We start from the raw sequence: 72,089 nt of genomic DNA, 5'->3' as shown, positions 1-72,089 counted from the left end.
TACGCGCGGCTACGCGCGTATCTTATAAAATCCAGCGTACTTTTGTTCATGCCTGGTGCGCGAACAAATGTACACGCTCGCGCAAAATTATAAAATCTACCCCATTGTGTGAGTATGTTTTGAAAATCAGAGAGGGATCCTGGTATCCCTCTGGCTTGGGCCCACCTGTGAGTAGCTTCCGCCCCCAAGTGGCCACTTTTTTCATGTGCCCATTTCTATAGCCCCTGCTCGTTTGTGGTCGTGACACTGGCTCGGATTTTTGCGTGTTTATCTGCAATGGAATTGTACAGATTAGATAAAGAAACATCTTTCACATGTGCGTCTACATGGAACATTGTAACATGCTTTTTGTGACACTCAGCCCAGATTTTTTGCCAAATGTCAGCGCCCCATACCGGGCGGTGATGTATCTTCCATTGATCTTTATGCCATTTTGGCATCCACTGAGTCATTCCTTTCATGACTGCCCAACTGTCAGTATAAATCTGGCAATCCGTTTCCCCTTTTTGTAAAGCCATCCATATAGCATAAAGTTCCGCAAACTGGCTAGATTTGCCTTTCCCTTCCTCCCGACTTACTTCGTTTGTATGGGGATTATACACTACAGCCTTCCATAATCGCTCGGTTCCCTTCATTCTAGCCGAACCGTCTGTAAACCAAGCATGTAACTGCTGTTTTTTGGGTAATTGGTCGAATGGTACCCCGGTAGTAACCGGAGAAGGAGGAATATCCAATGTTTCTATCTGTTCTTTTTCTTGATTAATAGGAATTTCCGCTACCTGTTCATGGAGCATGGTGTGCCCAGCCAAGCCTGATTTTGCCCTGTCCTGGATATACCATTTCCATTTTACAATGGAAGCTTCTTGCGCATACCCTATCTGATGGGTATGTGGGGTGCTGTGTACCCACTGCATAATTGGGATTAAAGGGCGCATAAGGATTTCATGGTTCTGAGTTAATTGGTCCGTGTCTAACAAAGCCCAGTGACATGCTAGTAACTGCTTCTCGAAGGCTGAATACTGCCATGCAGCATCAGGTAATTTCCTGCTCCAAAACCCTAACGGTACTCGTTTACCATCTTGTTTCTGCCACAGACTCCTGTCCGCATGACAAGATGAAAATGAAACTTGTAATTCTTCTGGCCCCTCCCTGATAGGCCATAAGTCTAATGCTGTTTGGATAGCGACCTTAGCCTGATCAAAAGCATCTTGTTGTAATCGTCCCCATTCGAATTTTTCCCTTTTTCGAGTGACTTTATACAATGGGGATAATATTTGCCCCAAATGTGTAATGTGATGTCGCCAGAATCCAAATAGTCCTATAAACTTCTGGACTTCTTTTTGATTCCGCGGCGGGGAAAACAACAATATCTTATCCTTTGCCTTTGGTAAGATTTCTCTTTTACCATTCGACCACTGTATCCCCAAAAATTTCACAGTGTTGCTAGGTCCTTGTATTTTATTCTTGTTAATTTTCCAACCTCTATTCTCCATATTTTCTACTACTTGTGCTAGAGCTATTGCTACTTGCTCTTCTGTATCCCTTTGTACTAATATATCATCAATGTAATGAGTTAATTGTATGTCTTTTGGACAATCATACCTTTCTAAATCTTCTGCCACCCTCCGGTGACATATGGTAGGGCTATGTAAGTATCCCTGAGGTAGTCTAGTGACAGCCTAGTCTAGTGACATCCTAGACAGCCTCAAAAATACATCCTACGTAAGAGACTTAGGCGTTCTGCTAGACAATCAGCTGAACCTAAAAAGATTTGTAAACAACACAACCAAAGAATGCTTTTTCAAACTACAAGTCCTGAAAAAGCTTAAACCATTACTTCACGCTCACGACTTCCGCCTCGTCCTGCAATCAATTATCCTGACCAAAATTGACTACTGCAACGCGCTGCTAATCGGATTACCAGCCTCCACCATCAAACCTCTCCAGATGGTACAGAATTCTGCAGCTAGGGTCCTGACCAACTCTAACAAGAGAGACCACATCACGCCCATTCTTTACAATCTCCACTGGCTTCCAATTAAATTCAGAGTCTCCTACAAAGTCCTGACCCTCACTCACAAATACCTAAACAACATAGCACCTATCGATCTCACCCATCAACTCCGTACCATTAAATCAACAAGACCAATCAGAAAAGCCTACCAAGACACCCTTATCATCCCTCAAACCAAAACTCCACTAAGAAATAGGGCTTTCTCCACAGCAAGTCCTTCACTTTGGAATTCACTACCACCAGAACTCAGACAAGACACTTGCCACCAGTCATTCAAGAAAAAACTGAAAACCTGGCTATTCATCCAAGCATTTCCATGATTTCTAAAAAGCTGCTTCAACGAACTCTTATTACAGCCTCTCCGCTCCAACTATATAACCCCTCCATCCCCCTCCCTCTATTCTTCTCTCCCCCCTTGGATTTAGACATATAAGATTTTGTTGTGCCATGTATATTTTGTTCTTATGTTTATGTTTAGCCATGTATTTTTTGCTCTTATGTTTAAATGTTACTCAAAAAGTTATACAATATGTTACTCAAAAAAGTTCTTTGTTATATGTAATTGCCCACAAGCAAGCTTATTCAACTGTTCTCTGTAAACCGATTTGATTTACATATTATGTAAGAAGATCGGTATATAAAAACCATAAATAAATAAATAAATAAATAAATAAATAAAGGTATACTGTCGTCCTTCCCACGTGAAGGCAAATTGTTCTTGGTTTTCTTTATAGATAGGAATTGTGAAAAAAGCATTTGCTAAATCAATTACGGCGTACCACTTCCCCGAATGTTGCTGTATCTGCTCTACCAATGTTACAATATCGGGGACCGCGGCAGTTAGAGGGTCCGTATTTTTGTTCAAAGCCCTGTAATCTACTGTCATTCTCCACAAACCATCTGATTTCTTCACTGGCCAGATGGGATTATTCCAACCTCTAGTGGTTGGAATTAGCACCCCCGCTTCCTGTAAATCCATAATTGTTTCTGTTATCTCTTTATGTCCTCCAGGTATCCGGTATTGCTTTTGGCATACCGGACCCCTTGTTTTAGGCAAAGCTATTTCTGGTCCCACAGTTCTACCCACTATTATTGTTCTGTATAGATATACTGGTCTATTGTTTTCAAATGCTACTTGCTTACTTGGCGCCTTTCCAAACACCATTTGCCCACATGTTGTATTCAACTTAAGTCCCTGTAACAGATCTATCCCAATTATATATTCCTTAATGGGTACAATTACTACCTTAGCTTGAGGAGTTTTGTATCCTCCCACGACTAAAGAAATTATGGTTCGTTTTCCTATCACAGTTTTTCCTCCGAGACCCGCTAATTCTACCTTTTGCCCCCCATGTTTCTTGGGATTTCCAAATATTAAAGTGGCCTCCGCCCCCATATCTACTAAAGCCATCACCTGCTGTGCCCCATTTCGCCATTGTATTTCTACCCCAATATGGGGGTGATTATCACGGTGACGGCAGCGATTTGGGGGGTATGGCCTTTTTCCTATTGTGCCCAGGATAAGTCCGGATTCAGTCTGGTACTATTGGCCTCCTGAGGTGGGGCGCTAGGTTGTACGGACTCAGACTCGTTTATGAAGGGGTTTGTATCATATACCTCTTGCTCTTTTTTCTCTTGCAACAATTGATTCATCTTTGTTAGTAACACTTTTCCCCAGTCTTCCTCCCTTTCCGCGTAAACTTTCTTTTGTTTACCCTTGCATTTTTGCAGATACAATTTATACATGTCTTTGGTTGGAATACCATCTTTTTTCTCTTTAGCCACTCTGGCAGCTATCAATGCTGCAAACATATCTCTCGTTGACACCCGTGCGTCCGTATCTTGGTTTCGGAGATCCCTGTATCCCTTTCGAATACCTTCTCCTCTGTCACATACTTCGCCTTTAAATGTGAAAGTCTTATTATTGCGCTCTTGTATCCCTAAATCTAGAACCTCTCTGATTGCCCGAATCAAATCTCCAGTTTTCTTCCCAGCCATATTTAATAGCAAGGTCAACATAATGGACCTGTGTGCCGGGATTACGGTATGCATAATGGACCTGTGTGCCGGGATTACGGTACGCATAATCTCTGCCCGAGCCTTGGAGTCATAACCCCAAACTTGTTGAGCACTCCATGTTTCACTTGTGGAGAAAGTGGCCATTTCACTTGGGAAGAAACTATGGACATTAATGTTGTGACTCCACATTATTGTCATTTTGCAGACATTCCCAGACTGGCACTTTTGTAATTTCAGTCAAAGTAGATGGTGCCCTGACACAGGCCCTGTGATATAATGAAGATCTTGGTTCAGGATTTTGGTTCATTTAGCCAGGCCCAGAATCCTTAGCTGTCTGCTTCAGACTGAATCTGCTGGGATACAGTGAACCTCTGACTGACCTCAGATTCAAGAATTTGGAAGATACCTGGGAAACCTGTAGGCTCTGCAAAGCCTATAATTAAAGGCCATGAGGTTATCAATGGCAGATATCTGAGCTATAATACAAGTTTGGTTCTCACAGATTCCTATCTCAACTGACAGAAGCCAGGTGAACTGGAGATTCCCGGAGGTCAAGACTAATTAAAGTCTTGGAACCAACAACAGAACACAGACCAATCTATTTACAAAACACAGAAGATCACAAGAAAACAGAGTGCATCAAAGCAATGCTAAGACAAAGGAACTTTTAAGGTGGGAGGAGGTTTCTCAGGCTAGAGAAGATTAGTTTAGGACACTGTCATATTGTGTAAATGATCCTCTCACAAGCATTTTCTATGTATAGTTGAAAGTATAAAATAACAGTTTTCACAAGAGACTGCAAGACACAGAAATGCTCTGCCTATCTTGAAGGAGGGCATCTGTTCTTCCAAGGATATGAAATATTAAATTTATATTTGTTCTAATTAAATTCTGTGTCATATCCTTGTTTGAAAATCGTGCTGATAAGCGTCTTATTGATGTCTAGTATTATTTAGACACCTGTTAGATTCGGAAAGCATGAAGTACTCATTCAGTGTGAGTTGATGAAACGGGTCCATATCAACTATGTTAATGTGGTACATGTGACCTGCATACATGGCGACCACAGACAATATCCAACTTGCCAACTGTAGTTAAAGACCCCCGAAAATCTAGGCAAAATAGAAGTAGGGGTTCTTCCATGGTTCCCCTACCCTATCCTAATTGAGAGAGATTGTCCAAACTTTAACAATCTTTGGACGCTGCTCACGACAGGGACTCTCACCGCCAATAATGAGGAGTTACCATTCCCAAACTCTTCCCCATAATAGAGGACAAGGACTTGTTTTCTAAGGTCTCAAAAATGCCAAAATCCCAGAGACAATGGAGACAGGACTAATATTGTTTTGTAGATGACCAAGAAACAGAGGGGGAGGTTACCTCTGAGTCAGAAGAAGAACCATACCCCAGCTGAAATCTTATGCCCAACCCCTTTAACTGGGAAAAGGAAGGTAGATCAGAGGGATTCAAATGTGCCAGAGGGAGGATAAGTCCTTTAAGGGGTTCTGGGAACTCCAGCAACCACACCTGAACCTCCATATTTCATAATGAAACAAGACTTGCTATACCGAGTCATAAAAGGTAGTGTGGAAGGGGAGCTAATAGAGCAACTTCTAGTTCCCATCCTATCAGCAGAAAGTCATGCAGCTAGCGCATAGTCACTTCCTAGGAGGCCACCAGGGAGAGGAAAAAACCTGAGCAAAAATATTGACCCAGTTCTATTGGGCAGGGATATATAAACAGATCCAGTGGTATTGTCAGTCCTGCCCTACTTGCCAACTCACTAAACCTGGTAGTGTTCAGGTAGCACCTCTTTTGAAAGAGTGGCTATGGACCTCGTAGGGCCAATAGAGAGAACAATTCAGGGTAATAAGTATATTTTCGTAATCCTAGATTATGCTATAAGATATCCTGAGACACCAGCCCTGAAAAATATGAAGACCCCAATGGTGGCAATGACCCTAATGGAGGTTTTTCTCTCAGCTTGGGCTCCCTAAAGAGATCCTGACAGATCAAGGATCCTGTTCATATCTAAAGTAATGAACAAGTTTGTGGCCTACTTAAGGTGAAAACTGTATGCACATCAGTGTATCATCCACAGACCGATGGCCTCGTTGAACAATTTCAGTAGGACACTTAAACAAATGTTGCGGAAATTCATAGATGAAGATGGCAAAAATTGAGATTTGCTACTGCCCTATGTACTATTCGCAATCCATGAAGTGCCCCAGAGCTCGATGGGCTTTTAGCCTTTTGAGTTATTATACAGAAGAAGACCAAGAAACATATTAAACATGGCTAGAGAGACATGGGAAGATGAAGAAAACCTCAGTCAGAATCTCGTGGACTATGCCATACAGGTACAGGAGTGTCTGAAAAAAAAAAAAAAACCAGGGAGGCAGCCAACATATGCTTGGAGAAAGCTCAGACTACTCAGACTGGCGTACAACTACCCCACAGTTCAGAGAATCTTCCAGCCCAGAGACCATGTCCTCATTATCTTTCCTTCATCTGAAACCAAGTTGCTCACCCATTGGTAAGGGCACTATGAGGTCTTAGAAAAAACCTACCCGGTCGATTATAAACTAGCTCAGCTGGATAAAAGAAAAAAAAATTCAGATTTACCATTTCAACCTACTAAGGAAATGGGTTCCACAGTTATGTGGAGTAGTTCAAGTGGGATTTGGCCCAGAGCTTGGACCTGAGGCAGACTAAACCCAGGTGCCGTTTGGGAAGGAGCTGTCAACTTCCAAGGAAGTGGACTTAAGGCTGCTGCTCAAGCAGAATAGGGATATCTTCTCCAGCTGGACGGGATATGTACTCACTTGGTCCAACACGATATTACTACACCGCCGAGGGTGGTCGTATGTCAATAGCCATACTGGATTCCAGAAGCCAGGCATTGCATTATCCAAACAGAAGTGAAGGAATGCTCCAGCTGGGAGTTGTAGAAGAATCTAATAGTGACTGGTCTTCACCCATAATCCTGGTACTGAAACAAAATGGGAGCATAAGATTTTGTATAGACTTTAAAAAAATCAACAAAGTCTCCAAACTGGACGCATACCCAATGCCTAGGGTGGATGAGCTGACCGAGTATCTGGGATTAGCTCAGTTCATCTCCACCCTGGACCTCACCAAAGGATACTGGTAAGTACCTCTCAAGCAAACTGTGAAAGAGAAGATGGCCTTCTCGACAACAGCAGGACTCTTCCAGTTTACAGTTTTCTTGTTTGGTCTCCATGGTGCCTCTGCAACATTCTAACACTTGGTCACCCATATGATCTGCCTGCAGCAGGGCTATGCTGCTGCATACCTGGATGATATAGTGATCTACAGCCCGGACCAGAGGACACACCTAAGCTAACTGCAAGATATACTTTCCACTCTAAGAAAGGCTGGGCTGACGGCAAACTTGAAAAAGTGTGTGTTGAGAGGACAAGAAGTCCAATTTGTGGGCCATACTTTGGGGGAGGGTTAGGTCCACCTGCAGTCTAGGAACATTGAGGCAATTACCAAGATATCTATCCCACAAACCAAAGGGAAGGTCAGAGCATTTCTAGGCTTGACAGGCTACTTTAGAAAGTTTATAACTAACTACTCCAAGAAGGCAGAACCACTTGCGAGGCTCTTATTGAAGAAATCGCCAGAAAAAGCCCAATGGTTGGCTTAGATAGAGAAAGCCTTCCATGAGCTGAAGGAAGCAATCTGCTTCAACCTGGTTCTAATAAATCCAGACTTTATGGAGCCCTTCATTGTTTAGACAGATAACTCAGAGGTAGGACTGAGAGTGGTTCTCAGTCAAATAAAGACTAGCCTATATAAGTCAGAAGTCCCTGCCACGAGAGAATAAGTATTCTACAGTGAAGAAAGAGGACTTAATGGTAAAATGGGCTCTATAAGCCTTAAAGTATTACTTCTTGGGATGACAGTTAACCCTGGTGATGGACCACCAACCACTCATATGGATAAACCGGAGCAAACAGAACAATTCCAAGGTGATGAGATGGTTCCTAGCTCTGCAGTCCTTCCGGTATAAAATCCACATTTTATTTATTTATTTATTTATTTATTTATTTAGAGTTTCTTATATACCGATAGCCGTTTGCACATTGTATCGGTTTACATACAACTGAGAACTTATGGGCATGGCCCTTACAATGAACAATCGAAAGATGTGTAAAAAAATATATATAAGAGAACATATATGTAAAAAGAACAGGGAGTATATATAGGGGTATCTTAGACAGCTATAATAACATTAATTATATCTTAAAGCGAGAAATTATTATACAGGGTATCATGCTACGAGCAAAACAAGTACACAAAGCTATACAACGTATTACCGAGAGACAAGGTTCATCACAACCGCATTTCTACAGCATTCTTAATGAGTTGTGAAGAATATGTCTGATTAAGAATACCCAGACGCCTCTGCTGTACTAGCCTGTCAGAGGTGAATGAACTTTGAGAGACTTTCTGACTATCACAGGTTCGAAGGATGCAGAAGATTTGGGAAACTTGTAAGCTCTGCAAAGCCTATAATTACAGGCCAGGAAGGCATCAATGACAACATTTGCTTTACAATGCAGAGAAACTGAGTCTTGGATGCAAGCTTTTATCTTGCAGATGCTGGTTTCAATGATCTGAAACCAATGTGAAAAGGAGATCTTGTGAGGTGATAGTTTTGAATGAATCCTGGTGCCAAGAAGTGGAATCCAAGTCTAGCTCTATTCAAAACCCAGACTGCGAGTTGTTTACATAAACAAAGAAGAACAAAAGAAGAACAGAAGAGAATACTTGCATCAAAGTCATTGATAAAGGAACTTGTTTACAGTGGGAGGAGGAACAGGGTTAGAAGAATTCTTAGTTGAGGGAGGTCCTCACAAGCATTTCCTATACAGGATAGATTGTCATGACAACAGTATACGGTATTTTTTGTAAGGAAGTCTTTGGCCAGTTACGTCATTCATTCTGGAAGCTTCGGGAATGTTGTATTTTGATTATATAAGTCAGGGCAGGTCAGAGATTTAGTGAGATGCAAGTTATTACAGATAGAGGGCAGTTATATTGCATCTCACAGGAACATTTGACTTTTAAGAAGCCAAATAAACTAAATTTGAAAACCTCTTGTTGATTTGAAATGTTCTTGTTGCCCTAAAGCTTTGAGTCCAGAGAAATTATACATTTGGCACCCCAGATGGGACTCTAATAGCTGTTGTTATTATAATTATTAATTATTAATAAGCTGTAGTGTTATGGTTGGTGGACAACCTAGCACTAGGTTCTTGAAGGGTAAATTTGGCTTGCCGTTCAAAGATTGAGTTGCCCCCATGCGGGGAGGTTATCCCGGAGAATTATGAGTTCAGAGCAGATGTGGAATGAAGTTGGATCCATTTTGTGAGTATGTAACAAGAAAAAAAAAAAAAAAGGAAAAATCTGTAAGTATCAATGTTTTTATTTTATTTTATTTTATTTGTTGTATAGTGTATATAGATTGTGTGTTACATCGGGGTTAGAATACTTTTTGCAAAATGTTCTTTAATATATGTTAGGGAGACAGGACATGAGTTGATGATTTAATTAAAATCAGATTGAACAGTTGAAAAAAAAAAAAAACAGAGGGGTACCCAGCACTAGTCAGTCTGGGGTCTTTTGTCCTCAGACCGCATGGCTTGGGCTCAAGCAGTTTCACTTTCACTTTACACCTGGTGAACGGCTGAGTAGAGCAGTTGTAGATTCAGAAGGAGAAAGAGGGAATAAGTTACAATTGGTAAGTTGAAAGTTATAATTAGTATGAGAAGGAGTTTTTGTTTAGTGGAATATTTTCCAAAATCTGGTTGTTGTTCTTACAGGAAGGTGCTAATGGCTTTAATCTTTTACAGCAGGTTACATGTGGTTAATTTCTTTCTTTTCCTTCTTTGATTAGCTTTAACAAGGAAGCCTATTTTTGTCTGTGTGCATCTATTTATATAAGTTAAGATTTTGTGTAAAATGGTTCCTTATAAGAAAAGTTTAGTGATGGTAGTTGAACTTAAATCTGGACATTAGTGAACTGCTGGCAGTGTGGTATATAGGGACATTTGAATTAATTGCTGCAGTTCATTAAACAGAGAAAGGAATCTTTCAGTGTTATGTTGTTTTTCATCAGCCTTGGCTGGCTTCAAGGATTTAGCAATGCTGGCAGAAGGAGCACAAGTCGTCCATCCAGTTTGCCCCGGTAGTTTTACATATTTTACTTATCTGTTCCTCTTAGTTTTTGGTTTTAATTCCCACCATTAATGCAGAAATGCTCATATTTTGCATCTAAGTTTTTAGAATTGTGTGCTTAACGAGAGTTTATTGTGAAGGGTGTGTTATTTCATTTGGTAAGAACGAAAGCATGAACCTGTGTTTATTTAAAGCCATTCATAATTAGATTTGATGTATCATTGGAGAGGGATGTATTGTTTTTTCTTTGGTCAGGGGTATAGGCAGAGAGATAGAACAGGAAAACAATCTATAGATATACTACAAGAGAGCGACTCCATTTTAATGAAATGATCTGTTTAAGTGTTTTATCACTTAACAAACCTATTCATTGAGTGTAACAGTTGTTTGGCGGGAGAGGAGGTGAACCCCCCCTTAGGAATGTGTTTGAGAAGAAAGAAAAAAAAAAAAAAATCCTGGGAGTGAGTCACTTTTAAAATGGATTTTACAGTTCTGCTGAGAGGTTTGAGGTTTAAGTATGTTATAGGACTGAGTGCACAGGTGATAGAAGAGGGACTAATGAATTGATCTGTTTAATGTGAAAACAGAAATTTGTGTTGAAAGTATGGGGAAAGTGAATATTAGTGATGAGAGATGACGTAATGTTAAAGAGGGAAGAGAATTCTTTTATGTTGGTGTAGGTAGGTAAAGTGCTATGGCAGTATGTGTTAAGTACGTTAGTTCTCAGTTTTGATTATAGCTCACTAGCTGCTAACTTTTAGATGTAAGGGAATGAATTAGGTGGTTTATTTTGATGGGAGTTCAGGTATTACATGTTTGTATTGTGGACTGGTTAGATGATATGTAAAGGAGAAAGATGGTGAGACGGTGAACAGCAGAGAAATAAGCAGCAATGTCTATTATCTATTTATGTGCCAGTAAGAAAAACTTTTGGTTAATGCATATTAGTATGTGCCATCCTTTTATTTTGCAGACTTCCAGACTCCTAGCTGATAGGTCTGTGCTTTTGGAAATGATTCGTATTTCTATTTAGGGTATTTACAGGATTTGGTAGTAAGAACTTTGTGGAACATATGCATATTGGATGGAAATAGAATGACTTCTAATTAAGTGCAAAGTTGTTTGTTTTAAGTTTTTCATTTAGAAGGTGAGTTAGGAGTTTACAAGCATAGGAAAACAAAAAGGTTTTAGATTTGTAAAAGGAAGTAGCTTTTATCACAGGGGACAGCGCCTCCTAGGGGTGGACTATCATAGAAAGGAAAGTAGCTTTATGACTGCTTTTTGCTGAATTAAGGTATAATAGCAGTTTGACTTTTAAGGAACCTGTAATGTCATTTTTAAATTTAATTTTAATCATTATATTAACTGTCTTATATTAGATTTCTTTCCAGGGTACCAAAGCACAAAGCGCATCTGTCTCTGTTCTATGGAAGATGAAGATCAGTTTATTCCAGTTTGATTCCTTTTTTCATTTTTAATAGATCTATTCTATTTTTAATCCTGAGTTTTTGTTTTCTTTTGTGGATCGATCCAATTCTTTTATATTTTAAAATACGTTTTTCTTTTTGAGCTCAAAAGTTTGTCATGTTGTTTGTTCTATGTTACATGTGTACAAGGAGGAATGAATGAATGCATGTATTATGTGGTCAGTGCTGTGACATATATGTTTTAATGTACAGTCTGAGTATTTATGTTTGTGGTCTGGACCATTGCATGATGTTTTGAAATAATGTGGGGATTATTTGGCAACTTAAATATAGGGAGTACGTGACATAAAAGTATTTTCTTACTACTTAATCGGATTTGTTGCACTTTTATTTAGGTTTGAATTCATACACATGCATCTAATCTAAGGAGCTAAGAGATTCTGCCTTGACATCATCACTGAATCCTACTAAAAGAACTATATACGCACTGAATGCAGAAATTCTTGGTCGCAGACTTTCTTACATATTATATGAACTGCAAGGCTTACAATTTATACCTGATATTTGCTTTTTTCTATGTTTTGTGGGAATGACTTTATGCAGAATTTAGGTTCTTTCATTCTCTGTCAGCATTTAGGTGTTCAAGTTAATAATATTATTTGAAGTGATGTTGTTTTTATTAGTTTGTATGTTCCAAGTTAAGTAATATTTTCCAGTCTTAGATTTTATAATACTTATATGCTGAATCAGTTAAATGTGTATGTACTAGGTTTTTCTATCTTTATCTATGGAAGCTGCTTTGATCACATAGAGGGTGATGTGTTTCATTGTGATTTAAATATGATAATTCAGGGTTCAAGAGGGAGATCTCTTTATATTGCTCTTTCACACCAGCCTAAGTTATAAGCTATTTCTATTCTTTTGCTTTGCAGCTTGCACTTAGGATAATCACTTTGCTGATCTTTAATATCTCAATATTCTATCTCTTATTCTAATGTTTTCGCTGAACCCTTCTTTGAATATCTTTTCTTATGACATTATTTACTAGATTTTACCTAATGACTGTTTTACTTTCTACACAAAGATTTCTTACTAGTGTAGCCTGTGATGCTTATTATGAGACTGTTCTCCTTGAAACAAATACAGACCTTACACATGAGGAGCTCTGCTATAGGGATCTGCAACATTCTATTACTATATCTTTCGGCATATTAATTGCTCATTGTTCTTTTCTTCTTATCTTGGCCCTTTCACTATAAACTCTATCTGTGACTTATAAGCTAGTTGGTTTCTATTTAGGATTCCAAAGGGGAAGATATAATTTTCCTTATTTCTGTCTTTTATTTATATGACATTCCTTCCTTCCCTGTGTAAAATCTTACACTGATGGTTTATCAATTCTGCAAAGTAGTTCACATAATATGTTAAAGACTTTCTCACAGAGTTAGCTTTCATTTATTTTTATGAATATCCCCAATATATTTAGACTTACCATCATTTGAGAAGGGTATTAGCCCCATTTCCCCTAGAAGTATCTGAAGACGAAGCAGTATTACTAGCCATCATCTACCTTAATAATTAATACTTGCCCTACACAGCCGTATTATCTCTTGGACATATGAATGCCACAAGTGAATTAGGACAGTCCATACAGTGAGTGCTTTCACTGCTACAGTTTATTGTCATAATACTGGATAGCACTATACATACCCTACAGAATTAGTATGATGTTTTAGACTTTTGCTATGCCTTTGCCTATCATGCATATGCTTTTGTATTTGATCTTCCATCACTACAGCATATGACTAGAATATGTCTTATGCTTTGCAACACTTTTACATCAAGTATGCACAACACAGTATGAGTTTTTCTATAGATTCTTGGTTTTCTTCTATGTTATTGGTTTCTTTATTTTTCTGGTAAGGTGCATTGATTATATCCCTGGTTGCCATTTTAATGAATATTATCCTGGGTAGTTGTTCACAACAACAGTATTCATTGAAAAGATTTGCCCAGTATACCTAGTATTATATGAGAAACACAGTACTTTCATACTAGTCTCTCTGTGTACTTATCTTTACATGTTATACCACTATTATGTACTTACTTGATTCTGAAAGATAACATATGTGATCATGTTGTTATGAAGTAGGTCCTTTTTATAATGCAGGTATCTGTATAGCTCCATTATAGAGCTAATAGCTACCTAGTGAAAATTAGTTTTGATGTTATTTTTTGATTAACTAGTGAATGCTTGTGGGAGTATCATTCATATTAATTAGGAATCTAGAGGGACATACACCTATGCACTACACCTGATAAATACCAAGGTTAGTGGTTAGGACACACTTTTAAGTTCCTCTGTCATGGCTTAGCATCGAAGACTGATTGATGTGACACCTGTCCATTAAAGGTGTCCCATAGAGGGAAATGAAGAATATGTCTGATTAAGAATACCCAGACGCCTCTGCTGTACTAGCCTGTCAGAGGTGAATGAACTTTGAGAGACTTTCTGACTATCACAGGTTCGAAGGATGCAGAAGATTTGGGAAACTTGTAAGCTCTGCAAAGCCTATAATTACAGGCCAGGAAGGCATCAATGACAACATTTGCTTTACAATGCAGAGAAACTGAGTCTTGGATGCAAGCTTTTATCTTGCAGATGCTGGTTTCAATGATCTGAAACCAATGTGAAAAGGAGATCTTGTGAGGTGATAGTTTTGAATGAATCCTGGTGCCAAGAAGTGGAATCCAAGTCTAGCTCTATTCAAAACCCAGACTGCGAGTTGTTTACATAAACAAAGAAGAACAAAAGAAGAACAGAAGAGAATACTTGCATCAAAGTCATTGATAAAGGAACTTGTTTACAGTGGGAGGAGGAACAGGGTTAGAAGAATTCTTAGTTGAGGGAGGTCCTCACAAGCATTTCCTATACAGGATAGATTGTCATGACAACAGTATACGGTATTTTTTGTAAGGAAGTCTTTGGCCAGTTACGTCATTCATTCTGGAAGCTTCGGGAATGTTGTATTTTGATTATATAAGTCAGGGCAGGTCAGAGATTTAGTGAGATGCAAGTTATTACAGATAGAGGGCAGTTATATTGCATCTCACAGGAACATTTGACTTTTAAGAAGCCAAATAAACTAAATTTGAAAACCTCTTGTTGATTTGAAATGTTCTTGTTGCCCTAAAGCTTTGAGTCCAGAGAAATTATACAGTTGCCATGAAAAGGGGTAAAAAGCCAGAGATGGGGAGCTGTATACATAATGGGGTAGATTTTCAAACCGCGCGATTTGGCGTACTTTTGCTGGCGCATCAGGCGCAAGCAAAAGTACGCGGGATTTTAGTAGATACGCGCGTAGCCGCGCAAATCCTGGATCGGCGCGCGCAAGGCTATCAATTCCGTATAGCCGGTGCGCGCCGAGCCGCGCAGCCTACCCCCGTTCCCTCCGAGGCCGCTCCAAAATCGGAGCGGCCTCGGAGGGAACTTTCTTTTGCCCTCCCCTCACCTTCCCCTCCCTTCCCCTACCTAACCCACCAGCCCGGCCCTGTCTAAAACCCCCCCTTACCTTTGTCGGGGGATTTACGCCTCCCGGAGGCTGACCGAGGCGTAAATCCCCGCGCGCCAGCGGGCCGCTAGCGCGCCGGGACGCGACCTGGGGGTGGGTCCGGAGGGCGCGGCCACGCCCCCGGACCGCATGGGCCGTAGCCACGCCCCCGGAATGCTCCCGACATGCCCCGAAAACGCCGCGCGGTTCGGGCCCGCCCCCGACACGCCCCCCTCAGAAAACCCCGGGACTTACGCGAGTCCCGGGGCTCTGCGCGCGCCGGTAGGCCTATGTAAAATAGGCTCACCGGCGCGCAGGGCCCTGCTCGCCTAAATCCGCCCAGATTTGGGCGGATTTAGGCGAGCAGGGCTCTTAAAATCTGCCCCAATGGATTCATATGAGTGGGTCTGGGAGAACATATACATAAAAGATTCTTATGAGAGGGTCAGGGAAAACACAAAGGAACAAAGGCGTACAGAGAAGCAAGAGAGAGGGGTGAGGCATAAGCGACAAGAGGGTGGCCAAGAAGATTTAGGGACTAAACAGATGTCAGTAGAGAGGGGTGGGAGTCAGATGCAAATGGTTATCTGCTTGGTTGCCTGTTGTTGGGTATTCTTCATGGGGAGGGAGGCGAATCGGGGTAGGCCTGAAGGAACAACCAAGTTTTTAGTTTTTTTTTAAATTTAGGAGTTGAGGTCTCTGTGCGTAGATCAGGAGGAAGGGAATTCCATAGGGTAGGGCCAGCAAGGGAGAAGGAAGGAGGGAGAATGTCATTGCTGACTTTCTATCAAGAGAAGTGTCCCTGACACAGGCAGGGGCTCACCCAATTAAAGGTGAACTGAGGGGGAGGGTATGTAAAGGAGTATAAGAAGACTCCCTCAGATCAATTTAAAATCCTGGCTAGAGCCGTTTGCCCTGGTCCACCTTAAGGTGCAGAGGCGCAAAGGATTCTGGGTTCTGAGAGGTTCCATGCCTAACACTATAAGGAATCAGGGCCCAGAAGAGTTAGGCAGGCTCCGGGGAGCTGCTGCGAGCTCATGGTATGCCCAAACCAAATATGTATGATCTGCTTGATGTTTAAAGCTAGGTGAGCTATTTTTGTTTTGCTGTTTATTTTGACTTCTGTAAATAAATCTTTGTTCCTGACCAGAGCAGCTGTCTTGCTGTATTCCTTGGCTGTTCCAGATGCCATGGCCAATCCATACAGTACACTAATGTTTTATAATAGACATGAAAATCTGAATTATTTCAACTGTATCTCACCAATTCAAATTTGTACAAATGAAACATTGAAGATCATCAGCATAAATTTGATAACCATCACAGAGATTTGCAAGTTTCTTGCAGATTGGTTCCAGATAAATATTAAATAGTAGCATGGAAAGGGCTGAACCTTGTAGTGGGTAGGAAAATTGGTGATTATTTTGTCATAGAATACACAATACACTTATTTATAAGTATAGACGTTTTAATTATAAGTCTGAGAATAGACAAAAGTATACAAGATTATAGCTTGCATTAAAGAATATATACATTGATACTTCCCCTCATAGTTTCCAATGTGAGTTTTATATATCTTTGGGAAGATAGAAACTCAGCACTGGAAAAACCAGGAACAGTTCAGTCACTTCATTAATCACTGTAATGTTCAACAAGCTTTTCCTCTGATCTTTCTCTGATTTTAAACAGCTTGAAGTTAGCCTTTTTATGTTGATTCTTCTAACCTTTCTCCTAGTTTCAGTTTTCCTCTGGGCTACTCCCATGTGTTCTTGAGGCCCCAACTGTCTGTCCTTACACATCGGCAAACAGTTAGGTGTGGCCAAGTGGCTACTGTCCTGTTTTCCCTGATATCTGCACAGTTAGCCTCATGAGTAACTGCTCCTTAATATATCTGATCTCATGACTTGTTTCTTGTTACAAGCAGGCAAAAATGGCATATTTATTCTCAGAGCAATACTTAATCCCACATAAAATGCTCAAAAATCATTTTATGAAAAAATCACACAAAAAAGTCTTACAAAAGACTTTTTACAAAAATGCACCCAACATAATTGTTTAAAGGACCTTCATTTTTAGGGCAATACCATCACAAAGCTTCAAACGGCAAAGAAATCATTTCCTATCCCCATAATACATAATCATTGGTCCTATATTTGTGAACCATTAATTTTTTTATACACATTTTTTGTGCATGTACAAATTGATTACGTATCTTGTAAAGCCAGGAGCCAAATTGAGCCATCAAACATCCAATTCAAGGAATCAAGAAACTTTTACAATTCCAGTCTTTCTAATAAATCTGCAATGAAACTGAAACTCTGTTACTATGCTGCCCTTCTGTCCCAACATGGACCAGGATTCAAAAGACAAGCCTTCTGCCTCACACAGCAGCATGCATCAGCAAACACAGATCAGTGTTCTTCAGCAAAACATGCATTCCACAGCGTCTGACGTCACTTGAATGGCTCAAATGAAAATAGTGAACCCATTGTTCTTATCCCGATTTGGCTAGTCTGTAACTAATCACATAGATCACATCATCACTGAGAATAGTAGCAACTTTATTAATTCAAACATCGTTGTAAGCAAAGCACCTGAAGGTTCCATATCTTGCAAAAGACGTAGCACATGTGTAGAGTCCTGCACAAAGGACTTAGCTTGTGTCACAGCTGTTTTCAAAAAACAATCCCCCAAAATAGGTAAGGGCTCAAATAAAGACCCCTTAATGGACACAATCGGTCTCCCTGGTGGAGCCAAAGTAGATTTGTATATTTTAGGGAGCATATATAATGCCATAATCTTAGGAAGCTCTATCAGCAAATGATTACATTCTTTGCTGTTGAGCCAATGTAATCAGATCTCAGACATGTCCCAATAACTCAGCTGTGGGATCAGCATGTAAAAGAGTATATGTTGAGTCACTCGTCTCAATGCTTCAGTCATATATGCTGATCTGCTTAACACTAGCACTGCTTCCCCCTTATCAGCAGGCTTCACTACAATGTCCCAATTGCTAATTGATGGAGGGCATCACACTCACTTTGAGTTAAATTATGAAAATGTTGAATATGCTGTGATTCAAAAGATTTCAAATCTCTAAGGACCAATTCCTTGAATGTAAACAACAAAGGGTCCATAGGCCCACCAGGTACCCATTGTGATTAGGTTTCACCAAGGAAGGGTTATATGAAATAGGTTGTTGTAAAAAAAAAGGCCCTCAGCTGTAATAATCTCAAAAATCTCAAAACATCAATACGGGCTTGAAAACAATCATATTTCTCTGTGGGAACAAAGCCCAATTCTTTGTCCAAAACAGATAATTGATCTATGGTTAAATTTACCCCAGAAAGATTAACTACTGAGGAAACAGTTTGAACTGAGATTGTGTCACAGGACCCTCTTACAACTGTGGGTTTTCATCCATCCATGCCATGCGTTCTGTACTGGTGAACCCCTTGGTGCGAGGCTTATATCGTGCAAGATTGGTCTCCCTGCCTTGATCCAAAAAATGTGGTCTGACTCGCTGGTCCGATTCCTCACCACTACCACTGCAGTGCCATTGAAATCATATGAGAAAAAAGATACCTTCTTCGACATTTTTTTATAATTATGTTGCATCCAAAGATACACAGTATTATTACGATAATCTATTTCATCCCTATGAAATTTGTGAATTTTAGATTGTTTCAACTTGTTCTTCAATTGCTCAATAGACTCCCAGTTGTGCCACAAAAACATGCTGTAATTTTCAAATTAAATCAGCGTGAGCAATTTTAGATTTATAAATTGGATACCGTACAGCCTAAAGGACTGAATGTGTCTGTTTCTCTTGTTTAGTTCTGCACATTTTTTTGGTGCTGTGCCTTGTTTACAACAATGTTTGAATCAATAAAGTTGCTGCTGTTTTCAGTGGTGATGTGCCTTGCTTACAACAATGTTTTTTGAATCAATAAAGTTGCTGCTATTCTCAGTGATGACGTGCACCTAACTGATTATTTACAGACTGGCCAAATCGGGATAAGAGCAATGAATTCATTATTTTCATTTGAGCCATTCAAGTGACGTCAGATGCTGTGGAATGCATGTCTTGCTGAAGAACACTGCTGTGTGAACGATCCTTTGAAACATGATCTGTGTTTGCTGATGCACACTCAAGTATGAACAATCCCCTGTGGAAGAAGGCTTATACTTTGAAACCCAGTCCGTGTTGAGACAGAAGGGCAGCATGGTAACAGAGTTGCAGTTTTATCACAGATTTATTGGAAAGACTGTGGAATTGGAAAAGTTTCCTGATTCCTTGAATTGGACATTTGATGGCTTGATTTGGCTCCTGGCATTACAAGATAAGTAATCAATTTTTAAATGCTTAAAAAAATGTGTATAAAAAAGTGAGTGGTTCACAAAATAGGACCAATGATTATATATTATGGGGTTAAGCAATGATTTCTTTGCCATTTGAAGCTCTATGATGGGATTGCCCTAAAAATGAAGGTCCTTTAATCAATTATGTTGGGTGCATTTTTGTAAAAGGTCCTTTGTAAGACTTTTAGTGAGATTTTTTCATAAAATGATTTTTGAGAATTTTATGTGGGAATAAGTATCGTTATGGGTTTAATTGTTTTTGCATGTTAGCCATTTTTTGATTTATATTTATTCTCAGAATATATAGGCCTTATATCACTAGTAATAATAGTGATTCTCTGCTCCACTAATTTCTATCATGGTACAAAGTTCTTCACATAAACTAAATAACTGCTTAAAATAATTTCCCACAAGCCTTGAGGAACACCAGTAGATATAGATGCCCAAAGAGCGTGCCGCTGCCAAATCCTTACCCGATATGTACATTGAGATAGAAAAGAGTGGAACAAGGAAAGGACGACACCAGATACACCACACTCATATAAGCGGAATAAAAGATTCCAGCAAACATAAGATAGTTCCTCCAGTCTAAATGAATTGTACATTTCCGTGAATGCTCTATGGTCCTCAAGAACCTCAAACAGGTCTGGTTTTCAGAATATCTAAAATAAATATGCATAAGATTTGCATTTATTGGAGGCAGTGCTTACAAATCTCATATATATTCATTGTGGATATCCTGAAACCCAGGCCTATTTTTAGCTCTTGGGGACTGGAGTTGGCCACACTTTCCATAGAACATGCATGGAAATGATATATAATTTGTTCAGAATTTTAATTAAATTTAATTTGTAATCTAAAATCTAAGCAATTGCTTAGACTGCTTTTGCAATCTGTTTTACTTTCATCTTTGTAGTGCAGAAACAGAGCAAAGATATGGAAATGGAAGCAACAGAATTGTCCCATCTTGTTCTGCTATTCCAATGTAGAACATCAAGGTTGTTACTTTATTAGATCTTTATAAAAACAAAACAAAAAAATAATAATTATAAAAGCAAAAAATGATGAAAGGCCATGGGTGGGAAATTATTTAGAAAATGTGGGCTCTAGCCTACATTTTTTAGGAACCAGGGCAAAATACTTTTTCTTGGAGGACAAGCAAGATGGCAATCCTCACACTGGGTGAAATCAACAGATGGAGCCTGGCATGGAAGTTTTTCTTCAAAGATTCTGGAAGCTTTGTACATGCTCTACTGGTATATGCAGCCTGTTATACCTTCATGCGGGGCCCCTGAAGTCTCATCTTTTCTGTGGAGCCCACAGGTTGCAGATCTTTTCCTCTGTCTCCTGCTTCTTGGAATTTTTTTCTCCTACATAGCAGGAATCATTAATTGCAGTGCCTTTTGGGATTTTTTTCCCCTCTAGTCACTCTGTGTAGGTTTCTGGAGTGTTATAGGGTTTTATTTAGCTTCTGATGACTGTGGTTAGCACCTGTATCGGTGCATCAAGCAGCACTGATTGGATTTTTACTCTCGCCAATTAGAGGAGGAAGGACATTAAATACTCTACAATGTTTTAAAGTTCCAAGAACAGTTTTATTGTAAGTAAGCAAGCAGAAAAGTTCAAATTGTTAGCATCAAGCCAATAGTTTAAATCAGCAAATCAATGGTCCCCCGACATGGGCCATGTTTCGAAAAGACTGCATTGGGAGGGAGCCTAACAAAACAATAGAAATTAGAGTCAAAAAGAGCATTTTTAAATATGGACATATACATCTGAGAATACACTTCTAAAAACAGACCAATTGAATTTGTTATAAAAAAGCACAGTTTTACAGAGGAAGTCTTTTTAGCTTACCCATAAATGGTAAGGAATTCATGTCAAAATAAAGTTGCAGTCAGAGAACATTAAATCTGAAAAATCTTACAGGGTAATGTAAATACTTTAAAAAGCATAAACACAAGCTGTCATCAGCATGACAGCGCTGGTTAAAGAAATGAAAAAAAGGGGGAAAAAATTTGCCTTCAACTTTATTTGATATTAATTTACTCTCACACATCTGATATTCAGGTTGCTGGTTTTTTTTCCATTTTTTTTCAGTTTTGCCCCCTTTTTTTCATTCCCTTAACCAGCGCTGCCATGCTGATGACAGCTTGTGTTATGCTTATGCTTTTAGTTATTTAGTCCTGCTTATTTTACTTAAATAGTTCTATTATTATTTGTTTAAATTTGGTACATCTCTATATGCCCTATAATATACCATGATACGTTTTCTCAGAATTTAATTGATATGTTTTTCCTCTTGTTTTTCTTTTTAGAACCAAGTACTTATCTTTAAATTTATTGATTAGCTTGACCCTTTTGGGCTTTTTGGGGGGTAAGTTGTCTGAATTAGGGATGTGAATCGTTTTTTGACGATTTAAAATATCGTCCGATATATTTTAAATCGTCAGAGTCGATATTTAATAGGAATTCCCCCGATTTATCGTCAAAAATCGTAAATCGGGGGAAGGGGGAGGGGAAGGGGGAGGGCAGGAAAACCGGCACACTAAAACATCCCTAAAACCCACCCCGACCCTTTAAAATAAATCCCCCACCCTCCCGAACCCCCCCCCCCAAATGTCTTAAATTACCTGGGGTCCAGTGGGGGGGGGGGTCCCGTTGTGATCTTCCACTCTCGGGTCACGGGTGCGTTGATAGAAAAATGGCGCCGGCGCTACCTTTGCCCTGTCATATGACAGGGCAAAGGTAGCGCCATTTTGGTTCCTATCCCCCGACATCACGAGCGTAGGAGATCGCTCCCGGACCCCCGCTGGACCCCCAGGGACTTTTGGCCAGCTTGGGGGGGGCCTCCTGACCCCCACAAGACTTGCCAAAAGTCCAGCGGGGGTCCAGGAATGACCTCCTGCACTCGAATCGTGTTGCCGTACGGCCGGCGCCATTTTGCCGTACGGCAATATGGCCGGCGCCATTTTGCAAAATGGCACCGGCCATATGGCCATATTGCCGATTTAAAAAAGGGGGATACCACAGCAAATCCAATTTCACATCCGATAGAACCTACAATAGAATTAATATATGCCACAAGCACAAAATTAGAACTTGACCTTCACACTACTCTTATCTTATGCACTTACCCTTATAACTTAAACGGAGACCTCATTTTATCAGCATACTTAATTTACATATATCTTCACTTCAGTTTCAACTCAACCTACATTCAATTAATAAAAAATTGATATACATATTCTAACATAAAAACTAATTTAAAAAATTACACCAATACCTAATGGGTGTTATGATTTGTGGGTGTGTGGACCCTTGGCCCGAGATGCGAGTTGTAGCCACCTGTGGGGAGGAGCCCCACAGGTCCGCACCGTCGGGAGGCGAGGTGAGGCACAGCAGGGAGCTCTGGGCGAAGCTGTGAAGAGGTCCCAAGGCGCCAGGAGAGTACTCCAATAGAGAGGCAGGCTGGAGACTATAACTGGGCAGAGACCCCGAAGGGGAGGGCGCCAGACAGGCTGCAGAGCGGGAGGCGCAAGACTGGCCGTGTAGAAGGAACTCCGGAAAGGCAACCCTGAGGGGCGGAGCTGCTCTGTTACGAGCGCGCGCGGGCGCGGTCGTCTCGGGCGGGTGGTGAGCCCTTGGGCCACGGCAGGACCCCAGGAGGAGCCCAAGGCCACACCGTGGGAGGTGAGCTGAGCAGGCATGGTGAGCCAGGCAGGCAGGAACAGAAGCAGGGAGTCCGGCCCTCAGCCGGACCTGCATGCCCATGGTAGCCAACAGTTGACTAGTGAACGGTCCTCCGACTGTTCACTAGTCAACTGTTGACTACCATGGGCATGCAGTTGACTAGTGAACGGTCCTCCGACTGTTCCCGGCCCTTTCGGACCCGCCGCAGGGAACGGCAATGGGCAGCAGGCCGGACAGAGGCGAGGGCAGACAGAGTCCTTAAACTGAAGACATCAGACGGGGCAGAAGCAGGCTGAAGCAAGACGGAGACATCAGGGCAAGGGCTGAAGCAAGACACAGGAAAGGTCCAGGCGAGCAGGAACTCCGATGCTGGGATACTCACATCCGAAGCCCCCTCGGCTGGCAGAAGCTCAAGAGCCCGTGGGACGAATCCCTCCTGTTGGCCACTCCAGGGCCCAACAGGACAGAAGGCTCAGGAACCAGGTCAAGGCAGAGACAGGTAGACATCCGGACAAGGGCTGAAGCAGACACTGAAGACAAGGCTGGACGGGAACATTGCACTGTCCATCAGGGCGCCCTACTCAGCCCACCCGTGGGACTGAGTCGCGGACCACCCTGTCCCAGACGCGCCCTACACAGCCCAGGAAGGCTGGTCGCGGACCACGCTGAGAAGGAGGGTGCGGGGAAGACCCAGGCGAACAGGAACTCCGATGCTGGGATACTCACATCCGAAGCCCTTACGGCTGGCAGAAACAGGAGCAGACATCAGGAAACACGTCAAGGCAGACATCAGGAAACATGGAGGACCTGGATCGGCAAGGTTACAGGCAACTGTAATGCACAATCTGCAGGCCGAAGACAAGCAGGAGTCGGAGTCATGGACCGGAGTCAAGGCAGGCTGAAGACAAGCAGGAGTCGGAGTCACGGACCGGAGTCAAGGCAGGCTGAAGACAAGCAGGAGTCGGAGTCACGGACCGGAGTCAAGGCAGGCTGAAGACAAGCAGGAGTCGGAGTCACGGACCGGAGTCAAGGCAGGCTGAAGACAAGCAGGAGTCGGAGTCACGGACCGGAGTCAAGGCAGGCTGACGACAAGCAGGAGTCGGAGTCACGGAGGACCTGGATCAGGAGAAGCCACAGACAACTGTGTAACCCAATCCGGGCCGAAGACAAGCAGGAGACGGAGTCACGGACCGGAGTCAAGGCAGGCTGACGACAAGCAGGAGTCATAGTCACGGAGGACCTGGATCGGGAGAGGCCACAGGCAACTGTGTAACCCAATCCGAAGGCAAAGACACAGTGAACAGAAAGTCCTTAAATACTGGAGGTAGAAGGCAACTCCCTGGGAGGAGCTTGCCAGGACCGCCCACCGCTGGTCCTATAACTAGGGTAGAGAGCTGCGGGCCAGCCCCTAGAGAAGGGCGTCGCCCAACAGGAAGTCCAAACACTGAGGCTGCAAGCCACCGGCATGCCTCAGGAGCAGCTGGGCCACTCAGGCCCTGGAGCAAGTCCTGGATGATGCGCAGGCAAGGCCCTGGCTTCAGAGCGGCCTCTGGAGGAAGGTAAGAGACCTCCTGCAGCGCAGCAGCAGGGGGGATCGCAACATGCTCAGCGTAGAAGATGTTGAGGAAATAATGAAGGCCAGCCTGCAGCATAGGGAAGCCCGAGCCAGGCCTCTACTGGTGACATATTCACAACCCCGAGGAGCGGAGGAGTGCTGGCAGTCTCAGTATGGCATGTAGACGCGACCCCGAGAAGTGGGGAGATGTTGATAGTCACAGGGAAGCACGGAACGCTGCCCCGAGGAGCGGGGAAGCTTTGGCAGTCTCTTGAGTAACATGTAGGTGCGGCCCCAAGGAGCAGGGAGGTGCAGACAGTCTTGTACAGGACACAGCCCCGAGGAGCGGGGAAGCCCTGTAGTAGAACTCATGGATTGCAGAGGTGTTCCAGGGATAGTCCCGAGGAGCAGGGGACCTTGCAGGATAGGACTCAGGAGGCGCAGAGCCAGCCCAAAGAGCAGGGTAGGCCAGGAGAGCAAGTCCCCATAGGTGCGCTTACTGGCCCCTGAGGAGCAGGTACCAGAAAGAGTCCAAGTCCACAAGCCCGATAGCGTAGCTACAGGAACACAAGAGCAGGAGTTGAAGAGACGTAGGGAACTTGTTGCCAAGTTGGCTAGCTGAGGGCGAAGGTGGAGCTTAAAAACACAGGTCCGATGACATCATCAAACAGGGACGCCCTTGAGGTTCCCGCCAAAGAGGCTTCAAAGAAGGGTCCGGTGGCGTGGGCACGCGCCTAGGAGGGCTCGAAGATGACATGGATGGCGACGGCATCCAGGCCGCCACGAGGAGTCCCGGGGAATGTGGTGTTAGAAACTGGCCTGTGCCGCAAGCAGGCCCGGGGAGGGTAGGAGAGCGGTGCAGGAAGTAAGTAAAAATGGTCGCAGCCATCTGCGACCGACGGGCATAACAATGGGTTTGATTTTCGAAAACGCACGCAGGCGTCCATGTGCAGCGGTTCCCAGCACACACATGGACCCGGCTAATTTATAACATGCGTGCGGCGGTGCGCGCATGTTATAAAATATGATTCCTGTACACACATGCGCGCCGGATTTTAATGTCCGCATGCATATGTGCAAGTGAGTGGCCTCTCCCATTTGCAATGGGAAGACTTAAAAAAAATATGTGCAGTGATGCGAGTAGGGTTTTCCCTGTTCCCTATCCCCTTAACTACCCTTCCTACCTTTTCCCCTCTCCTCTCCTCTCCTCCACGACCCTTAACCCCTACCTAATTAGCCCAAATTTTTTTGTTTTATTACTTACTGCACCTTCTGAGCAGAAGTAACTTAGGTGTACAAGCAGGCTGCTTGTGGGCACTTCCCCGGGACAGGGCCTAATGGCCGCTGTGCCGGTTGGCTTCCGCTCTGCCCCCAGTCCTTCCCTTTTTGATGGCCCAGCACTTTTTGCGTGTACTGGGAGATACGCGCGTGGCCGGGCCGTTTCTAAAATGCGCTCGGTGTGTGCATGGCCTGGCCACGCGGTATCCCCTGGATTTTATGCGCGCGTGCTTGTTAAACTTCGGGCTATTTACTTACATGTTATCACATCTCTACCTTTCATGATATAGTTACAAGAATGCGAACACACTCCAAAAAATGCTGTGTATGCGCTTTATCAACTATTTCCTATCCTTTTAAACTCTCAAGGCAACACCTACCTTGAATTATGTATTCCACTATTATTGGATGAAAGAAAGGCAAACACAAGTACTCCATAACACCCAAAGACTACGAGCACTCATAACATAGGCCAGCCTAGTCAATCATTTTTGACTTACAAAAGTGAAATAGATATTCAACGAACAGTTCAACCAGACATAAAAATTCAAAATGTTGTTCACATTGGCTTGTCTGTTATTCCACATAGTAATAACAATTACTACTTCTAGAGTTAATCTACAAAAAACTACTTCATTCAATATCAGCATTTAAGCTGGCCAATTTTACAGTATTCCATTCATATATAAATATTTGTTCTTTTCGTATTAATAATTTGGATATATCCCCACCTCTCAAGAATAATATGTGCGATCACAAAAAATCTTAAATCCTCAATGCGGTGTGCCATCTTCCGCCAATGTTTGTCCAAAGGAGCCCCTTCCTTCTCAGTGCGAATACATGATAAATGATCTAAGATCTGAGTTTTAATCTTTTGTTTGGTCTTCCCAATATACACTCATTTACACAGACAAATAATCGCGTATACAACCTGAGATGACTGGCAATCAAATCTGGCTGGAATTTTATAAATACGTTGTTGGGCTTTAATGAAGAATTGAGTTAACACAAGGCACACATAGCATTCACCACATTGCACTTGTCCTACTTCTTGTGATGAAACTACATCTAATATTGATAAATCTGAGGAAACAAGTTTATCCCGAAGTGATTTTTTTGTAATTCGAAGGCTGGTAAGACCTTAAAAATAGGTTTGTGTCTAGTATAGCCCAATTCCGATGTATAATCATTTTAATTTTGCTGGAATAAACTAAAAAAGAATCGCACAGATAAATCTGGAAACTTCAGATATAGAAGATGGAATTAACAAATTATCACAATTTGCATACAATGTCCACTTAAATGCTTTTCTAATGAATGTATGGGAGTAACTTTTGTAAGTCAAAAATGATCAAATAGGTTAGTCTATGTTATGAGGGTTCCTAGTCTTCAAGTGTTATGGTGGTACTTGCGTTTGCGGTTCTTTCATCCAATAATAGTGGAATACGTAATTGGAGGTATATGTTGCCTTGAGAGTTTAAAAAGATAGGAAATAGTTGAGAAAGCGCATGCGCGATGTTTTTTGGAGTGTGTTCGCCATTTTTGTTACTATATCCTCAAAGGTAGAGTTGTGATAACATGAAAGTATATTGGCTATTGGTGTGACTTTTTAATGAGTTTTTATACTAGAATATGTTTATCAATGTTTTTATTATTTGCGTTTAGGTTGAGCTGAAATTGATGTGAAAATATACGTAAATTAAGTTAAAATTAGATCTCCGTTTACGTTATACGGGTATGTGCATAAGATAAGAGTAGTGTGGAAATCGGATTGTAATTTTGTTGTTTGTAGGTTCTATGAGATGTAAAATTGGATTTGCCATGGCATCCCCCTTTTTGAAATTGGTTTTTAAATTGTTAGAAATTTTATGAGGAGCAGCGTATGTTTTGACAGTAAATATTACATTTTTAAAAAATAATATCTTTATGTGAAATTATTTAGGAGATTTAAAAATTGTTTTTTGTTTTTTGTCATTTTAGGTGCATTCTGTATGGATAAAATATATTGATAAATGTGTCTACATTTTGTGAAACATTTTTGTTAACATATATTGTATATGTATCATGTACTAAAATATTGGGATATGTTGTTTTTATGGGAGGGTATCCCCTGAAGAAGACGATCAGGTGTCGTTGAAACTAGGATCCTAGTTGGGATACATTGGGATATTGATTTCTATGGGATTGGGTGTTATTTGTATATTTCATAATAAATTTACAATGTATTAATAGGATTTCATAATACATTTTGTAAAATTAATTTTGTAAAAAATGGTACCTCTATTTCGGGTCGATACAGTAAGGCCGCGTTAGAAAGAGTGCGGCAGTGCCCGTCGATTTGGGTGCTCCTGCCAACGAAAGAACACTTCGCTCCACTCGTGCCGGAGAGGGCACAGAACAGTGGGCTCTCACCTCACGCCGAGCCAGGAGAACCGGGACCTGCGTGGGGGGGGGGGGGGGGGGACGCTGCAAGCCGCAAGCCACTTCACAATTTGGCCGAGCCAGGAAGGAAGGAAGGATTGGGGTGGATGGAGCCCTAGCTGTGGCTGCAGGTGGAGAATGTGAATACAAGGGGGAATGGATATGGAAACTTGTGCCAGACTGGACAAGTTGCTTTAATTGGTGGCCATTGTACTGCTGTTGCTGTTGCCGAGCCAGGAGAACCGGGACCTGCGCGGGGGGGGCCGCTGCGAGCCGCTTTCGCTGCCGGCTGCCCCCTCCGGAGGGTGGCAGAGAAGGGAAAGGGCTGAAAAGCAAAAAAAGGTAAGAAAACAACAAAAAGTAATGTTGAGTCGCTTCGGGAGGAGGGGAGGAGGGGATTTTAGGTTTTTAGAGGTTTCCTTTTGGGGGAAAGTTTGCCGTCTACCATTACCCCTGCCTCTAATGCAGGGGTAAGGGTAGGCGGTAAGTTAGCAGGTTAAACGCGGGGCAAAATGGCAGGGTAAAATAGTGATAGTTGGGGCGCGTGGTACTGTATGGGAGGGAATAGCTAATTCGATCGTTTACATCTAATATACATGCCGCGTGTGGAAGGGGTTACCCTGTGATTTAAAGAGGCGGTAAGAATGGGTTAAAGGGGATAGTATCGCGGGTTGGACTAACGCGGCCGAAAAGTGAGTAGAAAGCGGGTTAGGAGCAGGGTAACCGCGGCCCCACTTTACTGTATCGAGCTGATTTGAGCCTATAAATAATACCAGTAAAAATAAAACACCATTTTCTTTTTTTTAGGATGGTCCATAATGCTTCTTCTGTACTCCATGTCTCTTGTATTTCATTTGCTTGAATATTGTTTTTGACATAAAGAGCTACTCCTCCTTTTCTGTCCTCTCTGGCCTTCCTTAACAAGTTATAGCCCGGGATGGCCTTTTCGCAATCATGAGATGTATATAATTTGTGGTCAGTGAAGAGGCTGGAAGGTTTTTCTCCTTGTGCTACTGGAATTTGCATTGTGATTTTGCATTGGGCTAAGTATTCTGCTTATTACTTTCAAGTTTTGTGGAAAGCTTCTGTGAATAATTCCTGTCTGTGTTTCATTTCTTGTTAGTAAGATATATTCTAGTAAGTTAATTTGCTATTTGGTTGCTCTGCCATAACGTTAAAAAAAAGAAAAAAAAAACCACAAAAAAGCACTCCAGCTTTTAATCTGTAAAATCTCTCTCTTTTGGAGTTAGCTGGCATAAATAATCTGGTCAAATTTTTATATTGGGGCATAAAGTCTGTTTTAAAGCAATTGATCAAAAAGGACAGATACACTTCCAGAAGTGACCTCATCTAACTGGATTGGGTGTGTCTCAGACCTTGGGGGAGGTAAAGTTAGTGAGAAGGAGAGCCATTGTGGTCAGTGAAGAGGCTGGAGTATATATTTGGTCTGGTTCTTTGCTAATTTGTTTGCTTTAAGATTCAGTATACCTGCATTTTTCTTATTGTAGAGCTATCTTTATAATCTGTTTAACATTGGCACATAAGTACTGAGAGATCATTTAATAGAGGACTATTATTGCTCCAGGAAGTGCCCTGCTTTACCCAGCTTGTCCCAGAATAAAAATAGTAGAGCGATAGTGGATGCCATGCAAGTAACTTTGTTTAAACAAATGGTGTTGGAACCCACGAGAGAAGGAGCTATACTCGACTTAGTGCTCACTAATGGAGATAATGTCTCCGATGTCCAGGTGGGCACCCACCTCAGCACCAGTGATCATCAAACGATATGGTTTAATATCACTAAAAGAATAGGGAAAAGAACCACAAAGACCCGAGTTTTACAGTTCAAAAACACAGACTTTGAGGAAATGGGGAAGTACCTGGAGGAAGAACTAAAAGGATGGGAGAATGAAAGAGATGTGGATCAGCAGTGGACCAATCTAAAAGGAGCAATCACCAAGGCAACTGCTCTATATGTTAGAAATGTAAAGAAAAGCAAAAGAAAATTGAAACCTATCTGGTTCTCAAAGGAGGTGGCTGACAAAATTAAAGCTAAAAGAACAGCATTCAAAAAATACAAAAGATCCCAAAGGGAGGAGCACAAAGAGGAATATTTGTTTCAACTGAGGGAGACGAAGAAATTAATCAAGTTGGCAAAAAGTCAAGCGGAAGAGAGGATTGCCAAGGAGATAAAAAATGGTGACAAAACATTTTTCAGATACATCAGCGAAAAGAGAAAGGTCCAAAGTGGTATAGTGAAATTGAAAGGTGGTAATGATCAATGTGTGGCGAGAGATGAAGAAATGGCAGAAATATTAAACGAATACTTCAGCTCTGTGTTCACTAAAGAAGACCCTGGAGAAGGACCATCTCTACACAACAAGAAACTGGAGGGAAGTGGAATAGATGAAAATCCTTTTACAGTAGAAAATGTATGGGAAGAGCTAAAGAATCTGAAAGTGGACAAAGCTATGGGGCCTGATGGGATTCATCCAAGGATACTGAGGGAGCTCAGAGATGTTCTGGCGGGTCCGCTGTGTGACCTGTTCAATAGATCCCTAGAAACAGGAGTGGTACCAAGAGATTGGAGAAGAGCGGTGGTGGTCCCGCTTCACAAGAGTGGGAACAGGGAGGAGGCTGGCAACTACAGACCGGTTAGCCTCACTTCGGTGGTGGGAAAAGTAATGGAGTCACTGCTGAAAGAGAGAATAGTGAACTATCTACAGTCAGGAGAATTAATGGACCAGAGGCAACATGGATTCACCAGGGGAAGATCCTGTCAGACAAATCTGATTGACTTTTTTGACTGGGTAACCAAGGAATTGGATCGAGGAAGAGCGCTCGATGTCATCTACTTGGATTTCAGCAAAGCTTTTGATACGGTTCCGCACAGGAGACTGGTGAATAAAACGAGAAGCTTAGGAGTGAGGGCCGAGGTGGTGACCTGGATTGCAAATTGGTTGACGGACAGAAGACAATGTGTAATGGTAAACGGAACTTTCTCTGAAGAGAGAGCGGTTTTAAGTGGTGTACCGCAAGGATCGGTTTTGGGACCGGTCCTGTTCAATATCTTTGTGAGCGACATTGCGGACGGGATAGAAGGTAAGGTTTGTCTTTTTGCGGATGACACTAAGATCTGCAACAGAGTGGACACGCCGGAAGGAGTGGAGAGAATGAGACGGGATTTAAGGAAACTGGAAGAGTGGTCGAAAATATGGCAGCTGAGATTCAATGCCAAGAAGTGCAAAGTCATGCATATGGGGAGTGGAAATCCGAATGAACTGTATTCGATGGGGGGGGAAAGGCTGATGTGCATGGAGCAGGAGAGGGACCTTGGGGTGATAGTGTCTAATGATATGAAGTCTGCGAAACAATGTGACAAGGCGATAGCAAAAGCCAGAAGAATGCTGGGCTGCATAGAGAGGAATATCGAGTAAGAAAAGGGAAGTGATTATTCCCTTGTACAGGTCCTTGGTGAGGCCTTACCTGGAGTACTGTGTTCAGTTCTGGAGACCGTATCTACAAAGAGACAAAGACAAGATGGAAGCGGTACAGAGAAGGGCGACCAAGAAGGTGGAGGATCTTCATCGGATGACGTACGAGGAGAGATTGAAGAATCTAAATATGTACACCCTGTAGGAAAGGAGGAGCAGGGGTGATATGATTCAGACTTTCAGATACTTGAAAAACTTTAATGATCCAAAGACAACGACAAACCTTTTCAGACGGAAAAAAATCAGCAGAACCAGAGGTCACGAGCTGAGGCTCCGGGGAGGAAGACTAAGAACCAATGTCAGGAAGTATTTCTTCACGGAAAGGGTGGTGGATGCCTGGAATGCCCTTCCGGAGGAAGTGGTGAAGTCTAAAACTGTGAAAGACTTCAAAGGGGCGTGGGATAAACACTGTGGATCCATCAAGTCTAGTGGGCATAAATATAGAGGAGGTGGTAAAACACTGCACGGAGCGGCAGTAGCCACAGAGGCATTCACGGAGCGGGATGCCAGTGGCCAGTAGTTGTTCCACCTTCAGGCAGCAAAATACTGCACGGAGCGGCAGTAGCCACAGAGGCATTCACGGAGCGGGATGCCAGTGGTTTGTGTTCCACCTTCACGGAGCGGAAGGTTGGAGGGCCGCCATCTCCAAAAAAACAAAAAACAAAAAAACCAAAACAAAAAAACAAAAAACAAACAAACAAAATAGAGGTGGGTAAGAGTATGGGGCAGGGGTGTGGCCGTTTATTGCGGCAGTTGCTACCCCTGATTGAGCTGGATGTTCATTGGGATGCGGATACGGCACTGCTCTCTGCATTGGTGGAGGGGTGGAAGGGAATTGGGGCCGGAGGGTGCTGGAAGCCAATAGTGACGGGGGAGAAAAAAGGGGGGGGGGGGGGGAAGATAAAAAAAAAAATGGATAAACTGCGTGGCTTGCTGGGCAGACTGGATGGGCCGTTTGGTCTTCTTCTGCCGTCATTTCTATGTTTCTATGAATCCCCATGTTAGATGTATGCTTTGCCTATTGGATGATCTTGACATTGTGAAGTGTTCCTTGTGTGGAACAATGATGTTGTATATGTGGACCCTTGACTCTACTTGCAAGGAGGAGCTCTGTAGGTTCCCACTGTCGGCAGGCTGACCCAGGCGAGGCAGAGACTGGTCAGTACCTTCACCTATACCAACCTGTGTTCCCCTCGGATTGAGCCTTTGGGTGCCAGAGCCAGCTGGACTTAGGTTGGGGTATCTGCTGGTGGTAGGGGAGAAGGTCTGTGGTAAGCTGGGTCATAGGCAGGTGGAAGTAAGTCATATCTGAGGTCCAGGCAGTGGTCAGAGGCAGACAGTGGACAGTCATAACCGAAGGACCAGGCAATGGTCAGTTGCAGGCAGCGGTCAATCATATCCAAGGTCCAGATCAAGGTCAAACCAGGTATCCATCCGAGGGAAGAGAAGAGGGATGGATAGGCATGGCGGGCAGGCAAGGACAAGAACAGGCAAGCAATGTGGATGGAACAGACTGGAATGAAGATAGAAGACAAACCAAAGATAGCTGGACAAGAACTGAAGACAAGGCTGGAATGGAGAATGAGGACAAGCCTGGAATGAAGAATAAAGGCAAGGCTGGAAGCAACATGTTCTACAAGAAGTAGCTGGACCTGTTGCTGAGGCACTGAGTGAAGAACAGGAAGGCTCTTTATAGGGCTAGCCGAGTGAGATCATCAAAAGGCGCCGCAAGGCTTTTCCCCTCCATGAGGGGAATAGAATGATATCTGGCGCACGTGCAGCTAAGGTGAAACATGGCTGGTCGGGGTCAGTGCTGCATAGTATGTCAGTGGTGTCTCATCACATTGGAGCACTGCCGGTGTTGGGCCATGTCAGAAGCCAGTGGAGACCCGGCTTGGGGGGGGGGGGGGGGGTGTGAGTGCGGCAGTTCATGGGAGCAGCCCATGGACCGCCAAACGTAACACATGACTCTTAGAGTATCTCAGTCCTGGTTAGAACCCATGGAGATGCAGTTCAGAACTAGGTCCAACCCATCAGCATCAGAGGCGTAGACATCAAGAGGCTCAAGAGCTGCACCAGTTGCTGGAGTTGCATCAACATCAAGGGAATTGATCCCCGTCAACATTAAGCATCAGGTAGGACAGGGGACATAGGCCATTATCTACTTCCTTCTACCAGAAGAAAGCAAAAGGCTCCATTTTTTTGGTATGAGTATAATGGAGCTTCAGTGACATACATCGGGCAAAGACTAACAAACATCATCATCATCAGTCTCCATCAATATACAATGCTGCTTCTGCTTGTAATCTTGGGCAAGTCATTTCATCCTCCATTGCCTCAGGTACAAGTTTAGGGCATCATTTACTAATCATTTTTCCTATAGACACAGAAAGGCAGAAAAGCCTCTAAGTCAAACCCTTAGGGGTGGATTTTAAAAGGGTTACACGCATAATATACTCGCGTAACCCTTTTAAACCCCTCCTATGCGCGCCAAGTCTATTTTGCATAGGCCCGGTGACGCGCGCAAGCCCCGGGACATGCGTATGTCCCGGGGCTTGAAAAAGGGGGTGGGGAATGGGCGGGGCCGGAGCCTCCAGGCACAGCGGCCATTTGCCATTGTGCCCGGGATCAGGGCAAAGGTGCTTGAATTCCTCAAATTTGTGGATGCCCCAAAGAATATTGTGGGAGTGCCCATCCATGAGATCCTTCAAGAGAGAAGATGAGAGTGTGGGATAACCCCTTCTCTGTGACTCCAATGAATAAGAAGGGGATGCAATATATCACATCCAGTAGGCTCCTAGATTCAAGAAGCAGCAGCTACATCACCAATCGATGGTAGTCGAATCTGCTCTCAAGTGGAGGAGAAGCCTAGTGATTAGAGCTGTTGTGCCCGGGATTGCGGGCTGGCCATCGGCTGGTGCACGCAACCTACGCCTGCCCGGAGGCAGGCGCAACTTCTAAGTTAAAGGTAAGGGGGGGGTTTTAGGTAGGGCTGGGGGGCGGGTTAGATAGGGGAAGGGAGGGGAAGGTGGGGGGGGGGGGGGTGTGCGGAGGGAAGGCTGCGTGGCTCGGCACGCACAAGGTGTACAAGTGTGCACCCCCTTGTGTGCGCCGACCCCGGATTTTATAACATGCATGCCAGGTTGCGAGCACAAATCTATGCCCGCGCGTAAATCTTAAAATTCGGCCCTTAGATTTTAAGCCCTCTGGGGAGCAGGGAATTACCTATTGTACCCTGAATGTAATCTGCTTTGATGTGCTGAAAGGGGGGAATATAAATCAAATAAATAATCAATAAATCAGTATTTTAAAAGAGGCAATATATATATATATATATTTTAAGGGGACCTATTATTTATATGATTATGATTATTTTATGTTTTTTTGTTTATTGTAAATATTATTTTTAAAATTGTATAGTGCAACAATGTTTATTTTGGTTCTGAATTGTACTATTAGTTATAGCGTGCTCCTAACACCCAGTGGGTGGTAAAACATGTTAAGAACATGGCACCTCTTAATGCTACGCTGAGACAATTGTCCACTACAGGCTGAAAGGGAAGAATGACATCAACACCACTTCCTATAGCAGCCAGTCTGGTCTGATCCTGCTTTGATTGCAAGATCACCCTAGGTCAGCGTAGTGTGGTTTCAGTAGATTTGAGACATTTAGGCTGTTTATGTATAGCTCACAATCAGAGACTATTATGTGGCAGCATTTTCCTTTTATTTGCATTTCCTTTTGTTTCCTTTTGTTTGAGACCCATAATATTAAACTGAAATGTTTGAAAGGGGTAGGAGTAGGAGAAAGTTTTCAAGTATGTTTTCAAGAAAATTATTCTAAAATAACTACTTATTATCAATAATAATAAATGAATCCAGGGTAACTGCAAGTTTTGATGTTGTAATTTCCTGATTTATCACATCAACAGAGATCCTCAATGGAGCCCCTTATAAAAACTGAACTAATAATAACAATACTAATGTTAATATAGCCTTGAATTCACTTGGCACACATTTGTTATCTTCTGCATTGTTATGTACATAATTCACACAGACCACTAGATGGCAATGTCTGGCTTTGCTTTGCTATCAATAATCCTCATGAATTGTACAATATGTTTTTTTCTTTTCTCCAGAAAGATATTTATGATAAAACTGAGTGTTTGTATTAATAGAATGCAAAAAGATACTCCATATTTCCTATATATTTGTGTATATATTTATATATATATATATATATATATATATATATATATATATATATATATATATATACATATATACATATATGTTGTGGTGAGGAATGGGTGAGCTGGTTTAATTCAAGCAAATGAGTTAACACTAAACCAGAGTGATTTGATATGATTTGGATTTTCAAGACACATCTGACTCTTGTATGACTTGAGTGAAATCTGAACCAGTTTTATTCATCTCACCAAAATCTAAGGCAACCTTGACTTGGCTTTGATTCCCGTTTTTGACCTGGCTTGATGAGCTGGGGCAAAGGTGGCTTTGAGTTGAATGCGTACTTGAGCTGCTGCAAGATTGCTGCCAAAAGCTGACAAATCCTTGTGGCCACCCTCCTAAGCTTTAAGATGGTTCCCTTAAGAAGTATGAACTAAAACAAGCTGGAGAAATTAAAGCCAGTCTGGTTCAGATAATTTACATTTGGATCCAAGCTGAAGTGAACAAAAATTCAAGATAATCTGAACCAGCACCTGACTTGGGTCATGGACAATTCGTACATACTCTAGTGCAATGGTTCCAGAATATATAACAAAATCACAAGGCACCACCACAACATCCTATTACTAAGTTGTGCTAATTTTTACTATTAAAGTGGGGTAATAGCAGAACATTAATATGTATTAAAATTATTTATGTAAAGAGGGGTGTGTTTAACATTCTGCAGCATGCATTAGCACTGATTACTTGTGTTAAGATGGTGTATGTTAATGTGTACTAATAATACTGCTTGTTTTTTAATATGCATTTGGCTGTTGAGCATGCTCGATACAATTTTTCCTGCCCCTGTCTCAAAGTTTTATAAACATAGTTTTCCCCCAGTGCTGTGAGGAGAGTGGACCTTGGAGTGGACTCAGGAGAAGTAGATTTCTAGAGAGAGGAGAGATTAAATTGATAGATGCTTAATTGGTTTCTTATTTTACTTTTTTATGCTCCTTTGTACATGGGATCTTTGTTTTGTGAAAGAAAAAGAGAAGTTTATGTGTGAGTAAGGCAGTAGTAAGCAAACTATGGCCCTCGGGTCAAACCTGGCCCAATACCATCCTTCTTCTGGCTCACTTATCTACTTCAAATTTACATTATATGCGGTTCGCTGATGCTCCTACCTAATTTCCTGCCCGAGCGTCTTCCTTCATGACGCGTTGAACCGTGCGACGTTGGGCCTTGACTGACTTCAGGCATGTGGGCAGGCAGGTCAGATAGAGATATTTAATGAAGTGCTGACAGAGGTATCCCACCCCCTGCCAACAAGAAGAGGATCTGCACTGCGTGCTTGCAGTGAGGCGCTTGTGCGGTTCCCATCCCCCACCAGCAAGAATTGAACTACATTACCTGAAGCAATGTGCTGGTGGGGTTCCTACCCCCTGCCAGCAAGAAGAGGCCCTGCACTGTGGCTGACCCGAAGTTGACCTGCTGGCAAGCTTCCAGCACTCATCTGGCAGGAAGAAGACAATCACAATCTGGGGAAGGAGGGATGAGTCACATGGTGGGTTGTAACAATATAAAGGAAGGAAGGGGGTGAGGATGGTTAATGACTAAGAGGGGAGGGAAGGTAAGAAAGTGGGGGAGAGAGAGAAAGAGAGGGAAGGGAGTAGGTGGGGAGGGAGAATGACTGAGAGGGAAGGGAGTGAGTAAGAGAGAGAGTGTGTAACAGAAGTTAGTGAGTGGGAGGAGAGAGAGGGTGAGTGACAGAGGGAAAGGAGTGGGGTGAAGGAGAGGGAAAGTGACTGAGAGGGTAGGTGTAATTGGGGAAGGGAGAGTCATTGAGAGGGAAGGAAGTGAGTGGGGAGGGAGGGTGACTGAGAGGGAAGAAAGTGAGTAACGGAAGGGAGAATGACAGAGAGGGAAGGGGTGAGTGGGGGAGGGAGAGTGACAGAGAGGGAAGGGAGTCAGTTGGAAACTGACAGAGGGAAGGAGTGGGGGAGGGAGCGTGACTAAGAGGGAAGGGAGTGAGTGGGAAAGGAGAGTGACCGAGAGGGAAGGAAGTGAGTAGGTGGAGGGAGAGTGACAGAGAGGGAAGGGAGTGAGTTGGAGACTGACAGACGGAAGGAAGGGAGTAAGTGGGGGAGGAAGGGAGATTGAGAGGGAAGGGAGTGAGTTGGAGAGTGACAGAGGGAAGGAAATGAGTGGGGGAGGGAGAGTGACTAAGAGGGAAGGGAGTAAGTGAGGGGAGGGAGCAGGGAGAGAGAGTGACTGAAAGGAATGAATGAATGGGGAGAGGGAGAGTGACTGTGAAGGAAGGGACTGAGTAGGGGAGTGAGAGTGACAGAGAGAAGGGAGTGAGTGGGAGGAGGGATAGTGACTGAGAGGGAAAGGAGTGAGTGGGAGGAGGGAGAGGGTAAGTGACTGAGAGGGAAGGGAGTGAGTGGGAAGGAGAGGAGAGGGAAAGAATGAGGGAAGGGATTGGGATTGAGTGGTAGGGTGAGTGACAGAGGGGAGGGGAGGGAGTGATTGGGAGGGGTAAATGACAGATGGAAGGGAAGAGGATGAGTGGAACTCAGGGGGTGAATGACAGATGGAAGGGAAGGGGTGAGTGAAAGGGAGAAGATGAATGTCTGAAAGCTGAGTGAGAGGGAAGGGGAGGGAGGAAGTAGAGAAGTGTTGGATTCGTGGAACCTTGAGCTGGCTGAGGCAGATGTAGTGCATGTGGGAAGGCCCACAGCGGAGGTCGGAGCTGGGAGGCGGTGCAACGCTGGAAACCAGAAGAATCTTCACCACTGGAAGCCCGAAGTCCTCCCAGGAGTAGCCCGTGAGAACCCGAGCCGCTTGGACTTACGTACGGTCTCCTGCGGGCGAATAACAGCAGCAGAGTACCGGAGTCTTTGAAGAGAGAAGAAGCTGGAACCAGGAGGCCGACGGGAGTTTCACCACTGGAAGCCCGTGGTCCGAAGTCAGAAGCAGGAACAGCAACTAGACAACACTGAACAGTTGCAAGGCAAGGAGATGCTTGTCAAGCCAATTTAAGTACTGGCAGCGTCTGACGTCATATTCAGAGGCGGAGCAGGGCTTTCCCACGCTGGTCCCTTTAAATGCCAGAACCCCTGCACGCGCGCCTAGGGGCGGAGCCTGCCTGGACGTCGGCGGCGTCTCCCTCCGAGAAGACGCCGCGAAGAAGCCAGCCGGCCTGACCAGGCCTCAACCACGCTGCCACTGCCGCGAGATGTCCCAGGGAAGGTGGGGGCCAGCCCGCGGACCACTGTAGGTCGGGCGCACAACAGTACCCCCCCTCCAAGCCCCCTTCCTGGAGGCTTCAGCTTAGCAGGATGGCATAGATGAAACTGTTGAAGAAATTTTCCAAAATGTGGGATGCAGGCTCCTAAGAATTCTCCTCAGGGCCATAGCCCTCCCAGGAGAGGAGATATTCCCAGCATCTGAGATGGAATCGCATGTCCAGTACCTCCTTTACTTGGTACATGGTGTCTTCCTGAGCCGCGGGGGCGGCAGGTTCAGGGATCTTGTTGTGAAAGACGGACAAGACCAACGGCTTGAGCAATGACACATGGAAAACATTATGCACCCTAAGCATGGATGGAAGGCGGAGACGGTAGGAGACAGGTTCCACGCGCAGGTCACCAGAGGCAGGCAGAGCTCCGGAGTCTCAATGCGTGGATGAGACGATGGTGCAAGGAAGAGGGATTCAGTTTTGTTAGGAACTGGGGAACCTTTTGGGGAAGGGGGAGTCTCTTCCGAAGGGATGGGCTCCACCTTAACCAGGATGGAACCAGACTGCTGGCGCTAACCCTTAAAAAGGAGATAGAGCAGCTTTTAAACTAGAACAAAGGGGAAAGCCGACAGTCGCTCAGCAGCGCATGGTTCGGAGAGATGTATCTTTAAAGGATACTAATGATGCACTAGAATTAGGGCATCCCGACAGTGAGGTTCCAATAATTAGAAAAGTAGTCCAAATGCCTGTAACTAAAAACTCACCTGAGCTAAAAAATTCTAACTTATCCCTATCAATTAAAAAGCAGAATAAAAATACAATCAAAAAACAAACTTTGAAATGTTTGTATGCTAATGCCAGAAGTCTAAGAAGTAAGATGGGAGAATTAGAATGTATAGCAGTAAATGATGACATAGACTTAATTGGCATCTCAGAGACATGGTGGAAAGAGGATAACCAATGGGACAGTGCTATACCGGGGTACAAATTATATCGCAATGACAGAGAGGAGCAGTCGGGAGGAGGTGTGGCGCTTTATGTCCGGGATGGCATAGAGTCCAACAGGATAAACATCCTGCATGAGACTAAATACAAAATTGAATCTTTATGGGTAGAAATCCCTTGTGTATCAGGGAAGACTACAGTGATAGGGGTATACTACCGTCCACCTGGTCAAGATGGTGAGATGGACAGTGAAATGCTAAGAGAAATTAGGGAAGCCAACCAAATTGGTAGTGCAGTAATAATGGGAGACTTCAATTACCCCAATATAGACTGGGTAAATGTATCATCGGGTCACGCTAGAGAGATAACGTTCCTGGATGGAATAAATGATAGCTTTATGGAGCAAATGGTTCAGGAACCGACGAGAGAGGGAGCAATTTTAGATCTAATTCTCAGTGGAGCACAGGACTTGGTGAGAGAGGTAACGGTGGTGGGGCCGCTTGGCAATAGTGATCATAATATGATCAGATTTGATTTAATGACTGGAAAAGGAACAGTGTGCAAATCCAAAGCTCTCGTGCTAAACTTTCAAAAGGGAAACTTTGATAAAATGAGAAAAATTGTTAGAAAAAAACTGAAAGGAGCAGCTACAAAAGTAAAAAATGTCCAAGAGGCGTGGTCATTGTTAAAAAATACCATTCTAGAAGCACAGTCCAGATGTATTCCACACATTAAGAAAGGTGGAAAGAAGGCAAAACGATTACCGGCATGGTTAAAAGGGGAGGTGAAAGAAGCTATTTTAGCCAAAAGATCTTCATTCAAAAATTGGAAGAAGGATCCAACAGAAGAAAATAGGATAAAGCATAAACATTGGCAAGTTAAATGTAAGACATTGATAAGACAGGCTAAGAGAGAATTTGAAAAGAAGTTGGCTGTAGAGGCAAAAACTCACAGTAAAAACTTTTTTAAATATATCCGAAGCAGAAAGCCTGTGAGGGAGTCAGTTGGACCTTTAGATGATCGAGGGGTTAAAGGGGCACTTAGAGAAGATAAGGCCATCGCGGAAAGATTAAATGATTTCTTTGCTTCGGTGTTTACTGAAGAGGATGTTGGGGAGGTACCCGTAATGGAGAAGGTTTTCATGGGTAATGATTCAGATGGACTGAATCAAATCACGGTGAACCTAGAAGATGTGGTAGGCCTGATTGACAAACTGAAGAGTAGTAAATCACCTGGACCGGATGGTATACACCCCAGAGTTCTGAAGGAACTAAAAAATGAAATTTCAGACCTATTAGTAAAAATTTGTAACTTATCATTAAAATCATCCATTGTACCTGAAGACTGGAGGATAGCAAATGTAACCCCAATATTTAAAAAGGGCTCCAGGGGCGATCCGGGAAACTACAGACCGGTTAGCCTGACTTCAGTGCCAGGAAAAATAGTGGAAAGTGTTCTAAACATCAAAATCACAGAACATATAGAAAGACATGGTTTAATGGAACAAAGTCAGCATGGCTTTACCCAGGGCAAGTCTTGCCTCACAAATCTGCTTCACTTTTTTGAAGGAGTTAATAAACATGTGGATAAAGGTGAACCGGTAGATATAGTATACTTGGATTTTCAGAAGGCGTTTGACAAAGTTCCTCATGAGAGGCTTCTAGGAAAAGTAAAAAGTCATGGGATAGGTGGCGATGTCCTTTCGTGGATTGCAAACTGGCTAAAAGACAGGAAACAGAGAGTAGGATTAAATGGGCAATTTTCTCAGTGGAAGGGAGTGGACAGTGGAGTGCCTCAGGGATCTGTATTGGGACCCTTACTGTTCAATATATTTATAAATGATCTGGAAAGAAATACGACGAGTGAGATAATCAAATTTGCAGATGACACAAAATTGTGCAGAGTAGTTAAATCACAAGCAGATTGTGATAAATTGCAGGAAGACCTTGTGAGACTGGAAAATTGGGCATCCAAATGGCAGATGAAATTTAATGTGGAAAAGTGCAAGGTGATGCATATAGGGAAAAATAACCCATGCTATAATTACACGATGTTGGGTTCCATATTAGGTGCTACAACCCAAGAAAGAGATCTAGGTGTCATAGTGGATAACACATTGAAATCGTCGGTTCAGTGTGCTGCGGCAGTCAAAAAAGCAAACAGAATGTTGGGAATTATTAGAAAAGGAATGATGAATAAAACGGAAAATGTCATAATGCCTCTGTATCGCTCCATGGTGAGACCGCACCTTGAATACTGTGTACAATTCTGGTCGCCGCATCTCAAAAAAGATATAATTGCGATGGAGAAGGTACAGAGAAGGGCTACCAAAATGATAAGGGGAATGGAACAACTCCCCTATGAGGAAAGACTAAAGAGATTAGGACTTTTCAGCTTGGAGAAGAGACGACTGAGGGGGGATATGATAGAGGTGTTTAAAATCATGAGAGGTCTAGAACGGGTAGATGTGAATCGGTTATTTACTCTTTCAGATAGTAGAAGGACTAGGGGACACTCCATGAAGTTAGCATGGGGCACATTTAAAACTAATCGGAGAAAGTTCTTTTTTACTCAACGCACAATTAAACTCTGGAATTTGTTGCCAGAGAATGTGGTTCGTGCAGGTAGTATAGCTGTGTTTAAAAAAGGATTGGATAAGTTCTTGGAGGAGAAGTCCATTACCTGCTATTAGGTTCACTTAGAGAATAGCCACTGCCATTAGCAATGGTTACATGGAATAGACTTAGTTTTTGGGTACTTGCCAGGTTCTTATGGCCTGGATTGGCCACTGTTGGAAACAGGATGCTGGGCTTGATGGACCCTTGGTCTGACCCAGTATGGCATTTTCTTATGTTCTTATGTACAGCGCCCTCCCGTTCCGTGACTGGGAACGGGCCAATGTACTTCGGAGCCAAGTGCATAGAGGGAACCTGCAGGCGAAGGTGTTTGGTACTTAGCCAAGCCTTGTCCCCGGGAAGGAATGTTGGAGCTGGATGTCGTAGACGTTCCGCGTACCTCTTCTCAATGACAGCCGTGTGTTTAGTTTCTTTCAAGTAGAGCCCCAGAGATGGTGTAACTGTTGGGCTGTGAGTTGCACGGCTGGTGACAGTACTGCCAATGGCAAGGGCAAAGGAAGGGGGAGATGTCTCCCGTAGACTATCTGGAAGGGTGACCTGCCGGTGGCTGAATGCCTATGGTGATTGTAGGAGAATTCTGTCCAAGGGATTAAAGCCACCCAATCGTCTTGTAGGTCTCCCACGAAGGCTCGGAGAAAGGTTTTCAAAGTCCGGTTTGTGCATTCCACCTGGCCATTGACTTGGAGGTGAAAGGCGGTCATGAAGTCCAATTAAACCCCAAACGTCTTGCAGAATGCTCTCCAATATTTAGCCGTGAACTGCGAGCCCCGATCGGAGGCAATATGGAGAGGAAGTCCATGAAGGTGAAAGATATGCTGAGTGAAGAGACTAGCGAGCTCAGGTGCTGTTGGTAATTTAGTGAGGGAAACGAAATGGGTCATCTTCAAAAACCTATCGATCGTGACCCATAACACTGTTTTCTCTTCCGAGGGTGGTAAGTCCACGTTGAAGTCGGTAGACAAATGGGTCCATGGTTCGGTGGGAATGGGTAATGGTTGAAGAAGCCCCCAAGGGCGGCCAGCCAGAGTCTTTTGCCGAGCACACGTCAGGCAGGAGCTGACATAGAGACAAACATCCTTCCTAACCTGAGGACACCAGTAATATTCGGTCAGCAGATCCAGGGTCCAAGCAACCCCCGGATGACCCGTGGTCAACGAGTCATGAGCCCATGACAACACTTTCTTGCGCAGCCGAGCCGATACGACCGTCTTACCCAGAGGGACCACTTCCGATGCTGCAAGTAGGACCTTGGCTGGATCAAGGATATACCGAGGCAGATTGGGGTAATCCTTCGACTCTGCCATATGAGAGAGGGCGTCCGCTCTAACATTCTTTGAGGCTGGCCTGTACCGGAGGAGGAAATTGAACTGGCTAAAGAAAAGTGACCATCGGGCTTGTCGCGAATTAAGTCGGGCTCGGCACAGGAATTCCAGGTTCTTGTGGTCTGTATAGATAATCACAGGGAGTTGTGCCCCCTCAAGCCACTGACACCACTCCTCCAGCACGAGCTTGATGGCCAGGAGCTCCTTATCACTGATACTGTAGTTTCTCTCCGCCGGAGAGAATTTTCGAGAAAAACAGGAGCATGGTAGGGGTTTGCCCTTAGTGGATAACTGGCTCAGGACAGCCTCTACCGCAAGATCAGATGCATCTACCTCTACGATAAACTGACGCTGTGGATCTGGATGGTGGAGGCAGACATCAAGGAGAGAGGCCTCCTTCAGCCTGTGGAAGGCACTTATCGCCATCAGGGACCAGTTCTTAGCATCTGAACCTTTCCTGGTAAGGGCCGTAAGCGGTGCCACCATCCGGGAGTAATGGGGTATGAACTGGCAATAGAAATTAGTGAAGCCGAGGAAGCGTTGTAGCGCCTTGACTCCTACCGGCTGTGGCCAATCCCAAATGGCCGCCACCTTATCAGGGTCCATGTGAAAGCCCGTGGACGAGATTATGTATCCGAGGAAGGACAAGGATTCCTGCTCGAACTGGCACTTTTCTAGCTTGGCAAAGAGACAATTGTCCCGTAGTTTCTGTAGCACTTTGGAATAAACCAACACATCATCGAGATACACAATGACAGAGATATGCAACATATCCCTCAAGACCTCATTCATAAGTTTCTGAAAGACCGCAGGAGCATTGCATAAGCAAAAGGGCATGACCAAATACTCGTAGTGTCCGTCTCTAGTATTGAACGTGGTCTTCCATTCGTCGCCGGGTTTTATCCGCACGAAATTATCTGCACCCCGGAGATCCAACTTGATAAAGACCTTAGCTCCTTGGAGCCGGTCTAGTAACTCAGGGATCAGCGGCAAAGGGTACCTGTCCCGTCGGGTGATCGCATTAAGGCCACGGTAGTCGATGCAGGATCGGAGTGACCTGTCCTTTTTAGCCACAAAGAAGAACCCAGCCCCGGCGGGGGAATTAGAGGGTTGAATGAAGCCTCTTTCCAAATTCTCCTGAATATATAAAAACATGGCTCGAGTCTCCAGGAGCGACAAGGGGTAAACCCGCCCCCTGGGAGGTGTAGCGCCCGGGATCAGGTTTATGGCACAGTCAAAAGGCCGGTGTTCCGGGAGGAGTTCAGTCTTCTCCTTAGACAAGACATCTGCATAGTCTTGATACTGTGGCGGAAGTGCCATGGGCATGGTCAGAAGAGGCACACTGGGGTGAGGAATAGTTGTCAGGCAGGAGTCAAAACAAGATGGGCTCCAGGATGCATTCTGAAGAGTATCTCAGTGTATAACTGGGGAATGTTTCTGACGCCAGGGTAAACCCAAGATGATTGGGTGAATGGACCTCTCCAGTATGAGAAGTGAGATATCTTCCACGTGTAGAAGACCAGTGCATAGAATCAAGGGCTTGGTGCAGGCATCAATGTTCCCCGAGAGGAGAGTACCATGAATGGAAGATACCCGGATGGGAGGTTCTCGGGGTTGGACCCCAATCCACAACTTCCAGACGAGGTCTGCGAGGATGAACTTCCCTCCTGCTCCGGAGTCGACCAACGCCAGCATATCAAAAGTACCCCCCCCCCCCCCCCCCCCGGGTAGACGAGGGTAACCGGCACAGTGCATGAGGAGGCAGAACTTGTTTTACCTAGGGTCAGCTCCCCAATGATCCCTAGGTTCTGGTGTTTCCCGGCTGCTCAGTACATTGAGCTAGGAAGTGCCCCTTGTTGCCGCAATATAAACACAAGCCTTGAGGGCAGCGACATCTTCTCTCCTCCTGTGAGATCGGGCCTCGTCCCAATTGCATGGTCTCAACCCCTTGGGCTCCAGCAGTGGCGGAGGAGGGGGGCACCCGTCGAGGAAATGTAGATCCCGAGGTACTGGGTCTACGGCCGGACTTTCCCTCATGAAAGCGGCGTTGAATCCGGCGGTCGACCCGCCCTGCCAGATCAATCAGGCTATCTAGATCATCCGGAAGATCCCTCGCAGCCAACTCGTCTTGGAGACGTGAAGACGTACCCTCTAAGAATATGCCATGAAGACTGTCTTCCCTCCAGTCTAGCTTGGCGGCCAATGTACGGAATTCCACCAGATACTCGGCAAGGGACCGAGTACCCTGGCGCAGCTGGAGTAACTCTGTGACGGCCATGGGTCTGCGAGCAGGTTCATCAAAGACATGTCGGAAGGCCGAGACAAACTGTTCCAGGTTCCCAAGAATGGGATCTTTATGCTCCCACAGCGGAGAGGCCCAGGCCAGGGGCTTCCCGTACAGCAGAGACATTTATTTATTTATTTATTTAAGAATTTTTTTATATACCGGGGCACGTTAAAAACATCACCCCGGTTCACATTGTAACGTAACGTAGCAACAGGCTTTACAATAATTTAGAATAGATAAGCATAGATAAACATTATTTAGCTTTACTATAGATTAGAATAGATAAACATTATGACAACTGTTCAACTTGGGATCGGTGGTTTATCAGGTGTTACGTGATAAACTAATAAGGAGAGTAGAAGAGAAAAGGTGATTGGAATATGGGCGGGTAAGGGGAGGTAATTCTTAGGAGGGTAGAAGAAGAATAGATTCTTTAACTATTCACAAAGTGGCAGGTAAGAGGGCGGATATGGAGGGGTAGGAGGAGGATGGGGCTGTTGAAATGGGAGGAGGAGGATGGGGCTGTTGAAATGGGAAGAGGAGGAGGGGAACAGGGATGTGGGGGGGGGGCGGGGATGAGGGGGGGGTCATGGTTGTTTTCAGTAGAGGCGTGTCAGTCGGGAGGGGCGTGAGGGTGGGGTATGTAGATTTGGGCATGGTTGGTTAGTCGGGGTATGCTAGTTTGAAGAGCCAGAGCCAAAGACATGATATAACTGGTTTTTACCAGATCCGTCGGAAACTGAGAAGGCAGAAGAGAGAAGCAGATGTAGCACTGATTGAGGAATCCACGGCACTGCTTCACTTCCTCGGAGTACCGTGGGAACTGATCCTGGACCAGGGAGTTGCTGGTCCAGGATCATCCGCGGCAACTAGCGCAGGAGGTACGAGGGCAGGTGCTCCGTCCATACGATTGGCCAGTCTCTCTACAGTCGCCATCAGGGCATCAAGGCAGATTTGCTGTTGCTGTAGCCGCTGGGCAATTCCAGGGATGGCCTTTAAGCCTGCCATATCTGCCAGGTCCATGGCCTTGCAAACTGTTGGATTTGTGGACCCTTGAGCCAGCTGAGACAGATGTAGCGCACCGTGGGAAGGCCCACAGCGGAGGTCGGAGCCGGGAGGCGCTGCAACGCAGGAGACCAGAGGAATCTTCACCACTGGAAGCCTGAGGTCCTCCCAGAGGAGCCCGTGAGAACCCAAGCCGCTTGGACTTACGTATAGTCTCCTGTGGGCGAGTAACAGCAGCAGAGTACCAGAGTTTTTGAAGAGAGAAGAAGCTGGAACCAGGAGGCCAATGGGAGTTTCACCACTAGAAGCCCGCGGTCCCCCCAGGAGGAGCCCGTGAGGACCTGAGCCACTTGGACTTAGACGAGGCCTTCTGGAATAAGCGGAGTAGGAAGCCAGAGGTCAAGACAGGATCAGTACCAGTGGACGAGCCGAGGTCAGAAGCCGAAGTCAGAAGCCGAAGTCCGTAGCCAAGGTCAGAAGCCGGTCAGAAGCAGGAACAGCAACTAGACAACACTGAACAGTGAGAACTTCGTTGCAAGGCAAGGAGATGCTTGTCAAGCCAGTTTAAGTACTGGCAGCGTCACGTTCAGAGGTGGAGCAGGGCTTTCCAGCGCTGGTCCCTTTAAATGCCAGAACCCCTGTGCGCATGCGCACCTAGGGGGCGGAGCCCGCCTGGATGTCGGCGGCGTCTCCCTCTGAGAGGACACCGGGAAGAAGCCAGCCGACCCAACCATCCCTCAACCACACCGCCGCTGCCGCGAGATGTCCCGGGGTAGGTGGGGGGCCGGCCCGCGGACCACCGCGGGTCGGGCGCACAACAAGAGGGGAATGAAAAGAGAGGGTAGAAGGGTTTGGGAGTGTATGTATGTATATTAACGAGGAGAAAGTTTGTCTGGTGTTCCAATCTCCCCTCCAGTAATTCATTACAATCTCAGGGTGACTGAAAATCAAAAGTTCATAGGTATGGAGAGGGGAAATTTTGTATCTTTATTAGTTTAATTATTGGGTGTTTGATATATCTGCTGTTATGAAATGTTTAATTGATTTTTAGCAAATGTTTAATGTGTTTTTTATCCTTATTCCTGTTCATTATTTTCTATTCATCATCTGTTTTGAAATATTATTTTGATTAGTATGGTTTACTTTTACTATCATTTATTTTATATTTCTTGAGTTTTGTTTTATGAAGAATGGTGATATTTCTGGTTTTGACTTATTACACTGCATATGAGTCTGACTTGTAGTGGTTTCCAATTTAGTTTTTGCCTGCACCTTTCTATTTATACTTCATGGTCTTTTTATTCTTATTTGATGAGAGTTTGTGTATGTTCTGTATTTGTGGCCAAGATGAGGTAGTATGCTAGCTGGGAAATTGCCTTGTAGCTCTTAGGTTGAAGGTTTTGCTGATTTAGGTAGAGGTAGAGGTAGAGGTAGAGGCTGGGATCCATGATGGAAGGGGCTCTTCAGGTGCTAAAAATAATGGTGCTTAAGCCTGCTGGTACTGAAATGTCTGTAGCAAGTGCTGGGCGTTTCATTGTCATGCCGAGGAGCTTCCCCCCCCCCCCCCTTGTGGTGGCCGATAACACTGGTAAACACATTTCTGGGAACATTTTGTTTCCTCCACAACCTTCAATGATACAAGTAGATTTTAATAAGCTGAACACAAATATGCATTTATTATGTCTGTATCATGTATCGTTTACCAGAAAAGTGCGATATACATTAAGCATTGTTACATGTCTGTAGCGGGATAAGCTATAATGGCAATGTTGGCATCAGAAAACAAAACTAAAAATGTTTTGCCGCAGATTTTCATTTGTAATCACTGTCCAATGATTCACGGGTGAGAGTCCAACCATAGTTACCCAGTATGGAGGGGTTCCACTTGCCTTGATACCATTTCTCCATTTTGACAATGTCTTGATGAAACCTTTCTTGCACAAACACTCTTGTAGGTCCAGAGATTTTATGCATTAAATATGTTTAATTTTTGAATATGGCAACTCCACTGTTTAAATGCAAAACATTTCAATACGATTCCATGGGTCCCCCGACATGGACCCCGTGTTTCGCCAAACTGGCTGCGTCGGGAGGGACAGCACAGATAGGAATTAGTTCTTTCTCTATACAGTATAACACTCTACCTGTTATACTCTATAGAGAAAGTCATTAACTCTACCTGTTATACTGTATAGAGAAAGAACAAATTCCTATCTGTGCTGTCCCTCCCAACGCAGCTTCGTCCCGCTGAAATTTACTATACTTAACCGCTTTCAGATCAGCCCGAAATTTCTGAAGATTCTCCTGAAATTCGCCCAACTGCTGGTCAAATGATTCACCAGAGGAGGATTGTTTTATGATGTCCAATTTCTGAGCAACCTCCTCACGCAGATTTTCATGTATCTCTCTATTGGTCTCTATAATCAGGACCATCAGGTCCAGAGAGCATTTGTTGAGTATCTGGTTCCAACGATTAAGGAAAGCAGTGGTGCAGGAAAAAGTCCTCACTTCCACACAATAGATGAAAATGTTATATTTATTCAAAAATTGCAAAGTAGCAAAAAGTTCAGTATGGCAACTCCATCAGTGATAACACAAATCTCTTGAAGTCCGCCGACACGGTCCCGTGTTTCGCACTTGCTGCATCGAGAGGGACCAATATGCAGTATCAGTCTACAATATAACAGTGTAACAAGGTAAGTAAATAGTGGAAACAAAAAGACTACGGTGAAAACATTACAAAGTGTGTCACATACCTTTAAGTTAATCTCCGGAGCACAAGCGCCCTCAAGCTTGACAGCCATTTAAAACACAGAAAAGGCGCGAAAGATGACTTCTCGCGAGATGTGGCTGCTGGCGGAGCTATTCTCTCAATAGAACAGGTGCCATTCTATGTCTTTATTAAGACCTTTAGGAAAGACAGTATCGAGGGTAAAAATCCATCGCTGCTCCCTCCGACCCAGTATGCCAGGGAAGTCCCCTCCCCGAACGGGGCGCGGGACCACTTCTAGCACTAGAAAGGAGAGAGCAGAGATGGAATGGCCGGATTGTAACCAATGAGTGACCAGGGGTTCATCCACTCTGAGGGACCTGATATTCGAGCAGTGTTCTATCATGCGTGTCTTAATCATACGGGTGGTTTTGCCAATGTAAAGGAGGGCACAGGGGCATTTAATGACATAAATAACCCCTCTTGTAGTACAGTCGGATAAAGAAAAAAGTTTAAACACTCGTCCAGTCATGGGGTGTACAAATTCTGACGAAGTCTCAGTATGACTGCACATAGTGCAACGTCCACAAGGTCTGTGCAACCCACTCGCACTAGGCCGATCAGCTGAACAAGAGACAGCCGTATGCACCAACCGATCCCGTAAATTTCTCCCTCTCTTAAAAGTAAAACGCAGGGGACCCTGAAATAAATCTGTGAGTGAAGGGGCGGACCAGTGATGCCGTATCATCTTCACTAACGTACTTCCCACCATGGAGAAAGGAAGAATACAGTTATTCGCCGTATCCTCTGATTCAGAGGAGACTGCGAATAGCCATTCCCGGTGTGTGTACAAAGCCCGTTTAAAAGCTCTTTTAATGACCCGTGCTGGGTAACCTCGGTCTAAAAAGCGGGCAGTCATAGTACGGGCTTGAAGGATAGGCGCTAATTTCTGAAAGCAAGGAAAGCAGTTTTATCGGTGTGCAACCTGGGTTCTTTTTGAATCCTAAGCCCCCTAGGTATCTGGCGCACCCGGCAATACTCTATCAGGGTGGACGAATGCAATTCCGCCCTGGTGAGACGTTTTTGTGTATTGATAAGATCAGTCCATGACACGGTTGGAATAGTCTCAGACGGCTGTTCTGAGAAGAATAGAGTATCCATGAGCACTGCGTTCACAGCATCTTCAGTGTAACTAAAAGTGTAGTCATCCGTAGTGGCCATGAAGGCTTCAATCACACGGCAATAATCCAATAATCCAAAGAAGCATAAACCATGCACATATGCAAATCCTCAGCTTGGCTGCACATTTTGCTTTGTGAATCGCGCTATTAGGTTCGGCGGGTTGGACGCGCATTTTAGGCCCCTTACTGAATAAGGGGTAAGGGAAAACGCACATCCAATGGCGGGAATCGGCCCTAATGTGTTTCACATTTCTTTACTCAAGTCTGCAATCTTGTCTTGGTCCTCCAGGAAGACCAAGAAATTAACTCCCTCAATTATACAGAATGACACACAGTATGAGGTTAAAGAAATTTTGGACTTGAGAAGAATTAGGGGATGATTACAATATTTAATTTCTTGGAAAAATTTTGGTCCCGAGGAAAATTCATGAGAGCCACTTGAGAATATCCAGGCACCTCGTTTACTCCGACAATTTCATTGATGTTTCCCTCTTAAACCTTGTCCGGGAGGCAGGAGCAGGGAACTTTGCAGGGGAGGTACTGTTAACATTCGAAGTCGGCATGGTCTCGGGTCCCCTGCAGTTTCGCTGCGTGGCAGCAGCAGCTGGCAACAATAAGGCTCAACGCGCTTCGGGATAAGGCCCTCCCCCCTTTAAGCACTTCAGTTCCCGGAAGCTCTGCAAAAACACGGGATCTCTCTACTATTTAAAGCCTCAAGCCCAGCACAGTATTGCCTCAGCTATAGGTTTGCTTGTGCTGGTGCTCTGTTTGGATCGTGTTGCCTCTCTACCTGACTTAGTCTGCCTGTGATATTCCCTGTCTGCTTCCTGCCCTGATCTTGGTTTCTTGGCCACTCTGCTTTGCTGTCTGCCTATGACCCAGACCAGAATTGGACTCGCTTTTGCCTGCTACCTGCCACAACCCAGGTCTGTTCCCTGGATACTCTGCTTGCTGCCTACCTATGAATCAGACCGGATTTGGATTGCCTTGCTTACTGCCTGCCTACGACCCAGACCGAACTTGGACTTACTTTGTTTGCTGCCTGCCTATGACCTGGTCTGGAGTTGGATTACCCTACCTGTAGGTTATACACTGAACTGAGTCTGGTTGTGAGATATCACCTACACCAGTTACCTTGACTTATCCATCACGGCCTAAGTCAAGGATTCACATATTCGTAACATTATGTTCTTATGACACAATACATACCTAACACTTACAAACAAAATATTGTTCAGTCATTTGTGTATAGAATTGGCTCTCACTCTGTAGCCTTCCAGGCAGACTGGATTAATGTCTGCTGGATCCCAATACCTAACAGAAATATTGTGGAGTATGCAGCAGGCAAGTACAATCTCAGCAGCTGTTTCTGACTAGTAATGTAAGGCACCACCTGTTTTGTCCAGACACCTGAAGTAAATTTTTAATACTCCAAAAGTGTGCATTGTGATATTGTGAGTAAATGTGTGTGCCTCCATCATACTTCCTCTCTACAGGCATTCTAGGGTGACTGATAAGAGTGGAATCCAGAGTCAACCTCCATATCAAGCATCACCTGTGAATATCAACCAACAGCATATGGGAAGGGTAAACAGCTTTATCTATATCAGCAAACATTCATACATTCTAATTTAGACCTCCTAGCATGAAACAAGTAATACTAGAAATTTTCCAAACAAAAGCTTTGCTATATGTGTATGCATGGAATGGGACAAAAACACGGCTGGAACTGGACCTCCAGAAAAGAAGTATTTATGAGTAGCAGATTAAGGGCAGCTTTTATTCTATTGCATGCAATCAGGAATAACAGTGCTTTTGTTTTTGTTAAGCTGTTAAGTAATACAAAAGTAACATGTGCAACTTCCCTCCTCCTTCATCCTCTTTATTGCTCAAACCCCCTCCCCCCCACACTTTCCCCGTGATTTGTGAAAGAACTCTATATCACATCGCTATTCAAGAAAGAAGATATTTGGCCACAGCACAGATCAGTTGCATACAACAATTCATTCACTGAACATAAACAAATATGCCAATTAACATTCCAAATTCCTATGGGGTGACCATGCCCTTGCCTGCCACATTTAAATTTGCAAACACTTAATAAGCCTTGCACTGCTGCAGGGGTGATCATATATGCCAACCCCTCTTACAACTGTTACAGATCTGATAGTGGAACCAAGGTAGAGAACCGCCTTTCCTTATTCTGTGAGATGATCAGGGTTGTCCGAGAGGCAGTCCAGGTCGGGGCAGGCAGCAGACAAGAGTTCCAAGGCAAACAGATCCAAAGGCAGGCAGCAAGGCAAGGCAGGTCCAAGAGGCAATTCGGGTCAGGACAAGCAGCAGACAAGAATCTAGGCAGGAACCACCGAAGCTTCAGCTCAAGCAAGCCTGTAGCCGAGGCAATCCTGTGCTGGAGAGCTCCCTTTAAATACAGTTTTTTCCCACACTACCGTGGGTACTTCCAGCCGGGCTGCTGGCGAAAAAATGGGGGCAGAGTCAAGCTGCGAGGCGCGCGGTACCGCGTAAAGCTGAGCAAAGCCGTCGAGCTGCACACCACGGGAGCCTGATGGAGCCTTGCTGAATGATAACTAGGGATGTGAATCGTGTGATCGATCGTCTTAACGATCGATTTTGGCTGGGGGGGGAGGGAAATCTGATCGTCATGTTTTTGTTTTTTTAAAAATCGTAAATCGGGGGAGGGCAGGAAAACCGGCACACCAAAACAACCCTAAAACCCACCCCGACCCTTTAAAACAAATCCCCCACCCTCCCGAACCCCCCCAAAATGTTTTAAATTACCTGGGGTCCAGTGGGGGGGGGGGGGGGGGTCCCGGCACGATCTCCCACGATCTTCCGCTCTCGGGCCATGGCTGCGTTAATAGAAATGGCGCCGGTGGCCCTTTGCCCTTACCATATGACAGGGCAAAGGTAGCGCCGGCGCCAATTTGGTTCCTGTCACCCGACGTCACGAGTGCAGGAGATCGCTCCCGGACCCCCGCTGGACCCCCAGGGACTTTTGGCCAGCTTGGGGGGGCCTCCTGACCCCACAAGACTTGCCAAAAGTCCAGCGGGGGTCCGGGAGCGACCTCCTGCACTTGCGCCCTATTGCCAATATTCAAAATGGCGCCGGCGCTACTTTTGCCCTCACTATGTCATACGGGTCGTATGACATGGACCCCAGGTAATTTAAAACATTTTGGGGGGGGTTCGGGAGGGTGGGGGATTTGTTTTAAAGGGTCGGGGTGGGTTTTAGGGTTGTTTTGGTGTGCCGGTTTCCCCGCCCTCCCCCCTCCCCCGATTTACGATTTTTTGACGATAAATCGGGGGAATTGTTATTGTATCGCGGCTCTAACAATTTTTGACGATTTAAAATATATCTGACGATTGTTTTAAATCGTCAAAAATCGATTCACATCCCTAATGATAACAACATTTCGCTGCCTGGGACACAGGGCCATCAAAGCCTCACCTTCTAAAGTTATCCTGCAATCTGATCTCCTGATTACCGGGTAACACCTTCTTAACCATGCAATGATATCCTGGTCTGTAAAAGAGCAGGTGTCACTTATTTGGGTGGTGAGCAGCAAGCCAGTCCTGGCCATTAAAGCCAAAGGCTTGACAGACAACTCATATCAGCTCTCACCCACCCATGCAACCCAGGGGCAGGAAGACTGGTTACTTGGTATTCCTTGCCTGAACAGCTTTTTAACACAGTACTTGCTGTGTGGTCCTAAATGTGGTCAGCCCTGCCTCATTATACTGTGACTGTGTTTGGCAACTTCCACTATACCTGGACTGCCTCTAAGCTCTCCACAGATGGGTGGTATGGATGAGAAAATTGCTGAAATAAAAGGCTGGTGGACTTATATCTGTGGTTGCAGGTTCACCCCCAGTTTCCACCCCTTCTCCCCAAGCCACATGCCTGGGATCCAGAGGTGGAGCTCCACCTTGGTTGTGCCCTTATTTACAGGAGGGAAATCTATGAGCAGTGCATGATTTGAAAGAGCCCATCCTGAATGCATTGTGGTACTTGAAATGGCTGTTAGATTTTGTCTAATTTGTTACTACTGTTGGGAATTTTCTTTTTTGGACCGGGAGGAAAATTTAGACAAGGTCCCTTTACACTCAGCTTTGAATCATACTGCCAGGAAATAATAAAAAGTCTTTTAGGAAATAAACGGAAAAGGCAGTTTCGCAACTGCGCTTCCTTTATTTGAGATAGCATGCTAAACAAACCAGGCTGTCAGCACAAAAAATGAGAATCCAAGGTTCTGTGTGTCGTAGCTGAAATTACTTCTTATGTGTATATGAGTACACTACACATCTAATTTGCTCTTCCAATAGAAAATAATAAAAAAAACAGTTCCAACAAATCAAAACCTTATATCTATGTCTCCTAAAGCACTCTTTGCACACATTATACAAGTTGTCCTATGAATTCTTATAATACCTGGTTTTTTTCCTAGCACTTAAAGCAATGCCTAGCCACACTCAGCCAGCTAGATAAAGCTCTTCTGCACAATCTCTGTAGATGGGAGCTCTTAGCATCATAACCAACAGAATTAAGAACATAAGAACATAAGAAAATGCCATACTGGGTCAGACCAAGGGTCCATCAAGCCCAGCATCCTGTTTCCAACAGTGGCCAATCCAGGCCACAAGAACATGGCAAGTACCCAAAAACTAAGTCTATTCCATGTAACCATTGCTAATGGCAGTGGCTATTCTCTAAGTGAACTTAATAGCAGGTAATGGACTTCTCCTCCAAGAACTTATCCAATCCTTTTTTAAACACAGCTATACTAACTGCATGAACCACATTCTCTGGCAACAAATTCCAGAGTTTAATTGTGCGTTGAGTAAAAAAGAACTTTCTCCGATTAGTTTTAAATGTGCCCCATGCTAACTTCATGGCGTGCCCCCTAGTATTTCTATTAACCGAAAGAGTAAATAACCGATTCACATCTACCCGTTCTAGACCTCTCATGATTTTAAACACCTCTATCATATCCCCCCTCAGTCGTCTCTTCTCCAAGCTGAAAAGTCCTAACCTCTTTAGTCTTTCCTCATAGGGGAGTTGTTCCATTCCCTTTATCATTTTGGTAGCCCTTCTCTGTACCTTCTCCATCGCAATTATATCTTTTTTGAGATGCGGCGATCAGAATTGTACAAAATTACCACACTGCAAATATGTCAGTGCATTACAATGTCAGTTGTGTAAGCTCCACTTGGCCAAACTCTCCCTCCTGGAAATTCTGAACTGTGCATCTTCTAAGTGAAATGGGAAGTACAATAATAAGCATTTGGCTGGATGGGAAAACCCGTTTGGAAATGTGGCACATGGAAGTAGATGATGAGGCAATCTATTCAGAAAATATATAAGCTGAGGTATTACAGTAAAGCTATTACATGAATTCAGTAGCACATGGAATGAAAACCTCATAAGATTACAAGTAATTTGTACAACCTTGTAAATGCTAGGTAGAAAGCTTGCCTGCCAAGAATGATGGTTGTGTAGCTTTGTAGAATGGAGAGGTTTCCTGCCAGTTGAGTGATTGCTAATGAGCATAGGTCTGTATGAAAGAACCTTGAGAGTTACCTACCCGCAGCCATCCATAGCCATATGTGCTCCCTTCAAACTGGGAACCAAGTGATGGAGGATGTAGAAATCATGGCCAGACTCTGTGCACTACTTTCAGAATCGTGATGTATGCATCACAGACCATCTACGCATTCAGTGAATGAAAGCGCTGGCAGTTGTGGAACAAAGTTTCCCGGTTAGTCAGTTGCTCCTGTTACATTTGGAACTCCATCTGTGTTATAAAAGTCATTTTTCAGGGTCTGCCTTTATTGTCTTTGCTTAAGTAATTCAATATAATTCCTAACACAGTTGTTCATAGCTATAGTAGTACCTGGTACAAATGTCGAGAGAAAATGGCCCACCTCATTCCACCAACTACATCCACTGTGGTTTGCAAAGAGCCTGAAGCCAAAAATGAGCTCAGGAGCTTGAAAAAACCAGGTATGGTATAAGGCTTGCCAGGGTCTAAAAGACAACATAATGGCTGCACTTTGAAATGGTGTTTTAATGAAAGAAGACAAAAGGTGTTTTTTTTTTTTAAAAGTGTCTCCCTGACTTACAGCTTGCAGGGAAACAACAAAGTAATCCAAAAGATGCAGTCTCCCTTACCAGGTAATCTGAGGAAAGAGACCCTATCCAGCTCACCATACTTCAGCACAGCCTTGTTCAGATCCAGAAATGAAACACTCAGGAGATGTTGTGCGCATAAGAAGAACAGCAGAGTGAAGAGGGTGGCTGTACTTGGGAAGATAACAACATTATAGCTTCCCCAGTTTCGCATGGGTAGAATAGCTCTCTCTGCAGAACTTCAGGCTTCTACCTCCAGGTCCAGTGGTTCAAAATCTCCAACTAACCTAACCGCTTTCTGTCACAGATCCTCATATAAGGCCAAAATGGCCATTGAGCTCAGCTGGTAAATTTCAGATTTCCTCATCCTTGGGAAGACCGAGGGGTGTGGCGTGCAGATGGAAAATGTGTGCAACATCTTCCTTTACTTCTCTTTTTTCTGGGGACAAACTTGCCAGGGCATTGTGCCTACTCCTACTGCCGTCTCTGCTGTGGTACCTGCGCCTGCTGAATCTCCTGCTCCAGCTCCTGCTCTTGCAGCTGGTTCAATTGGCATGCTGCCTGCAGCGCACAACAGAAGCCAAATGAAGCCATGGTGGCTGGAGTCTTGTCACATATCAGGTGCTATTTTACAGCCAGTCATCTGTGAGTGTGGCTGGGCTACGGTTAATCCAGTTTACCATGTTCTAAAATGCAGCAAAATGCATTAAACTTCCAAAAGTCAGTTAACTACACGTCTGAAGGTGGAATCAAAATTCTGCATTCAAAACTTTTGCTAGCACTAATGCAAGCTAATTTTCCTCACTTTAATTTTAAATGTGGTTGTTTGCATACATTTCTGCTCTCTTCCTTCGCTATCATGAAAATTCTGTGCTAGTGATGTCAACTATCACGTTTTTAATGGAAAAATAGCATGTTATTTAGGCCCTTGAGTGGTGGATTTCATAGCACTAGTGATGCAAATATAATGCTATACATTTAAAATAATGTGTAATTGATTGCCTACATTTTTCTAGTTGACTAATAATGGTGCTCCTTTATCACATAATCCCACTTCTGAGTTTAAACAACAATTTCCTTATGCAGTGCATTGTAGCTATTTTTTTTTAAAATTTGATTTATATTCTGCCTTTCAGCCACTTCAAAGCGGATTACTGAAGCTACTATTACATTTATTTGAACCTGAAGAGAACATTACTGTGATTACAGATTCAGATAAGTATCTTCATTTTTAAACTGCTAGCAGAACATTAATTAATTAAATGTCAGTATATTGTTCTTTATACCAAAACATGAAGGAACAATTAAGTCGGTGCTAGCTGCCAAAGGCTTTGGAAATGCTTTCTATAGACAGCGTATCTGCATGTTGTTCAAAGAGGAACCTGGTGCTTCACTCACACTGCTCATAAACATGCAGCACCAGGTCATTTCGTCAGGGTGGGATTTTCATTGCTGCAATGGTGGTGGTCCCAACCAGCACAGAGATAAGAGGAGCACCACATAAGTAGGGGCTTCTCTTGGTTCTTGGATTACTTTTTCTTTTAAATGGGTAAAGATTTAAAAATACCCTCTTTTGAAAAAGTGACTGCAGACAATTGCCAAGCTCAGGATGATTCTTGCAGAAGCCGATATTATTAGGCAATAGAATGTCATTGTCCAAGAACGTCTGATCCTGAAAGAATCATCTTATGGGGACATTTTCTTGCCAATTTCTTTTTATTTCCAGTACTGCTTCACAAGCATACTAAAGTATGTGTTTAGGGAGGAAGTATGCTCACAATACTGAGTGGTTTGTAGTTATTAAAGGTCCTTATGCTAGAATTGGTTTTATGTCTGAACTGGATTTTCATCTGGGCTCTTCTCTTGACTTACTTTGAGAAAATTACTTTATATCTCTATGTGAGCCGTTTAGTGAACAAGTTACCTGGTTATAATTAGCCAAATAACTTGCTCTGTATATCAGTGGGATAAACATCCCGATGAATATACTGGCTTGGAAGCAGGTCTAAAGTTATCTGACTAACCTAGCTGAATATACCTGATATTTGCCGAGATTAGTCGGATATCTCAGTCCCTCCCCAGAATGCCCCTGATATGACCCTTTTTTATGCGGCTAAATTATAGCCAGATAAGTGGATGAATATGCCACATTAGCTATTTAGATGGATAACTTGTGAGTTCATAATCCATCTAAATGGCTTTTGAATACTGACCTCAGGATAATGATAAAAACTTTACTCTTTGCTTCCTTTCATTTTGGAAGCTGTCAGGCACCAAATTTAATAGGTAAGCCTCATTTTAGAGGGGGCCTATCTATGTGTCCCTAAAGTACAGTGGGCTTGATAGAACAAAAATAAATGTTGGGTTCTAGAAGGTAAATACTGAGGGAGATTTATTTTTTATTAAATGTCAACCAGGTTTGGCTCAAGGCAATCTGCTGCCTGAGGCAAGTGATGAGATGGCGTCCCCTCTCACCACATTCCCTCCCCCAAGGTATAAAACAGCTCAAATCATTGAGGGCCAAGGAGGGGGTCTCCTTGGAGTCTGGCCCCTTCAGTGATTTTAAATGCTGCAGAAATGGGGAAAGCAGGAGTCAGAGGTACCAGAGGAGTGGCAGATAGAGTGTCCATGATAAAATTTCAAACCTGCCATACCCCGAGGAGCCCTACAGTCTGCCTCTCATGTTTCTCCAGCATTTATCCCCAGAGAGGTGGGAGATGGGTGCCCATTACCCTTGCACTCTCTTCAGATCGGTGCAAGGGTAAGAGGCACCCTAAGCAAACTTTACAGCCTTGTGTCCCCTTCTTCCCAGCCCTCAACACACACAAGTGAAAATTGTACATTCATAATAACAGATTTTAAATAATAAGAACATTTAAGTCTTCTGAGATAAAATCGGAAAAAATTCTTTTTCACTCAACACACAATTAAGCTCCGAAATTTGTTGCCAGAGGATGTGGTTAGTGCAGTTAGTGTAGCTGGGTTCAAAAAAGGTTTGGATAAGTTCTTGGAGGAGAAGTCCATTAACCGCTATTAATCAAGTTTACTTAGGGAATAGCCACTGCTATTAATTGCAACAGTAGCATGGGATCTTCTTAGTGTTTGGGTAATTGCCAGGTTCTTGTGACCTGGTTTGGCCTCTGTTGGAAACAGGATGCTGGGCTTGATGGACCCTTGGTCTGACCCAGCATGGCAATTTCTTATCTTCTTATGTTCTTATGCACTACTGTGATGCCAACCAGAAAATTTCAAAAAAGCCACTTGGAACCATAGGGGCGGATTTTAAAAGGCGCGCGAATAGCCTACTTTTGTTTGCGCTCCAGGCGCAAACAAAAGTACGCTGGATTTTAGTAGATACGCGCGGAGCCGCGCGTATCTGCTAAAAACCTGGATCGGCGCGCGCAAGGCTATCGATTTTGTATAGCCGGCGCGCGCCGAGCCGCGCAGCCTACCCCCGTTCCCTCCAAGGCCGCTCTGAAATCGGAGCGGCCTTGGAGGGAATCCTCTAACGCCCTCCCCTCACCTTCCCCTCCCTTCCTCTACCTAACCCACCCCCCCGGCCCTGTCTACACCCCCCCTTACCTTTCTCCGGGGATTTACGCCTCCCGGAGGGAGAAGTAAATCCCCGCGCGCGAGCGGGCCTCCTGTGCACCGGGCCGCGACCTAGGGGCGGGTACGGAGGGCGTGGCCACGCCCCCGGACCGCCCCGGGCCGTAGCCACGCCCCCGTACCCGCCCCCAAAACGCTGCCGACACGCCCCCTGAAACGCTGCGACGACCGGGCCCGCCCCCGACACGCCCCCGAACACGCCCCCTCGGAGAACCCCGGGACTTACGAGAGTCCCGGGGCTCTGCGCGCGCCGGGAGGCCTATGTAAAATAGGCTTCCCGGCGCGCAGGGCCCTGCTCGCGTAAATCCGCCCGGTGTTGGGCGGATTTACGCGAGCAGGGTTCTGAAAATCCGCCCCATATGGTATTAGGCCTATTGTAAAGTGTTTTCACTTTTCAATATGCAACCTCAGAAAGCCATAAGTAAACTGAATTACAATTACAATATAGTAAACCTCCCATACCAAAACAGCACTAAATGCCAGCACTCAAACAATAACAACCTTACCAATGAAAAAGCAACACTGTAAAGCAATATTGTAAATATTACACCAGGCCCTAAAAACACCAATACACCTCATAGTAGAAAAAAAGAACAAGTCAGGCTGCTATTGATCTCTTCACAGAAACTACGTGCCAGCAGAATACTTCACCTCATTCACACATACAGAATACAGATGGACTTCACCATACATGAACTGAAAACCTGAAAAAACTAAAAAAATATATCAATATGCAAAGAACTACAATATTAAAAACATTGTCAATGTTAGAAGAGAGAACAAAGAATGAGTAATATAAAGTATCTTAAAACAACTCTCGGACTAATGTATGAATATTAAGTTATGTAGCACAATTTACTATATAAACCCTCAAGTTAATATGTTTTAAAATGTCTTGCAGACTTATATGAATTTTGATTTTGTAAACCGTTGTGATCTTCTTCTGGAATGACAGTATATAAAATGCATAGATAAATAAATAAATAAAATATACAGAATAAAGTGAGCATAAAGTATAAACAGAAATGCAGACAAAAACTGAATCGGAAACCGCAAGAAGCCAGAATCTGTATGCAGTGCAACAATGGAAAAAACAAAAGCATCATCATTCCTCATAAAGCAATAATATCTAGAAATATAACACAACAGAATAAAACTATACTACTAGAAAGAATACGTATTTCAGACAGCTGATGAACATAACATCATTCAATAATAACATTTTTAAAAAGTTCTCAAAATCCAATAAAAATATTTTAAAACAATTGACATATCAAATAATATCCAACAATTAAAACTAATACAAATAAAATAATTCCCTGCTCTCCATAACTGGGGTCTTTTGATTTCCAGTCACTTGAGATTGACATGGATTGGGGGAGGGGGGGCCGCACAAACTTTAACCTCTCTTTCACAATGGCTCTGTTGCGCTCGGGGGTGGACCCTTGTCCTGGGACAGAGTTGGAACGCCTCCTGAAAGGGAACAGGAGGTAACTGCCCCCAGGAGGCAGAGCACTGGAGGAGACAGAGGCTAGGAAGAGCCTAGCCTCTGTCTGGAAGCCCGAGATCCCCCCGAGGAGGAAGCCTGTAGGGACCCAGGCCGCTTGGACTTAGGTAAGCCTCGCAGGGTCTCCTAAGAGACTGAAAGTCTGGTGTGCCCACGGAGACAGGGGGAGCGTGATCGGTTTCAAGGTGCTGCTAGTTGGAACAGGGAGAACCAGAACAGAGTTGGTGATGACAAGGCGAGGAACAGAGCCAGAATCTGGAGATGAGGTCAGGCAGGCAAAGGTCAATGGCCAGAGGTCAGTCCGAGGTCAGCAAAGCAGAGGTCAGGTACCAGAGGTCAGATGAGGTCAAAGGCAGGCTGAGGTCTTGAGACAGGCGGCAGGCAGGTCAGGAACAGGCTGTGGTCTTTGAAGCAGGCGGCAGGCAGGCAGGCAGGTAGGTAGGTCAGGAACAAGCTGAGGTCAGTACCAGTAAGACAGTCCGAGGGTACTACCTGGGTAGACAGACAGACGAACACAGGAACAAGCAGGGCACAGGAACTAGGATGCAGGAACGAGTCAGGAACAGAACTGGAACATAAGGATCCTGGAACTAGACTAGGAACAAGCAGGAACAAGTACAAGCGCAGAGGCAATCTCAGAACAAACCGACCAGATTGCCAAGGCAAGGAAGCAGAGACAGGAACTTCCTTATATCGGGGGATCAATCAGGGTGCGCCACGGAGCTTGGACCCGCCCTTGGCCCTACATGAATCCAGACAGTCTGCGCATATGGGCGTAGCCAAGAAGGCCGAGGATGCCGAACCCCAGCGTGAGGCCCGGCGCGCAGTGGAAGGCCCAGCGACCGCTGATGCGGGACGCCAGGGCTGGCAGGACTGGCAACTGCCACGAGGGAGGTCGTCCTGGGACCCGCTGTGGAACCATGTGGGGCATGTGGGGCACATAACAGACTCGTTCTCTTACACAGGTACAGATTTTAAAAGGGTTACGCGCATAAGGTACGCGCGTAACCCTTTTAAAACACCCCTGGGTGCGCCCGGGATGCACGTAAGTCCCGGGGCTTTGCTAGGGGGGGGCGTGTCGGGTGGGCGGCGCGACGTTCGGGGCGTTCCGGGGGGGGCATGCCGGGGGGTGTGGTGCCGGCCCAAGGGCGTTCCGGGGGCGCGGCCAAGGCCTTTGGAACAGCCCCTGGGTCAGGAGATGGCGCGCCAGCTACACCTGCCAGAGGCAGGCATAACTTTTACAACAACGGTAAGGGGGGGGTTTAGATAGGGCCGGTGGGGTGGGTTAGGTAGGGGAAGGGAGGGGAAGGTGCGGAGGGGGTGGAAGGAAAGTTCCCTCCGAGGCCGCTCCGATTTTGGAGCGGCCTCGGAGGGAACGGGCAGCACGCGCAGGGCTCGGCGTGCGTAAGTTGCATAAATGTGCACCCTCTTGCGCGCCGACCCCGGATTTTATAAGATACACGTGGCTACGCGTGTATCTTATAAAATCCAGCGTACTTTTGTTTGCGCCTGGTGCGCGAACAAAAGTACGTGCGCTGTTTTTTAAAATGTACCCCACAGGTTGTCACCACGCCCACACTGATATGTACTTAGACTCTCTCTCACACACACACACACACACTCCTGTACAGGCTGACTCACACACAGTTGGTGGAAGAGAGGCTCTCTCTCACATACATACACATGCATACAGTCTCTCTCACATACATATATACATACTAGCTTACTCTCTCACACACACACACACACTCACACTGGCAAGCACTTTCTTTTACCTGCTTTGAGGATGACAGTTTTTAACCAGGAAAATCTAGTTGGGTAACTACTTAATTACCTGGTGAGATCCTTTCAAAAACTGTCAGAAAGAATGTTCCCTCTGAGGCCGCTCTGATTTCGGAGTGGCCTCGGAGGGAATGGAGGCAGGCTGCGCGGCTCGGCGCGCGCAGGCTGCCGATTTTGCTCAGCCTTGCGTGCGCCAATCCCGGATTTTAAAAGATATGTGCGGCTACGTGCGTATCTATTAAAATCCGGCGTACTCTTGTTTGCGCCGGGTGCACGAACAAAAGTAGATGCGCGCGTACTTTTTAAAAATCTGCCCCATACAGTGGTCCCAGTTTTAGTGTACATCCAGGCACAGCCTCATGGGCCTGGGGGCACTTTTGCATACTCACGTATATTGGGATAGGGGTACTCTCTGAAGCCAAATCCCCAGTGGGCCTCTTTTGTAGTTACAAGCTTGGTGTGTGCATACAGCGGTCCCAGTTTTAGTGTACATCCAGGCATAGCCTCGTGGGCCAGTGGACACTTTTACATATTCACGTATATAGGGGTGCTCTCTGAATCCAAATCCCCAGTGCGCTTATTTTTTAGTTACTAGCTTGGTGTGTGCACACATACAGCGGTCCCAGTTTTAGTGTACATCCAGGCACAGCCTCGTGGGCCTGGGGGCAGTTTTGCAGACTCACATATATTGGAACAGTGGTGCTCTCTGAAGCCAAATCCCCAGTGGGCCTCTTTTGGAAATAATTCTTTTAATTGAAATCCCTAGTAGGCAGGGACAGTAAATCCATAATGTCAGGGAAAGCTAGACGTGGTCGAGTGATTGGGACTAGCATAGGAGGCACTTTAAAAAGCAGTGCCAGTCCCCCATTAAAGTTAAAAAGGGACCTGTTCCAATCTAAAATCTCTGGAGGGGCAGGCAGTTCCATCCGGAAAAAAACAAAATTTAAAGATGATGCATCGCCACCACCTGTTTCTGACCCTGTAGTTTTGGAGGTGAGGGAAAGGGAGGCTGAGTCATGCCAGACAAAATGGCGACACCCAAAAGCAGCAGTGCGACAGCAGACTTGACTTAGCATTGACAATGTAGTGCAGGCACTGTTTGTTTCTGATTCCGATGAAGAATCGTCTTGTGTGGGATTCTCATCATCAGAAATGGAAGAAGTAATATCTGAAGCAGGTTTAGGAGGATTAGTTAGTCCTGTCTTAGCCTCCACTTCAGTGCAGCAGGGGAAGAGATGAAACTGATGATGAGGAAGATGAAGAGCAGTCAGTGTAGGCACAGAGTGTGACTGATGCCCCTGGCATTGCTTCTCAGGGTGCACCCACTACTTCAGCTTCAGTGCCAGCATCCACCCCAAAGGCTATAGAGAAGGGATCACAAAAGAAATCTGTGATCTGGAGCCACTTTAAAGTGACAGAGGACCCGCGTTTTGCTCAGTGTAATTACTGTGGCATGGCTATTAGCAGAGGCAAGCAAATGGGACATCTATCTAATTTTAGCATGATGCATCATATGAAGAGGCAACACCCAACAACAGTACTGCCATCTGGGGATGGTGGCAGTACCAGTCAGGGGACCTCTTTTTCCAGGCAGCGTAAAGTGGTTGAAAAGGAGCAGAGTCACCCCATGTCCTCAGCCCCTTCTAGCAGTCAGGTGGCAGGCCAGCAGCCCCCTGCCATGTGGCAGAAGCGACAACCTACCATGGAGGAAATGGGGTGACGAGTGGTAATGCTATCCCAGGGTAGGAGGCAGGCAGCCTCAAAAGTTGTAACCAGGAGCATTGTGGAAATGATTGCCCTTGATAACCAACCCTTGCAGATAGTGGAGAATGTGGGTTTCAAGCATTTGCTGAAGGTCATAGTTCCAACATACAAAGTCCCCTCCAGAACCACATTTAGCAGAAAGGTCATCCCCAGCCTGTACAACCAGTGTCGCAGTCTCATCCAAGTGCTGCTAGCTAAGGCACAGGAGAGTGTGCATTTCACCTGTGATATCTGGACTGCCATGAATGTTGCACACTCTTACCTCTCCCTGTCAGCACACTGGTGGGACTTGGCTGAGGCAGGGGCAGGCAGCAGCTCTATTACTGAACAAGTATCAAGGTGGAGGTGGGCTTTACTGCACACCCACCTAACGGACGAGGCCCATGCCTCAGCAAATATTCTAGCATGCATCAGACAGATGCTATAGGGCTGGCAACTACACCAGTGAGATAGGAATCCTCAGGCAGGGTTCTTTGTCACAGACAATGGTGCAAACATGGTAAAGGCAATAACTGATGGGCGCTTTCAGAACATCCTATGTTTTGCACACATTCTGCACCTGGTAGTGAAGTCAGCTCTGGGGTTGGAGTCCAATCCTCAAGAGAATGAATACCTGCATAGGTTAATACAGAAGTGCAGGAACATAGCAGCGCACTTCCACAGAAGTGTGAAGGCGGGGCAGGTTCTCCGATGAAAGCAGACTGATTTGGAGATGCCTCACAAGCGTCTCATTCAAGACATTGCCATCCGGTGGAATTCTACCTTTATGATGCTGCAGAGGTTAGTTGAGCTGCAGACACCCCTTCATGAACTTTCTGGTTCAATGGACATAGGTGTGCAGAATCCCCTAGGGCATCATGATTGGTTAGTCATGAGTCAGCTGGTAAAAATCTTGCAGCCCTTCAAGGATGTCACGGAGGAGCTGAGTTCCAGAAGTCCCACCTTGGCTGACATCATCCCTATAGTTAATTTTCTGGAGGAAAATTTGGAGGGCTTTAAACAAGAAGAGGGAATGACAGCTGAGGTGCTGCATTGTCTGGACGTTTTGCAGGAGCAGGTGCAAGAGAGATTAAGGCCTTTAACAGAAAACCAGACAAACTTGCTCGCCACAGTCTGTGATCCCCGTGTGAAAGGGAAACTCGACCTATAGTCCAATTGTCTCTCATTTGTGAAGGACCTGCTGTTAGCAAACGTCTGTGATCAGGAGCGCCATAAGCAGAGACAGATTAGGTATGAAGCAGAGGAGGAAACAGCGGCAGGCACTTCAGAGAGTTGTGCTAGCCCAAGTATGAGAAGCACTCTGTCAGCGACAGCTAGTACTTCCTCCTCCACTTCAGTACACCAAAGGTATGTTGCCCATAAAGATTCATCTGTTGTGCTACAGGCTAGAGAGAAAGCAGCTGGCATGAGTGACTCTCGGCCCACCCAAGCAAAGGAGACACCAGCACAACTGTCAGTGACACGGTATCTCTCAGAGCCCTCAGAGGACATGCAGACAGATCCGCTGGCATATTGGGCATACAAGTCCACTGTCTGGCCACACCTAGCCAAAGTGGCTCAGTGATATCTGTCATGTCCACCAACCAGTGTGCCCAGTGAACGTGTATTTTCAATGACAGGGGATATCATGAGCCCTCACCGCTCAAGGCTGGCACCAGAGTTGATGGAAATGCTAGTGTTTTTGAAAATAAACCTGCCTTTGCTTGGGTTTTCAAATTTTCCCTGTGAATGGTAAGATGAATAAAAGCAATTGAAAGCCTTGCAGCAGCTCCAACTGCCTCCTATGCTCCAGATAATATTACCACATGTATCTGACCTGAAACGCTGTGCCTGTCTGTCCACTGTCCAGGCCGTATGTCCCTACAAGGGTCTGACCTGAAACGCTGTGCTTGCCCGTCCACTGTCCAGGCCATATGTCCCTACAAGGGCCTGACCTCAAACGCTGTGCCTGTCCATCCACTGTCCAGGCCGTACATCCCTTCAAGGGCCTGACCTCAAACGCTGTGCCTGTCTGAGTTTAGTTCTAGTATTTCTAATTTCAGTTTCATGTATTTGTGCACCATTTCTTTCCAGAATATTTTTTTCCTGTTTTGCAACATTTGGAATATAAGAAGATAAAAAGCTGACGTGAGATGTTTGGAGCTTGCATAGTTTATATGCTCAATAGTTTTCCTGACCTTCATAATATGGGCCATGTTCCCGAAATCTTTCTTAGGTGCCAACAGTAATGTTTCTAGTACTATAGAAAACTGGTGGTAGTTGCACTCTAGTTCATCCTCTGTCTTCCCATAGTTTACAGAGGCACTGTGTAAACTATAAAGTCAACATAGGTTGATATTGTAGATTTGGAGTTGAGTAGCGGTTTTCTTATTTCTGAGAGCTCTTCATGTTACTTAGTCATCAGCTGAAGTGCATAAGTACAGTTAATAGCTTCTGGGTATTCACAAATAATCTCCAGATCAGTTCTTCCTTCACATATGGCGATCTCTATTGCTCTAAAAGCATCCTCTGTTGAATTATCTTTCAGAAATGAAAAAGATGCCATTTTCTTCTGGCAGTGAACCAGTTCAAGTAGAAGTGACAGATCAAGCCACAACATACCTGCACAAAGGAAATCCTCTAATGCTGTGCCTGTCCATCCAGGCCTTATGTCCCTGCAAGGGCTTGACTTCTATCCTCTAATGCTGTGCCTGTCCATCCAGGCTTTATGTCCCTACAAGGGCCTGACCTCTAATGCTGTGCCTGTCCCTCCAGGCCTTATGTCCCTAGAAGGGCTTGACCTCTATCCTCGAATGCTGTGCCTGTCCGTCTAGGTCTTACGTCCCTACAAGGTTTTGACTTCTATCCTCGAATGCTGTGCCTGTCTATCCATCCAGGCTTTACGTCCCAATGAGGGCTTGACCTCTATCCTCAAATGCTTTGCCTGTTGCCTGTCTGTCCAGGCTTTACGCTTCTATGAGGGCTTGACCTTTATTCTCGACTGCTGGGCCTGCCTGTCCATCCAGGCTTTACGTCCCTACAAGGGCTTGACCTCTAATGCTGTGCCTTTCCCTCCAGGTCTTATGTCCCTACAAGGGCTTGACCTCTATCCTCTAATGCTGTGCCTCTATATCCAGGCCTTATGTCACTAAAAGGGCTTGACCTCTTGTGCTGTGCCTGTCCATCCATGCCTTTTGTCCCTAAAAGGGCTTGACCTCTAATGCTGTGCCTGTCCATCCAGACCTTATGTCCCTAAAAGGGCTTGACCTCTAATGCTGTGCCTGTCTCTCTAGGCCTTTGTCCCTACAAGGGCTTGACCTGTATTCTCGAATGCTGTGTTTGTCCGTCCAAGTCTTACGTCCCTACAAGGGCTTGATTTCTATCCTCGAATGCTGTGCCTGCCTGTCCGTCCAGGCTTTACACCCCTACGAGGGCTTGACCTCTATTCTCAAATGCTGTGCCTGCTGCCTGTCCATCCAGGCTTTACACCCCTATGAGGGCTTGACCTCTATCCTCGAATGCTGTGCCTGCTGCCTATCCATCCAGGCTTTACGCCCCTACGAGGGCATGACCTCTATCCTCAAATGCTGTGCCTGCCTGTCTGTCCAGGCTTTATGTCCCTACAAGGGCCTGACCTCTAATTCTTTGCCTGTCCCTCCAAGCCTTATCTCCCTACAAGGGCTTGACCTCTATCCTCAAATGCTGTGCCTGTCCGTCCAGGCCTTATGTCCCTAAATGGGTTTGACCTCTAATGCTGTGCCTGTCCCTCCAGGCCTTATGTCCCTACAAGGGCTTGACCTCTAGCGCTGTGCCATGTTCCCAAAATCTTTCTTATGTGCCAACAGTAATGTTTCTAGTACTATAGTAAACTGGTGGTAGTTGCACTCTAGTCCATCCTCTGTCTTCCCATAGTTTACAGAGGCACTGTTAAAATACAAAGTCAACACAGGTTGATATTGTAGATTTGGGCAGGAGATGATGTCAATGCTTCTTTTGGTCCTAACAGCTGAGCCCTCGTTGCAAAGGGAACCCTCAGTCTTTGACAATTCAAAATACTAATCCTTCGCAGCATGGATCCTTAATTAACAACACAAACATGCTTTGAAGGCTTGTGCTCCACTCTAGGGGCCAACCCATTCCGGGAAGCCCTTTCCTGCTCAAAGGAAAGGGCACTCTCCCCAGGTCAGGTAGCTGGCCAGCCTGTCTATTAGTACTTTTTGACCCATGTTTAACCGCTGTTCACATGGCACCCTGCTCCACATCACCACACTTTGAAGGCTCCTGCTCCACTCTAGGGGCCAACCCATTCTGGGGAGCCCTTTCCTGTTCAAAGGAAAGAGAACTCTCCCCAGGCCGGGTAGCCAGCCAGCCTGTCTCTTAGTACCTGTTGACCCATGTTGAACCGCTGTTCATGGCACCCTGCTCCACATCACCATGCTTTGAAGGCTCGTGCTCCACTCTAGGGGCCAACCCATTCCAGGGAGCCCTTTTCTGCTCATAGGAAAGGGAACTCTCCCCGGGGTAGCCAGCCCCCCGGGGTAGCCAGCCAGCCTATCTCTTAGAAGCTGTTGACCCATGTTGAACCACTGTTCAGATGGCACCCTCCTCCACCTTGGCCTTGAAAATTCTCGTTTATATATCTGCTAACTCCACCAGATTTTAAAAGACCAGCGAGAGCTCACTAGACACCAATGGAAACATCCCACTCTAGGGGCGAACCCATTCTAGGGAGCTCTTTCCTGCGAAAAGGAAAGGAAACTCTCCCTGGTGGCAAGCCTGTCTTGCCCCTATCAAAACCACAGGGACCTGACTACCTCAGCTCTGCCAGCCTGTCTTGCCCCTGTCAGCTTTCTGCCACTCTGCCTTGCTGCCATACTCCAGATGACTCACTCAACTCCTTGTGGTGCTCTTGCCACAATCATGGTTCCTCAGTGTGTTGGTGCTAGTCTTTCTGCTTGCTATGTTCCCCCTTCATTGTGCTGTACGATGTTGATGCCACTTGTCTTGCCACTTTGCCTGTTGTGCTGCCTTCGAGGGTTCATGCATCTGTTATCGGTGCTCTCTTTTGAAGCTGTGGTGTGTTTTTGACACTCTCGCTGCTGCTTTGCACCTCTGTTAAAGCACTCTTTCCACTCCTGGTACCCCTTTGCCACTTTAAAGTGCCTTAGGCTATTCATGCCACTTTGGTGCCACTTTGCCACAGTCTAAGTACCTTGGAGCTCTTTTCTCATTCTGATGATTGCTCCCCAGAAGTTTCATCAGAATTGATAAGAAAACTCCAATTCTGCAGCCAAAAATAGGCTTCAAATACTTCCCCTATTGACTTTAATGGGAAATCAGAAAACGAATAAAACTAATCAACGAATTGGTTCCCCCCCCCCCCCCCATGAAACGAATGCAATGGATTTGGGTCCCGGCAAAACAAATACCGAATCTAAACAATTTTTTTCCTTCTGCACATCCCTACTGAGTTGTGCAGCTGCCATTGGGCCTTCCTACTGCTTGTGGGGCGTGGGAACCCTGCCAGCACATTATTAAAGTGTGTTGCTGCTGCCATGGGGTCTTTCCTACTGCTGATGGGGAGTGGGAAACCCACCTGCATATCATTGAGGTGCACCACTGTGGAGCCTTCCTACTGCTAGTATATGTGGGAGTTTTCTCGCAGGCAATTATAGATACAACTTATATAAACACTTAAACACAAACCGATCTGTATCAATACCATTCAACAAATCCACATAATATATGTTCAAAATGTTTCAGTATTCCTACAAAATAT

The sequence above is a fragment of the Rhinatrema bivittatum genome, chromosome 9 (genome assembly GCF_901001135.1).
Source record: "Rhinatrema bivittatum chromosome 9, aRhiBiv1.1, whole genome shotgun sequence".
Classification (NCBI taxonomy): Eukaryota; Metazoa; Chordata; class Amphibia; order Gymnophiona; family Rhinatrematidae; genus Rhinatrema; species Rhinatrema bivittatum.
This window is presented reverse-complemented; position numbering follows the sequence as displayed.